We start from the raw sequence: 50,675 nt of genomic DNA, 5'->3' as shown, positions 1-50,675 counted from the left end.
GAATAACGGAATGCTGGGATCAGCTACCTCAGAGACAAATAGCTTCTGCAATTGGGCACTGGCGAAAACGATTACAAATGGTAGCTAATAAGAATAGGGGGCATATTAAACCATAGCTGTAAACTTATAATTAAGATATATTTTTTTAAATAATAAATATTTTCAAAACCAGAAATTTTGCATGCCTTCATGTTATGACGCACAACTTTTGAGTTAGGACTACCTCAGCGGAACAAGAGGCCTTCATCTTTTCTATAAAAATTGGGCTTTTCATTGGTATATTAATCATTTAAAAAACTTAATAACTCAGGAAGATATGAGCGCACAAAATTTGTACCGTTTTTTTAGGCCCACTGTGTATATATTAGCAAATTTTTTATTCAATCAACATTACAGTTCAATTTTATTACCATGAAGAATTTGCCCAATGTTGCTTATGAAAAATTCAAAACCTTATTGTTGATTTGTTTCTAAGCTAAAAATGAATTTCTTTTGACATAATACCTAGTATGTTATGTTATAATAAGGAGCAAAAATGAAGTTTTATGTGCTGAGGCTGGTAGTTTGGCTGCCGAACGAAGTGAGCCAGACACCCCAGCCAAAGCACATAAACTATTTTTGCTCCGAATAACATATACCTACTATTTTTTCTTCAAACGTTCACAACAAATTATTTAAGAAATGTTAAGAAACCAAGAATTATTTTAAGGTAGAAAAAAATGGGTATTTATACTGATAAATTAATGTAGCTCGTTTTGGAAAGCGTTACTATGACTATCGCTATACTAGTACAGGGTCATTATAAATGATTGTCCCATCGTAGGTGGCTGTGCGCTATGCTTTAGGTGCGCCGCTACGCCCACTAGTTGTTACAAACATTTATAATGACCCTGTATAAACAACGCTGTGAACAAAATCCGATTTTTTTTTTAAATAATACGGGGTCAGTATAAATGATTGTTTTATTGCAGTAGGCGTTGGTGACGTAGTTCAATGTGCCGCCAGCTTTATAACATGAGTGAGACTAGCATCGCCGATAGGTAGCGCTGCTGGCGGTAGTGTAAATTTGTCTACTAGTTTATCTAACGTTGCGAAGCTAGCGGCACATCCCAAATTTGTGTGAGTTTTCAACGCCGACTGCGATGGGACAAGCATTTATAATGACCCTGTATAATTCGTCTGTCAACCAGTTTTAATTTGGATAGATTTTGTAAGTATGTACAAGTTTCTTGATTAAATCTTATTTATTCACTTCAGATTTCAATATGTCAGATTCATTTGTTAAATTTGTTAAAATTTGAGTTAGGAATTTCAAATGATTCAGCTAGTTTCCTTTATCTGCCGCTCGTCAGCTCGTTAGATGCCATGGCAATGAAGTGACACTTTAGCATTATCATCAATCCAGCAGTATAATGTCATATTTTACTGATGTTTGAATTAAATATAATTTAAGGTCAGATTTTGAGGTTTTAATTGTTAAAATTCTCATTATCTGACTTCTGCCATTAACATGAAATACAATTATATTTCTCTAATGAGTAATCCGTAATTTTTTAGAATTTCGTTCTCTAACCACTATTTGGATGATGCGGTATTGATAGTTTAGAGTTTCGAAAGTTTGGACAGTTCTAAAACCACATTTGGTTTCGGATTTAAGCTTATTGTTAGAATTTCACGTTCCTTTCTCAGTTTCTTCAATAATGACAAGACTGAATGTCAGATCGCCACTATTTCACTTTGTTAAAAAGACTGCCATAATGAACATTTGTCGTTTGTCTGAAAAATGATACTTTTCTATTTTTACTGTTTAACTAATTACAAAAAAAAAATATGTGGTGACCCTTGAAAGAACGATGTTAAAAAATGCACCAATAAATCAACCCACATATCTGAAACTTGAAATATTGTCCATTAATTGAAGAGTTTAGTTTAAAAAATAGTCGAAACTCCGTGAGTGTATTTACACGTGAAAATCATGTTAAAAAAACTTATATGTTCTCATTCGATTTTCATTTTCAATTTCTTTTTAATGCTAGATTGTTAGACATATGGAGAGCTGATCAAATTTCTGCCGTAAAAAGGAATTTGAAACTTTATTTTTCTACTTTGCGTTCGTACTGATGCTATTGCGATACTGTTTTGCGTATCGTAATAGGAAAAGGCGTGATATAATAATAATACTAAAAATAGTGAAATTTAATTTTTTAATTTTGACGGATACTGTGGTGTCGCGGCAGACCGCAGACGTGACCTTGGGTGGAATCCTTCAACTTTAACGGTTTTAAATTTTAAATTATTTTTTTTCATTGAAAAAGTAGCAAAGTAGAAAAAATACTGTATGACATCTCGTTTATAAGGCATTTTATCGCACTTACTCCTTTAGGGCACTCCTCGCTACGCTCGTCGTGCTCTAAAACCGTGCGTGCCATAAAATGCTTCTTATAAGACTTGTATCATAATATACTATTACGCACTTAATACAAAAATAACTATTTGCTCCACTGTGAGTAATTATCAATTTTCATACTGGAAAATAGAAAAAATTGTTAATTTTACAATTTGGGAAGCTTTAGTTTACGCTGTAGTACATTCGCACTTATCAATACAGAGTGATTCACGAATAGCGTCTGATTTAACGCCTTTATTCCTGCAAGAAAAATTACTCTCTCATAGAATACTTCGCTGTTTTTCAATCTGAATACATAAAATTTTGTGATCATAGTAATCCGATTTCAGAAAAATGAAACTATAGTGTCAATCAAATGTATCAAAATAATTGTATTTGATCTCACTAAATGAGACACTATTCGTGAATCACCTTGTATTTGCTTAATTTACTGTAGATATAAAGAAAACACTAAATAAACCTTTGGTAATTGTTCACTTTAACTACTTCTGGAATTTTCGCGTTTTTTCTGGCTAGACAGCCTCAGACGTCCTTCCTTACCCTTTAGTTATACTAAGACTTGGCGCGACCTTGACGCGACCTTGAAACACAACAAGAGAGAAAAAAAAGGCATTTGCACAAGGTTTGAATGGTGGGACACGATCTAGGAGGACGCGCTGAGGCTGTCTAGCCAGAAAAAACCCGAAAATTCCAGAAGTAGTTAAAGTGAACAATTACCAAACCTTTTTATATTTTAAGATTTTAGAGGAATAATTGTAAAAGAATTTGCACACTTCAAAATATTGATAGTTTTTTTAATTTTTAGTTGGTTCCCGAAGTTATGTAGTTACTAAAAAATAATTGCTAAAATATTTTGAACTTTCATTAATAATTTTACCTTATAAAGAAAATTATGTTGCAACAAATTATGTATGCAAGTCGTGTATAAACGTTTTATGTGTGAGATTACGACACTTACTGCCCTCGTATATATAAATTTCCCACTTGTAAAAAATGTTTTCACTTTATACACACGTTACGTAAATAACTACTAATTATTTGTTGTCGCATTCATTTTATTCTCTCCTGTTAAAAAACATTGTGGAAAGAAATGTTTGTATTTATATATTATTTTGAAGAATCGAAGACAAATCGGAGTTTCGTGGTGGCGTAACAAAGAAAATGTATGGAAAAATAAAAATATTTCTTAAAATTTACTGCTTTCCTATCGCGTTCTGAGAACGTGGGTTGTACGTATAAAAAACGTATATTTTTTATTCCAATGCTGTTTATGATATTTAATTTCACTTCCCGTACTTCAACATAATTAAATCCCATTTACTCATTATTTTGTTATAATTTGTTTTTTGTTGAGACATGATGAGACTTCACTTTGTTCCACGTGCTAATAGTCTTTTTATATTATTACCATTATTATTATTAATAATATAATAAATAAGACAAGCAGCTGTTTCGGGATGTCTATTTTCGAAAATTGTTCGAGCCACCTCTCGTCACAGGCGATCTTTTCTAATGGTCGACTGCATTGCACCATCTGCCAAGCAGGTGAAAAGTGGCTCCGATATCGAGCTCCTGCGGCCACCCTCCGGACTCCACAGGTAGGTAACAAAACTAAAAAAATCCATGTATCAAAAGCATACTTACACTGAAAACGAGCAACAATCGAGTAACACCTGGCGTGTAGAGCGCTTGCGCCCTCCTTCGCCTGCTTGTATAAAACCGTTTTGGCATCCTTCGAGCTTCAGTTCGCATTCTGCCCAGAAGGATACGAAGATGCGGTCGTGGGTGAAAGTAGCGTTTGTGGTGGTCGGCGTGTGCTCGGCGGCATGTGGTGAACCTAGTGCCCTGGAAGAGCAGTTGCGCGTGCTCGGCAAACAAGTGACTACGCTCCTGGACAGACGGAGAGAGGATCTGGCAAGCATCGAGGACAATATGCGGAGGAAGATCCTCTCCGGTCCGGAGCTGGGCGACGTCCGCGAGGAGATGCGAAAGCTCAGGTACGAATCGCAGCTTTCGCCCGGATTGACCCCGGACAAATCGAAATCAAAACTTTGCGAGTTGTCGAAAAATTGTCAGATGGTTGAGCGCCTCCGCCAATTTAGCTGAAGGGGACTTGGGAAATTCAATTTGGAAAAGTTTCGCAGTGTTTTACGGCGCCGTAGAGTTCTTCGGTCCCTAAACAACGCGAGTTTACTGAATTCGTCGGACGTGACAGTAATTTCCACTTTTATCATGCCAGTTGCGTGTTCGATACCTATTACTAGGTTTTAATAAAATAAAATTAATCTCGTAATTTAGATCTAAATGGCGCCGATTGTCGGGATGCGTGTGAAGAATGTTATTTCGGTAAACGCAAATAGATTCCTTAATAGAGTATCTCCATTAGAGACACCCATTATCCTTACCTTTGGAATTTGGTCTTGCGCCCACTCGCTACAAGCCCACAGAGCGTAATTACGAATTAATTACCAGAATTGAAGGATGAAAAGTCTCCACGACTTTATCATTCTAACGAGATGTGTCAAGAAAACAAGCTTTTCTCATATAATGAGAGTCGTAAAAGCTCTTCATTTTAAATGAAACAAGATTTAGCACAAGTGCGAAACAAACTAAAATAACATTATTCTAACATTCAAATAGGTCTCTTCACAATCTTATGAACACATTGTTTCAATTTTAAATTATTCTCAAAGCAGGATCATCCTAAAATTTTTAAGTTTGTGTTTAACATGTAAAAACACGTTATTTGTTAACACACTGAAGTCGAACAATATAGAGCTTGTAAACTCAGTAAATAAGCAAATTTATGCATAGAATTCGGAGTTACCAATATTATGACAAATGTTCCTGGTGTAAACTTCAGATGTTACAACTTTATGGTGGATTTTAGGGATCATGTTTGCTTTCCATCGGATAGGTGAGAAATAAAAAATTTAACCGATATATCGTCAAACCCAATAAAGGCAAGTTCACACCAAGACAGGGAATGGTCTAGTATCGAACGGTTTCAGTTTTGACAGTACGGCATGTTCTACATCATTCGCAAGAGTTATTGCCTCTTTAAGACTGATATAGCACTGTAATACAGGGTGAGCAACAATAACTGTTTCAGTTGGCAATAAAAAATTTTACATGAAATTTTCAAAACTGTGAATTGTACCTATTTCGGTATACTGGTATACATTTCATATTTAAACGTCTTGGTTTTTGTATTCTTTTATTAATAAAATGCTTTTCTCGTTGTAACATGACATAAAAGTCACCAAAAATCACCAGAATTTATTGCCAACTCAATCAGTAATTGTTGTTCACACGGTATATTGCATATTTAATTAATTTAATTTAGAAAATTGGGAAGGTTAATAATAATGCATATGTAATGAAGTATAACAACTAAAAAATACAATTTTTCAAATTTTATTTGTTTCTTTAACGTCATTTTAAAGTTTTAAAAAAATCCAGTATTACTATTTTAATATGTATGTTTTGTTGTTTCATGATTCATCTCAGAGAAATAATCTGAATTTTTAAAATTTGATGAGATGTAAATTTATGCAAAATTATATAAATAGTAATAATAACCAGTTTTATTGAGACCAAGTCTTACTATATAAAACATAAGAGGACTTATAACCACTATTTTACAGCAAAAAAGAAGTGTCAATTGCCAAACAAAAGTAAACATGCGAGGAAAAAAGAAAAAGAACAAAACAAAAACAAAATATATAAAATAAATATACAGGGTGTCTTAAAATTATCGTATTACGAGCTCGGGGCTTAGTAGGGGACATCCTGTTGACCAAGTAAAAATGTTTTTAAAAAAAATTGCTCACTTTGAAAAAAATATCAATTGTTCAAAAGTACCTGATTAATATTCTAGCTATGTTGTACTTCCCTTTTGAACCAAAATTGGAAAAATACAACTTTAATTTTTTCGAGATAAAGCTGTTTTTTCAAGAAATGTCTTTTCATTTATATTTTAATATTTTACATAATCATCCTCACCATATTTCAAAATGAACCATTTGAAGAAAACATGATGAAAAGTTTGAACCTTTAGACCCATATATCTTTTTAAAGACCCCCTTATATTTTTTATTTTATTTTTTCGAGATTGCTGAGATTTTTCCCTACAAGATCCCCGACTTGGAATACGTTAATTTTGCGACGCCCTGTATAAATAATAATATAAAATAATGATTGCGCAAATTCTTATCGTAAATTATTTCAAATTTTTTGTAAACACCGTTCACGTTATTTTGATATAATGGGAGGCCATGATTTATTTTTTTAACGTTGGATGCACTGTTTGATTTCCGTCACTAAAGTGCCTGACATGAGGACCTATCAAAATGAACAAAACATGTTGCTGAATTTCCCGCGATGTCTTGAGGATTCTTCTATTGCAAACTAGTAAAACTGACAACAATGCACCAGACATTGACGCTATTTATAACCTCTAACTTAGAAAAACATAACGTAATTCAACAGGCAGCTTTACTACCAAATTAAATGCAAAATTTCCATGGCCTCCCATTATGCCAAAACAACGTGAATGCAGTTTAGTTATGTTATAACTATTGGGTGATTCAAAATGATTGTGGATAAGTATGGCAACTATGTACGAAAATTAATGTGGCAACTGTGTGGGTAGGAGAGAGTTGACATTTCTTTGACAGTTCATAGTCGCGCAATTTTGAAAATTGTCAAATCAATGTGTAATAGTATCAAAAAAATCAAATGCATGCTTATGAGATGTCATACAAATGTCAACTCTACCCCATCCACACAGTTGCCACATAAATTTTCGTACATAGTTGCCATCCTTATCCACAATCATTTTGAATCAACCAATATTTACAAAAATTAGAATATTTAATTGTTAAAACATTTTTTTCACGTCTACTTAATATATGCTTAATATATTACAGTTGCTTAACTGTAATCTTGGAATGACAAAATTTCGTCATCAAAATCTAAAGTATTAACAAAGATATTTTTTATCTTTAAAAAAGCCTTCTAATATGGATTTATTCTTAATCGATTTATATATTTTTTTAAAGTCAAAGCAACGTCAGATTCCTTTTAAAAAATATATAAATATGTATTAAATTATTTCGAAGCATAGCTATGCAAGAGATTCTTTTTTAACATTTAAAACTCTCGAAAACATTTTCATCGTTCATTTTCTCCATTAAATACTGGTGCACACAAAAATGTTATTCCACAAGGAAATCCTGTAGTATCTGCGCTGGTAATTTTTTGTACAAAAGGTGGGTCAGGTGAAGCTGAATAAAAACTTTCCAGAGTTTTTGCAAAATTACAATTTTTCCCCGAAATAAAACCTCAAACTGATTGATGATGCCATTTTCTCTTTACATCTCCTTTCTTCATTCAGATACTTTGAAACATATCCAAACGTTTTACTCCCCTGTCGCTTCAACCAATACTTTATTTAAATTTTTCTTTTTTCCGCTGTCATTTTTCACCGACCGCATTATCTGACGTTCGATTTGTCTTGCTTTAATGCGTCTTAATAAACCCAGGATGAATTCCATCACCGAATAACAGAGATTTCATTTGTTCGGCATCAGAAACCGACCCTTAAATAAAATCTCATCCCCTTCGGATAGACCTTATCTTATTTCATATTCCGAGAGATCGGGGAAAAACTCGATGGAAATGTTCCACTCGACCTCAAACAGAGCGCACGGATCCGGCGTTGCGACTTAACACAACTTCTGGTACTTGTCGTTGGCGAGGGTAAAAGAAAATTGTGTTTACTTTTCATTAAATGTTTTCGTAGGTCATAAATAAGGCCAGAATCTGGGAAAAATACAAACGCTGCCATGGCGAGATTAGAAGCAGGACCGACACTCGTATTGTCACCTGTTTTTTAATAAAAGGGATTTCTCTTCAAACTCAATTAGGACGGAAAACAGAGGGCCGCCTGTTTATGACGATTAAGTCGTTTCGAGCGTTTTAAGCGGAACGTCACAAAGCTTTATTGTGGCGTGTATCGGAGCGGCTCCAGTTTTCGTTATGAACTGGCAAGATCAATAGGAAGCTCTAAGCTTTATAATATATTTAGTTTATGAAACTGCTGAGGCCGTACAAGCTCCAAAAAACATAACAAGAGACGGGGCATTTCATCCGGAAAATGGTCTTGTAATAACATTTACTCCGTATCGCACCCGGAAAGCTAAAACTCCCGCAACCCGACTGGTACACATTCGCATTCTTCATCACTTCGGTTTCCTCATTCTAATCTTTTAAAGCTTTCAACAATCGGGGCCGACTCGACGTGTTTGCCTACGAAATTATTTCCCGTGTTGTGAGCTTACGAATCAATTATCGCAAGATTAAGCCAATTCTGGCTGAGATTTTAAAGCGGATCAGGCTGTAATAAGGAGCGACCCTAAAACTTTGCCTACATTTGCTCGTTACACAGCGCAAAACTTCCCGTGCTTACCCCTAAATAGTTTAGTGGGGGTGACGCAGCTGATTTAATGTTAATTAGGCTCCGGATTGTGTATTTATTACCACTTGGCCCGTCCATCTTCTTCTTTCTTCGCCCCTAGATCGATAGTAGAACAATGAAATGAAATCTGACCAAGGTGAAAATACCTTTATTGTAAAACAATTTGAGGCAACAACAAAGTGAAGGATCCACTTGGGGTTGCGTTTGGCTTCTCGTTCATCTTTTGCTGCGCCCTTAGTTGTAACTGCTCCTAAGAGCGTGTCAGCCATCGTCGACCTTCTACCATGGCTAAGAATTAAGGCTTAAATTTGGACGACTTCCTGAAGCGATTGATGTAGGGCTTCCAGATGAGATAAATTCCGTTGAAAACCCCCAACAAACTCAACAGTTTAATTGTGGGCCCGCTCAGATTCTTCATAAACAACATTGTCGAAAGTGTTCATCAGTTCAAAACAAACATAAATAATGCGGCGCACAACAGAACTAATTAGAATTTTGTATTCGCGCTTTGTTTAAAATTGCAAACGCTCACAGCTTTGAAGCTAATAATATAATTTATTTTGACATTGATGCGTTTGTAGTCCTGTCATTGGTGCACACTGGATAATATCCTTAATCGGGTTTGGAATTGGGGGCGATTCCAGAACAGAGCGATCCCGGATGAAAAAATGTGGAGGCGTGTCGAGTGGGTTCTGTTTGTATGGTGACCGCTTTCCTTTTTCAGGCTCGAAATGGAGCAAATACAGTCTGGGAGCTTTCACCGTCAAGAGCCGCACACCAGGCAGGAAAAAAACGATCACTTGACAGTGAAATGGCTGTCCAACGCCGTGGCGGAATTAAAAACCGAGCTTTCCGAAGTTCAGAACACGCTCAACTCCACCGTAATCCTGCAGAATCACGAGCAAGTCGACACCGAACTCAGTTTATTAAAAAGCGACGTCTCCAATCTCAACAAGGAACTGGAGCTGGCGCGGAAGAAGAATGCCAAGTATGAGGCGGACCTGCTCTCGATCCGAGAAGAATTGGCGTCGCTGAAGGACCACTCGAGGGCTGCGGCCGTCATGTGCGGGAAAACCAAAAATCAGGTGAGTTCTAGTTTGGATTAGTAGGAATGGCGCTTGTGTTGGGGTGGCGACCACCGGCGAGGGTCACACGCTGCAAGTTTATTAATTAGTCAGTGAAGACGTATGACGGTCGAGTATCCTGCAGCGACCCCTCTTCAACTTTAATAATCGATAAATTAATTATAATAACAGACGACGATTAATTAGGAATTTATTATTTAACGTCGCTGCACGTCGACTGTAACTTCGTCCGAGGGATTCAGGCTGCAGCTTGTCCTGGAATTTATGTTATAATACTAAACCGCTTAGTCCTTCGAGTTAGTGCTTCTAATTAAATGGAGTTAAGGTGATATTTTTAATTGCGGCAATAATGATTATTTTTATGAAGCCGTTAAGAAAGCAGCTTTTCATTAAATTAAGGAAAGAAGAAACTAGGCGATTTTTTCTGTTTTACGTTATAAATTAAATTATATAATAACATATTATATACAGGGTATTTCACGAATGATAATGAGCCCCTTGGAATTGAAAATGCAACCCACAATACATTTCCAAAGTTAATTTTGCTATTTTAAGTATCGTTTTTTTTTTAATCAGATAATTATGAATCCATAATGGGTTTGCTTCTAATAATTTTATTTGTGACATTTACGAAGAAGTTAAAATACTATAATTAAAATGTACTATTCCGGACACGGAATCTTGGCCAACATTTTTTTGACATTTCTAAAAAAAAATGATGTAAACCAATCATTAGTGTCATTAATAAGCAGTCTTAGGACAGAATGGTCCCGGACAAGTCGACCAGTACAACTCTACGTAATACCCCGCTCACATATAAACACAAGGGATTATGCAAAGTTGTACTGGTCGACTGACCGGTACTATTCTGTTCTAACACTATTAATAACTGACAATTATTAAAAATCACTTAGAAGTTTTTATTGTGACATCAAAAAAGCAGGGAAATAGCATTATCGAGTCAAAAGTTGGGTTATATTCAATAAAGGCCAGTTCACACATATTTGTCAGTTAAATGTCAGTTGTGACCAAGATTCCGTGTCCTATTGCGAATGACGTTTATGTCAAAATTTACGAAACTGCACAGCTAACTATGTTTTATGTTTTTTAAATAGAAAAACAAATATCCACGTTTGCAAATGTATTGTGGGTTGCATTTTCAATTCCGTCGGTCTCATTATCACTTGTGAAATACCCTGTATGGGTTGTAATTGCTGAAAAGATTTTTGAAACAATGTTTGTTCACATTTTAAGTGGCATAGCTCCAGGGTAGAAAAGTCCAAAAAAAAAATTAATTTAGCAGTGCCGCTACAGCAGCAAAACAAAATAAAATTAGGCTTATTGTTTTCATTTTTAACTATCCACTGGGTGCGAATTTGAATGAAAACAGTAAAGGTGAGGCATATTTCATAATGTCCAGATTCTTCTCATTCTATTCTTTTGTTTGTTTTACCTTAATAAAAAGTTCTATTCTTAGTTAAAATAACTTTCGAGTCGAGAACGTTTCCCCTCAAGTTTGTCGCGGAGTTCTCCGACTTCCTTTTAGGAAATTAATCAGTGTGTATAAACCAAAGCAAAAGTTTCATTTGAATAACTTATCTAGTTCGAATGGTGTTTATTCAATCCCAATTTTTCAAAAAGTGTTGACCTAACGAAACGAGTTTAATTTCAGCGCAATTTTTTTCTTTTTTTGCTTCTAAATTTCGTATTGCTGTTAATGCAAATTTTCCGTTCCTCGTGCTTTTTACATTCACAGTTGAATTTGTCCGTTTGAAACTTCACGCATAAAAATTAAAGGCGCAGTGAATGATGCACAAATCAGTGTATGTTTCAGTGCACCTGTAAAAAATATTTTTAACAATGACACGAATGATCCGGGTGATAAAATAAAATGTAACAATAGCATGGCGATGCAATTGAAAGATTATAAAAATTATTTTTGCGTGGAAATGTGGCACAAAAAGGGCACAGCCATTCGTTGACAAAACAAAACAAATTTATTCAACGGATCACATTCGTGATCAGAGATTTATTTTTGTACTGTTTGATTTCGCTTCGGCATTCAAACAACAACAAATGCTCCGGGATAATTGTTTTTTAATGGTTAAAAAATTTAGAGGGGACAAGAGAAAAATGTTTGTGTGCGTTGTGAAAAATCTTGATGAATTGGGTCGTAAATTTAAAGATTGCCATTAAAAGCGGGACTATAATAATAATTAAAACACATTTCAGTACAAAAAGGATAGCTTCGTTTATTTAATCCAGAATTATAAGTTTGAGGATTAAAAGTTGGAAACGTCTGTAGCGGCGTCCGCTTAATAATCTTGATCAGAAATTTCGTGATAGATCGCAAACTTGTGATTCTTATTAGGTCAATTCGGGAGAATGGCGTCGTTAAATCGTGGAATGGGGCGTAAGATGATAACGAGGATTTAATAAAGGTGGTTTATTGAAAAGTGTAGCTCTTAAAAAATTTAAACCGATATTAGGGCATAGTTGTTTGTGTGCGGAATGAAAATTGCGTGCCGAAGGGGCGTTCGCTCAAATTGAACCCGGTAAATTATAGGGCCGGAAGGAGGAAGGAAAAAATTTGTTCCGCAAATTGAATTGGAAAATAATAATAAAACGGATACTTGTTGGATTGTGCAATGGACGAAAAACGGCAAAAGGCGACTGCGAAATGTATGCGTTATGTATGTACGAGTATGTACAAGTACAAAAGAATAATTGTTGTCGGATGTTTGAGCCATGTTATTATCCCAATTAACCGACTGCATAAAAAACTCCAATTAATTTTTTAATGAAATCTGATATGGACAAAGGAATGGGGTGTGCTTCGGAGGCCTATAATAACGGCCGCATTAATAAGCAGAGTTTCCTTTGTTGACTTAAAATTATGTCGAACAATTTCGGAATTGAAGCAATTAAGTGGACGGTTTCGGGATCGGGCGACAAGAAAACCGATTCCGGTTTTTGTTTGAATGGGGTTGGATTTTTGCAATAACTCCGGTTAATGGAATTCTTATGTTCGAGATTTACTGCGATTTCATAACGCCCAGAAGTAACGCCGTAAAAGAACATTGTGCTAAAATGGCCATCCTTCTGATCATAACAGTAAAAGCTCCCAATATGTTTTCAAAGCTTCTTCGCATATCGGATCCTATTTTAAATACGCACTAACAAAAGGAATGAGACATTTATATATCCTATACATTTGTATATCATAAATAACACAAAGTTCATAAAAAAGATTAAAAACTATTATCAAAATTAATCGCTTTTAAAGTGATTTTTGAACAATTGTAACACCTCTTTTACAAAGTGGGCGTTGAAGACAACACCACTCGCCAGTCTTCAGAGTAAAAATACAAACAACAAACAACGCAAAAAGTGAGGTTAGATCCCTAATCCGCGGTGCCCGGTGCGTTATAGAAACAAGCGATTTCCTCAAAAGGGAAACTCCACTCCAGCTTTTCCCTATGGATCTAGGGTTAACGATTGTAATTTTAGTTTCATTATATGTATTTAGCTGTATTATGCAAATTATAAAATATGTACATACGAGTATATTGGAAAATGTATCCAGTTTCTCTTATTAGTGCATTTTATCGACGCAGCAACATTATTATTCTATCATAATTATTATTATTTTAATACGATATTTTAGAAAACGAGGGTGCCTACAGCTGGTGGTGTTTTGTGCTATTAAAAGTTTAATGGTATAAATCAATAATAATTAATTAGTCAAATATCTGTAGTATTTTACTTTTTGCTCTAAATTCTGTATTTGTTCGATTTTCGTCGTTTTCTACATGGCCGTGAATCTGTTTACTTTTTGCAAATAATCTGCTACGTGGCAACGCGCAATAAAAGTCGATCGTTATTTACACGAAACGTCAAAAATGCTCGAGAAGCCCAAAATCCAAAATGGCGGCAAGCCCCGCGTTAGGGTCTGGTGCGACGGCTGCTACGACCTGGTGCACTTCGGCCACGCCAACTCCTTGCGCCAAGCCAAAGCCCTGGGAGATCACCTCGTAGTGGGCGTCCACACCGACGAGGAAATCTCGCGACACAAGGGTCCCCCCGTCTTCACCTTCGAGGAGCGCTGCAAGATGATAGCCGCCATCAAGTGGGTCGACGAGGTGGTGGAGGGCTCCCCGTACGTCACCACTTTAGACACTTTGGATCGATATGGGTGCGATTTTTGCTGTCACGGCGATGACATCACCTTGACAGACGGAGGCGCCGACACTTACCACGAAATTAAAGCCGCCGGGAGATACAAGGAGGTGCAGAGGACTGCGGGAATATCGACCACGGGCCTAGTCGACAGGATCTTGACGATGGCGCAAAAAAGGAATCGAGAGGTGAGGTCCCCCTGGACCGGCTCCGACAAGTTCCTCCTCACCGCCGGAAAAATCGCGCAATTCTCGAAGGGAAACCCTCCGAAAGACGGGGATGTGGTGGTGTACGCGGTCGGGGCGTTCGACCTCTTCCACGTGGGCCACCTCCAGTTCCTGGAGAAGGCGCGCGAGCTGGGGGATTACCTGATCGTGGGGCTGTACTCCGATCACGTAATCAATCGATACAAGGGGAGCAATTACCCCATCATGACGCTCCACGAGCGGTTGTTGAGCTTATTGGGGTGTAAATACGTCTCGGAGGTGGTGATCGACGCACCCTTCGCCGTAACCAAAGACCTGATGGATAGTTTTAAAATAGAAATCGTCGTGGGGGGATACTGTCAAGTGGAAGACGAGAATGTTCTGGGTGACCCGCATAAATATCCCAAAGAAATAAATAAATTCGTCACGGTCAATTCTGAAAGTGACGTAACGACAGAAAAAATTATCGACCGAATCATTAAAAACAAATTAGAATACATGGAAAGAAACGAAAAGAAGGAAAAGAAAGAAGTCGACTTGATTAACGAGATGGAGAAGAAACAGGACGAGGAGCAGACAAGCTGAGCAATTTTATTATACAAATCATATTCTAGTTTACAGAATTTAAAAGGAATTTATTTTAAGAGGGTGCGACACCCTTTTTATTTATATCACATCGCTTCTTTTTTAGCGACGGCTATACCGATTTAAGACATTTTTTAACTCGTGCTGTTGAACTTTATATGAAATAAAATGATTTTTTAAATATTTTGAATGAGTGCTGCGGTCCAATCGATTTCACAAAATGTGAAAGTTGGTTGGTATAAATAGATTTTATTTTTTGGTGAAATATCTAAATAGGCATGAAATGCCTTTAATTAGTTTTGACGTCCATTCATTTAATTTTTTGCCAGCGTGGAAAAAGTCAGTCTACTATGAACGACGCGAGGGTTTCGCCAATGGCGAGCTCGTAAGCTGTTACGATCGGTTAAGATCAAAGAAATGGTTCGGAAGCTTTGATAAACCCTGTCCACAGCGGATTCACAAACAGGTCGTGAGATAGACGGTTTACAAAAAATGGCAGACGGTCTTGTCTACACAACACGAATCTTGGGAACACAATTAAATATAAAAGAAACAACCCGCACCATTTACAAACGGTTGCTCTCTGTGTGATTCACCAAGCGACATTTTCCACAAAATCCGGAACTTTTGACATTGCAGATTGACCCAAATTACATTTATTTAAATTTATCCCGTCAGATATATACGAACTTTCATAATATATTTGTCCGACCGTAGAATATTTTTGTTATGTGTGCGCCAGTTTATTCCTGAGCTTTAGACACGTCATGTGCACCTAAGTACTGCACTTTGCTTTCACGAGCCAGACCATTAGGGCTCATTGAAACACATTTTCCGATATCCAAACCAAGTAAAAGATGTTTATTAAAATTGATACGGAACTTTGTCCCGACCTCTGAACTTTTCACTTAAGTAGACGCCTCTAAGCTCAAGTTATCTACCTACCTATAGGGCTATACCAGACACTTATCGGAAAATCTAGCCTACCTTTGGGAGCTCTTAGTTTCAGACTTCCTCCACCAATTATTATCATTATGAACCTTCATTAACCTTAATTTTTCTTACATTAGCTTCCACAATAGATTTATATTCGGGGAGGTTAATAATAAAATGTCGACCCAATGTTTAATAAATCAATGGAACGTATAATTTGTTTAAAAAAATAACAACATGGATAAATTGAATTATGAGGCAACTCATAAATAACAAAAAATTGCTGTGAATATATTAAATTGACTGAAAAATAATGTAAATATTACATTTTTTTTTAATTTTTGAGCAGGCATAAACCCCGTTCACGTTGTTTTGGCATAATAGGAGGCTATGATTTATTTTTTAACGTTGGCTACACTGCTTGATTTCCGTCACTAAAGTGCCTACAGAACCTGTCAAAATGAACATAACATGTTGCTGAAGTTCCCGCGATGTCTGAGTATTCTTCTATTTCAAACTAGTAAAACTGACAACAATGCACTAGACATTGACGCTATTTATAACCTCAAACTTAGAAAAACATAACCTAATTTAACAGACGGCTTTACTACCAAATTAAATGCAAAAATTCCATAGCCTCCCATATTTGATTCGGTGTTTCGAGGACTCGAGTCGTATCAGTGTTGCCAATTTGCATTCGAAATTCTTGTAAATTGGTCGCTACAGAAACCTAAACGTGGCACCCCAATGAATCTTTTGTCAGTAATTCCAGCGCCGATGAATCGCCCTTACTGATTGTAAAAAGTTTCAGTATTCATAAGATTTCCACAAGGCAATGTCGCAGTACAACGTATAAATATTTGATCGCGTTTAAAACGTTCGCGTGGATGTTCGTGGCGCCCTAAAGTTGGGCATTTCTGGTTAGATGCGAGTCCACGAAACAGAAATAAAGGAAGCTGACGCGCCCCATATTTGTACATGAACGATGTTTCGAATAAATTTTAATGTTTCCGCGTCCGCTGCAAAGCGCCGAACTCGTCGGCAAATAACTTTACATACAAAGACACTGCGTATCACATTTTTACGAAGTGTTCACATGAAAGACTTCACTCGAAAAATCCACAGAACACAAACTATTAGGTCGTGCATAAACACATCCGCTTGATGCCGAGCAGAGATTTCCATACGTGAGATCCGTCAAGAAACGTGACGTTTTTCGTTGGAAAACTCAATTATAACCCGGAATTTGCATGGAATTTTTATGTTAATGCCCCCGTGACGATTCGACCCGGATTCGATAATATCTCCCATGCTTACACAGTCCGCCCGGTGCAGACACGAAAAGGACTTACGGATTAATTACCAGAACGATCATATTTTGCATACGACCACGTTTAATAAAAAAGGTGTGTGAAAAGTGCTCGTAATTCTGTTTTACCCGAACGGCCTGAAAAAACACGCGCGCATGTTGCATCACATTTTTTAATTAGTCGTACGACGAACTTGTCCTGCAGATTTAATCAAAGAAATAAATGTGTGAAAAATGCATACTCATAATTTTGTTATGAACCCTAAGTATCGAGTGTTCATTTCAGTTTCTCCTCAAAGTTGACGTTGAAGAGTCGATTGTGAACGTACCACTCGTCAGTCGCAGAGTAAAAACACAAACAACGCAAAAAGTGAGGTTAGATTTAAACAGGTGATTCGTGATCTGTAATCCGTGGTGTGTTCACAATCGACTCTTCAACGCCTACTTAACACCCGATCTTGAGTAATCATAAGCAAAGACTCCTTGTAAGATAACGGTGAAATTTTCTTTCTTTACAGAAAATCTCAAATACTCCTACTTATTATCATAATAAAATAGTTATTAGAGATGTAATTTTAAGTGAACTTAACTACAGTGTACACTAATACTAGAGTAGCAATAAATTACTTTTCTGAAGCCGCGAATGAACAGGAACGAGCCAATTAAATGGACAACAAGATTGCTTGATCTGACAGTTCTCGGCTAATTTTTACGCACGCATGATTAGATGAGATCTTCACAGTACAATCTGGATATCACTGCAGAAGATCAAATGGAAACAGTGCGTAAACTGCTGGAACTTTTATTCAAAAGTGTTGCGCCCAAATAAATTAAAACACTTTAAAAGTATTAAAATTATGCAGGACCTATATAGTAAATTTTTAACAGACTTTAATTGCATTTTAAACTCAACCAACTGATTAATAAATGAACGATCACATTTTTTTTTTCATTACAATTACATATTAAACAAAAATTTCAATAACTGATAGAAGACGGAAAGAACCAATAGAATTAGAGTCCATAATTAAAGTCTATTTGATTTTTATTTGAATTGTCAATGTCAAAATTGTGGGAAAAATTCACCATGTATACTAGAGACATTTTTCTGAATCACTCTAATAAGTTACTAGATTCTGAAAAATTAAAGTGAGGTTAAAGTTCTTCAAACTGTCATTTAGAAAAAGCTCGTAGGTAAAAGTGCGTGAATTATTTTGTTATTTGACTACTCATTTACTTAATATCAATGCTCTTCTTTCATTTCGACGCCAGACGCGTCAATTTCAAATTTAAAATGACAGCATCACAATCACAATTAGGCCTACCAAGGTCCACGAAAATTCCTATTCCGAAATTTTATTTGTTGCCAATTTGAGAAAGTTTTGACAATTTGTATAAAAATCAAATAGACTTTAGTTATAATAATTTCAGAATTCTTGTAAAGAAAAGTTTAAAAGCAAACCTGCGATGAGAGCATTATTACAGTAGTTTGAATAAATTGGGATTCAAAGTTAAGTAGGTAGTTAAAAGCACAGATAATCGTGTTTTAATTTTCTTGCAGTTGGCACGCTGGCAAAAAACATCCATCTCTTGATAGATTAATTTAATTTTTGATGTTACAAAGTAACGTCAAATAATTTACTTGCATTTTTTGCGTTGGTGAGGTATAAACAAGATGCTATTAAAATCTTCTCAGTCGTAAATCTAACAGGTATTATAAGCTTCTTTAGAAAATGTCGTTTTTTGATGTTTACATTGCTGCAAGATCTTAGAGCTGAACGAAAAGATAGGAATTTCTCACACATTCATTTGCTTGATTAAATCCGACGCGTACCAAGAAAAATCCTCCGGATAAGTACCACTTTGTACTAACTAGACTAGAGGGAAATAAGTAAATTGGTTCTGCAACGTTGACGAATTAAACCGCGCCTCATTCAGCAGGTGCAAAGGCGACTACCCGCACTTGCTAATTAAGAACGTGAAAAATGCTAGAAATATTACCCGCATGGACCATTTGGCTCGGCACATCTGAAAAAAGTGGTCTCGAGACGTTCAACATCTGCCGGTTCGAGCCCAGAATGAGGAACAGTTCGGCATCCCGGGGGCAGAGCGACACCTCGGCTCAAGATAATTAACGGTAACTGGAGCGACAACGCATCGAACGTAATGAACGCGGGATCGACGGGGGTGGGATTTGGTCGGCTTATTGTTCAATTTTGTACAGAGTGTCTGGTTGCAATATCCATCTCATCGCCCTAATCGCGGAAATTGTGCAGACAGAACGGAGAGAGAAAGGAGGTGCTCGCTAAAGCCGATCAAAATTTATTTATGACGACGAATAAATATTTAGCAGGGTTGAGGGCGAAGTAAACGGTTGATTTATAAAAGATGCGTGAAAGCTGCACGTGAGAGATTGTTTGTAATCGACAATATTAAATAACAGGGCCGTACTTGAATAACAGGGACTCGCGTCAGGCTCCGAGTTAACACTTTTTGATGCGTTCAATTATTGAATGTTTGCGCTTTGTAATTATTCAGTGAATTCTTGACTGTCTGCGGCCGAAGCTGGTCTGAAGAGGACCGATATAAATGGAATCAAGTGTTGTTGTCGATTTAGGCAAACCTGTGAAAATTTTAATGAGTGTCCGAAAGCCAGACGATTCCGATTTGGGTAACTCATGAATGTTTCATCTTTTGTCCAAAAATTATTGAACTAGCCACTTACGCAAAATATCCAAAAATAATCCGAATTTGTAAGATTTTTTTAAAATATTAATGTAGTTATGTGAAGAAACTATTTTCTACTAACAGGTTCAAACAAATGTTAAAGCATTTATTTATCTTTTCAACTGGTAATAAATTATAGTAATTAGTAGAATATTCTGAAGGAGTGAGACATTTGCATCAGTAGAACCGTATGAAAAAAATACTAATTCGAAGAAAAGCAAAATGTTTATTCATGTCGAATCTTTGATGTTTTTTCATGTAATCCAATTTACATTCAGTAACAAGAAAACCCATTAATAATGAAAAAATACAAAGACTGAAAGCAACTCAAAAAACCGTACAATTCGTAATAATTGTTTCTCTTACAGTTTAACAACTCTAGAATACATTTTTCCTCAAAGTTGGCGTTGAAGAGGTGATTGTGAACGCGCCACGGATTACGGATCCGCTTTCTAAATCTAACCTCACTTTTTGCGTCGTTTGTGTTTTTAATCTCTAGACTGACGAACAACGCCAAATTCTCAAAATGAGCTCCCCCGACTTCTTCCCGACAAAACGTATTCAAATTCGTCGGGAACATTACGAACTTGTGGCTAAATTTACCGAATTTCTTGTCTAATTTTAGCCCTGAACTGGTCGATGCCATCGAAATTTACTGATATCTTTTGTTGTTTTAATCGACCTATTTAAAATCTACTTTCACTACTGGATATAGGATGACGAAGCCTTTCAAAACGAAAAGCTTGCATCATTATTAAACGACGAAAAAGAAACTAGGCACACTACCAATTACTCGTGTGTCCCACCGCAGAGATAGGGAAAGGAAAATGTTTTTCCTTTTATACAGAATTGATTAAAGTTTTTTGCTGTAGATAGATAAATTTTTCTAAAATTGAAAATGTAGAACAACCAATATTTGTTTTGCAGCGTAGCAGTGCAGCGGAAACTCATTTGGATATACGTTTTCCTATTGGCTGTGAAAATAGCCAATAAAGGGCCGTTTGTAATGTGCGTCGTTTCATCTTGCAATTCTTTTTTTTAATAAAGACTCGTACATTCCCGAAATTTAATTTACATGTTGACGTGGGTGGGTAAACACTTCTTCGAAAGCGCGTTCCATGTTTTAGTTATTTATTGTCATAATCGAAGGCTAATTAGAAGGATTATTATCGATAGCAAAGGCAGGAGTTTGCTTCCTGTGTTTAAACTGGCGTTTTGTGGAAAACACGACAATCACAACATGTTTTCATTCCTTCGCCAACCCTCCCCCAAAAAATCAACATTTATTGCGTTATTCGGAGTGTTGGCCGGCCATGACAATCAGATAAGCCGCAAAGTGACAGGTCAGTTTATTGAATTCCTGTTTCATTTAGACCAAACTGCATAATTGCATGACAATGTAAAAGTTGAATTTAAATAACCGAAAAGATCGTATCGTCGAGCGTGACCTCCTTTCCAGTTTAAATAAAACCCATGAGGGAGTTATTAAAAAAGCAAAGGGCCACCCCCATTGTGTCGAACTGCCGTCCGCCGGGTTCTTTCATGACCTACCACGCAACGAGCGATGAATACGATATCGTTTTGAATTAATTTGGCAAGTTGAAAAACAGGCCGCATTCCTGTTTACAATTTTGAATAGCGGTTCATGAAAGTTGCATTCAATGACAAAATATCACATTCATCGGCTTCACTCTTTGCGCCGCGCGATGAAAGGGACTTGACGATGGAACCTGATGCATCCTTTCATGTCTTCGGCCGAGGGCTTCCCACCTCAACGGGCAAAGGCCGCGCAATCAAGCGTTCAGATAATTGGGGCAGATATGGATAGGGTCGCATTCACACTTTCGCCACTAAAGAACCGGAACTTCCAAGCAACTCGTCAACGCATTCACTTGCAAAAAGTAAAAAAAATCATCCAAATCAAAAAATACCTCCGCTAATCTAACAAAACAAATCAGAAATTTAAACATACTGTGCCATATCACGACACCCTTGTTAAATTTAATCATGACTCTAATTACCTTGGTGACGAATTCATCTCTTTCTGGCAGGTTACAATTGCATAAATCTATATCGTTTTATGTTTACTTTAATTACGACTTTAGTTAACGGCAACTTTAATAACGGTGTCATGATACGGCTCAATATGAAACACTTTTTTGAATAATTTCCGAAACAACAGTTTTTCAAACTTTCAACAGCATCATCGAAGGTGTTGGTCAGGATTGCAAGCGGGATGTTCTAAAAATTTTACTCTAGAATTTCCCAAAATTGCTTTCCACTCTTCATTAACAGTCCACAGATTCTTCAACGCATCTCTTGCAAAACCCTTCCAAACGTTGAGAAGAAAGAAATAACATTCTTAGATTGCTTAACTTCAACAGGATTGGGATCTCTTAGAAGCACCCAGTGTGCTAATTGCCTTCTAGATTCAGGTTCAAAAGCCCACATCCATGCTTCGTCACCAGTTAATAAATTATCTACTGCTTTGGAGCTACCTTTTCAAGTTTCTTTGTACCATTCCACACGGTGCAATTTTGGAGAATCTGTTCAATGGTGAAGGAACCCAACTACAACAAATTTTCACCTTGTGATGGTGATTGTCAATGTCGGTCAACGCAATGTCCAAAATGCTTCTAATAACTTTCCAATTCGACTGTCATTTTCAATCATGCTTCGAATTGAAACTATATTTTCTTCAGTCGCTGCGGAAAGTGTTCTTCCCTCGCGCTAAGTGAAACTTTCTCAAATTTAAATTCATTTCACCTGCTCTAAGTAGTCTTCTGAGACCTTCTCAGAAGCACCTGCTTCTTCACCAAAATCAGAACAAAGTCTTTCGACGTACAGCTGAGCAGTTGGAGAACTTTTAAAGTCATAAATCATACTTGTAGCATTAACATTTTCTCTCGTAAAAATGTTTCGTTGTACGCTTTCGATTTTAAAAATTAATAGAAAATTATTGAAAGCACTTATCAAAACAAAATTGCAGCTGTCAAATAAAGCATTTATGTAATAATGGCCCGTTTGACTGTACGAATAGAACTGATGTATTAAATTGCAGAAATTATAAAATATTATAAATTACAAAATATCTGATTGCAAATGGAAGACAAAAAAGCAATCAAAAAAATACTTGCTTTTTAATTTCAACTAGAACAAATTGAAAATATTCTGCTTTGACGAGAGGAGAAACATCGGGCAAAACGGTGGGGTTTAAAGAGCCGGGCCAATAAAACCTGTGAATGGAATTAAATCGGCGAAAAACCAGTACCCATAATTTTTCGCCCATCAACCTGATTTAGCGGCCATCCTGGTCCTGGTTTTATATCACTGCAGTAATCCAAACGTCGTGGGAACGAAACAAAGAATACGGGGGGCGCAAATTAAAACGCATCCTTTTCGGCTGAGCCGGAAGGGTGAGGAAGCAGCGAGCCTTAATTTATCGGAGCATATATTTTGATCGCTCTGTATTAGATCAAGAAACGTGCAGAAAATACCTGATCGGCGTTCCCTTTATCGCATCCACGTCCAACCGCGGAGCTTTTCGAGTTCTCGAGCGCAAATTTAAAGTCATCAGATTTTCCCATGAGTTTGGGACGGGAGAATGGTTCCTGTGAGAAAACGAAACAAATTACCCCCCGGTCTGATTGGTTCTTTGAACCGCGGATTTGTCGGAATGCGGGGTTATTATCTGTAATAAGAGGGGTAGAGGTGGAGAAGGTCAGAAGACCCCGCCAAGACCGAATAAACTGCCTTAACAGTACAAGCAAATTTATGTCGGGTTATTGAATAAAACCGCGGCTTCAGGTTCGTAAATATTTTATGGTAATTGCGAGCGAATGCAGGGTACGTAAAAAAGTTGTTAAATTTAAATTACGATATTCGCCACGGACCGTTTTGCTCTCTTTATACCATTTTTCATCACTGTCGCAATAAACAAACCCCGTTTGATTTGATTTTATGGGATCGACTGAAAGGAACCGAAAAATCTCCACGATTTTTACCTGGGCTTTTTGTACGATCCCTCGATCTCGGAGTGCGTTTTCAACCTCTGCAAAGAGGGGGTAGCGCAGATCCGACATAAAAGGCATCAAATATGTATGGTAGGACAAAAGCCTACGACGTGTTGTCTGCGTTTTCAATGGAGAATAAAATTCTTGTAAGATGAGATGTAATGAGACTTCCCCAGGCCCCAGCCCTCAATGCAACCCGGCAAAATGTCCGACTGTCTCATCTGATGAACTTCAAAAATAGATTTGTCGGTTCCGATAGACGAGCGCGCATTCCGGGCTCCGGTGCTTAACACCGGAAAAATCGCCCGTTTTCACGTCAAAATTACCCTCATCGGGGCCTGCCATGCCGGTTTGTATTAGGATTTATGGAGTTTCGCCAAGTAATTCGTATCATACGTTTTAAAAATTTACACCGCTCCTCCTCTCTCCCATTTTATCCCAGTTTTGAATCTGATCCCACCCACCGACCTGGCTGACGTTAATTTAGAAATTTATTATTCCCCGCCAGATGGAAGAGAACCAATTTGTTTGTAGTGGATGGCGTCGCACCCGAGAAGCTCTATTGTGTTCTAGTTTTGATTAATATCCCGGTTTTATTTGCTCACAAATAGAAACTCAATACGGACCGTAATTGCAGTAATTGGTCTCCAATCCGGGAGCCGCAAGTCCGCATATCCCTCGCACAGATCGAAGAAGAACTCGAACAATTAATTTCGCACTTTTGTCCAAATGGCACAAGAGTCGTTAACACTCCGAATTTTTCTTGCCCCACGCCCTAAAATCGACTTCATCTGGCGAATGATAATCGTCCCCGCAACTCGGCTATCTCTTAGTAATTAGCTTAAACGAGCGAGTCCGGCCCTGCACCCCAGGGCCGCGTGATATAATCAGAACAGATGGGCCCGCAGTGAAAGTGTAGCACATAAAAGCGGCGTTGAGAAATTATACTTTTAAATCCGACCCGGACTTATTAAAATTTCGCTATTTAACCCTTGTCCGGACACGCTCATGAAAGCGCCCAACGACTCGCGTAATCGCAATCTCCGCAAACGCCCTCCGAAAAGAAGTAACGACCCCGCAATAAAAAACTTCTCGCGCGATTCGTTTTATCGGTGGAGAGGACCGACGTTGCCGACACCTGGAAATGATTAAGCGGAAAGCCGTGTCAATTCGGCGGTTATGCGACGATTACGGGGATGTCGTCGTAAAAACGTATGTATCGGCAAGAGACTGCGGTAACCATCTGGATCGTAATTTCTGGTTAACTCCGTACGACCGAAATTCCAACAGGTGCCGCGAATGCGCCGCCGGAACCAGAAGAACGGCTGCTGCAGGTGCTGCGGAGCGAAGTGAAAATCTGATTGTGGAGAGAATTGCACTTAACTATAAATAATCGTGTCCTTTGGGTTTTTGCTAGCTTCAAACCCGTCCCAGAAAAAATACAAAAACTGAAAATCAGGTATTTCAACCCAAACGGATTTTTGCGAGAAGACGCTCGAGTAAATTGCAAAATTGTTGCGTTCATTTTTACGTATTCATTATTCGATGAAATTCAATTAGACACGAAATTAATTTCGGCCTTGATGAAGAATGGAAATTTAATGTAATTCTACCATTATTAATTTCATTGTTTCCGTATTTGTCGTTTTTCGTGTTTAAACGACCGCGTTTCACAAATGAATTTATGTATTACAAATGGGTGAAGTACTTTGACGAATCTTTAAAGAATTACGTTTTTTGTGCGACTAACTTCTAACAATTATCGTAAGTATACAAAAAACTGGATAATTTTATGTTACATTTTTCATTATACAATTTGTTCAGTTGTCACCCCTTTCTTTCCTTATTCCGGAACTTTATAAACTCGTTAAAATTTAAACCGTTCTTGATAAACTTCGAAACATTTTTCTCGTACGATATTTAATAATTCAACGTCGGATCACATTCGTGTCTTGCAGAACGTCTACAAGATTAGTGTCGCGTAATTATTTATAAAGAAAACAAAAACATCCGGCACCGTCTAATATTTAACTTTTAGCAGTAAAAACGAGGAAAAGCGTATTCGTCAGCGTTCATTTTCATTTCCTAACGAGATATTTAAAATTCATTTCAATAATGTGAGTTCGTTGTTTTCACGTGCGCCCTTTATAAACGTAGATTTTTCTTTATGTTGTTTTAATTTGGAAGCCGTAAAACCCGGCAGAATTGGGAAACAAAAAGCAAATGTCTGTTATTAACTGCTCACTCATATAGTGTAATATAAATCATAACAAGACGGTCATAATTTTAACGCAGGCTCGCACTTCGCAGTTGTAAATCACCTCCTTTACAGTGCTATCGGACCCTTGGTAAACGAATAATAAGTCTCGTCGTTGCCAAATCCTGTTACACTTTGTGAACTTAATACGCCAAAAGATGAATGCATAAAATATTCACAAAACTAGAAACAGAAGACTTTCTCGTCCGCATTACACTTCTGAACCAGGGAAACACAATTTTATCTCAATAAAAATTGTCCAAAGAATGAAGCTTTGTTTTCCATAAAGTCCGTGTTCTGGCTCCCCTTCATACTGCAATAATTAAATGTCTCGTTTATTTGCTAAATCCGACTTTAAAAGAATCGTCGCGAAATTAAAATCGTTTTAATGATCGCTGGAGAATTAGGACACGGATTTAGCTCGTAAAGGATAATTTCCTGACAAGTGCAGTTGCGAGAATTAATGAAAATATTTCATCCTAGCATGGGATGCATTTTGTTTACTTTATAAAGCGCTAAGTGATTAAAATTTCAACTAGTAGGTCATTGCCCAAATTGAAAAACAATAATCAGTTACTCTTTTTATACATCATCATAATTGGAATGGTGTATACTGATTATGTATTATTAATTATTAATTCGTAAAATATGTGTGTAAGACACTTCACTGGTGAAGCTTTTTTACAGAGGAGTGGCAGATGAAGAATTTTTAAAAGATTTTGGACTGCGCACGACAATAAATTTAATTGGCATTCTTCAGATTCTGTAATATATTCTGTTTTCTGTAGTAAGCTATCAGAAAGGTGCAAACATATGACACAACAACATCTCTGAAGTAGTGTCAAATCTACCTAAATAGCTTCCTAAAAAGAAAATATGTATTAGGGATTGCTCTCTTTTTATTTCTATTAAAGGAACTCTACCCACAAAGTGTATTTACTGCTGTATGTGAGTTTTGATTTTCCATCTCTTCCCCAAAGCTAAAAGTCAATGACAAGTTTTTTCTCATTTTCAGACATTCTTTTACTTACCTATTGTTCTTTTCAAAAATCAGTCGGGACTCTTCAAATGATACTAATTAATACTCTGTAGGTAGTGCTGCTAATACTAATTACATACTATTTATTGCTCATCGATTAAGATTATATATCCCATTAACTCTTTGACTCTGCAACAGGAAAAGTTGGATTTATAGGCGCTATACATAACTCTATTCGACGAGGAATAGTATAGCGATCTTGCTTAAAGAGTTGCACCAATCTTCAATATTTTGTTGAAAAATAAAGTCGACCTTTTCTTACGAAAATTGAACTCTCTTAATTGAATTTATTTACGTATTTGTAAAACATTTAGAATGTTTTTCCTTTAAGAGTAATAAATAACTGAATGCGTGTATGTAAACTCCTTTTTTAAACAATTGTCAATGTCAAAATTCCTTCAAAGACAAGACTGTACCTCCCTAAAAGTTCTAAAACCTTTCGTTTCGGAACATCTGTAAGTTTGAGGTTATGTCAGTAATTTTAAAATACATATCAGAAAAGTTTGAGGTGTAAGCAAATTTTATACCAAAAGACAAGAAATAAAGACGACGATGACACTGAAAAATGCAACTGAAACAGATCAGTTTTGTTTATTTTTTTTGAAGAAACATTTTCCGATAATATTTGATTTTTTCCACGCAATGTCATCGGCATTTTTTTAAAACGGCAACCCATATTTTAAAATATGAAAACAAGGTCGCCTTGAAATTTCAATTTTACACCAAAATTTCTACAAAAAATAAGTTCTTTAATAAGCCTTACTTTAATCATGTTTCGGACTAGATTGTCCTTTTTCTCCCGGATTTTTTCTTTCAGTTGTTCAATTGTAGCTGACTGATATGACCTCAGAAAAAATTTGATGAGGTGAGATTGGGAGACCGCACAGGCTACTTAATAAATATCAAAATCACTTTACTGATATTGAAATGTCGAAATTCAGTCATGTGGGTGTCATATACTCGCAAGTATAAAAGAATTTATTTTTTGTACATGGGCATAAATAACAATTTAGTAGTCTAAATAAATCTGCAAAAAATAGTGGGTTCCTAAAGATGGCGATGCCGCCATTGCGCGAAAACGAAAATGGGTTGGAAAAATGGATATTATCAAAGAATATTTCTTTAAAAAATAACACATTTTTCCAAACCGTTTACGCTCTGTAGCATTAAAGATTTTATTACAATGAAATATCGTTCATCGATGGGAAGCGCGTCAATGTGTCAGAGCCAGCACCGCCTTTGTACCCTGGGCCGGTCATTTTCATCACTTTTCGGTAGTTATGTTAATGTTAAACTTTCATAAGCGGTGAACGAACAGCCGAGAATGTGCCTAAATCACATAATTTATTAACACCGAACCGAGTACACTTTGCAATTCAAATTCAACATTTCTCTCAGTCAAAGAATTTTTTGAGCGGCGCAGTCCCTTTTGTGTTGGCCGTCGATTGGATTGCGAGAGCAACACACCGATGTAGAATTAAGTGCACGTGCAAAAACGAAAACGACGACGCCAGTTTCCGGGTTCCGGGCCCGGAGCCGGTCGAGCAGGATGTTGTCGGTGGTTATCGCGTCCAGATGCCGAAACATCTCTCCCGAAAAGGAACCGTTCACCTTACGTAACGTTCCGGCGAAAATTTGCATTTTCTTTGACCGCACAAATCATTTATGCATAACTGCGTTAAGCCGGCCCCGCACCTTAATAGCCCACAACAGGTGACGGCCGAAAAGCACGCAAGTCCGCTCGAGGTCTAGCCATCGATTTCGAACTAGACCGAAATGGGCGATTTGTTATTCGTTATTTACTCGGCGAAAGACAGCGCGACAGCCCCACTCGATCGGTTATAAATTGCGTCACCTCCAGACTCGTTCTTTGGAAAAAATCGAAGCAATTTCGTCGGCGGAATGTAAAGTTCATTTGATATAAGATATAATAACAATAAAATGACCCGGTTGGTAGGTCGGCATTTTAGGCGGCCGGTCCTCATTGGCCAGAAATGGCAGGTGAAGCACGTTGAATATCGGACACACGCTGGAGCGCCTCCGAAGAACACCTGCCACTAGCCACGGGATAATCCGTTGAAAACGACTACCGTCTCCTTTCTCCACCATGAAATATTTATTTATTCCTACGCCCGAATTAACATAACCGTCTCAAACATCCATTTACATAAACAAATACACTCTTTATCGATCTCCTCACGAATTTTCCTTGTTAGTCTCCGGAAAATTCTACGTACACGTGAGCCAATTAGCGACGGACCCGCCTAAAAGGCCGCGATCCCTATTTAGGTCAAATTCAAAGCTAAGATGTGCTTTAATTAATTATAACGAAACTCGTCGCACACTCCGGCTCGCGCTGCCCCATCACGAACGAGCTTTTTGCCGGCCAAGAACTGCGACGGCTTCACGTTTATGTCTTCCACCACGAAACGACCCGAAAATAAATGTACTTTTATGAACAGCTTACCTGTCAAAGGTGGCAAGAAAAATGACGCCCAGCTTTCGAATGAAACCGCACAGGAAATGATACATCACCTCGCCAATCACACCGCCGTCGTACTTCTCTTTTTCTCTTTATTTGATGGCCATTGTATGCAGACACCGGGAATTAACCAAAGGCCACTAATCTGGAACTGTTTGCGTAATACACCCCGCTGCAACGAAGAAAAACTGTAAATTCTGACGGCAATCCGAGACCAAACGAATATCTCCTGGTCTCGTAATTAGAGCGATACCTGCGAAAGTGTCGTAAATTTGTTTTTTGTTCGACACTGTCAGAATTTGAGAATTTTCGCCTGTGTGAACGGATTTTGATAAATTTGACAACTTGTCAAAACGAAACGTCAAGCTAATTTTAAAGATTTTTAGCGATTTGGAGCCTTTAAGGGGCTCGTCGAACAAAAAAACGTTGTATTCAACTCGTTCTTGTGTAATTTGGGCTTTTTTGGCACTCGTGGACCTTTAAAACTCTCGTTTCACTCGAGTTTTAAACTGGTCCACTCATGCCAAAAAAAGCCAAAATTACACACGAACTCGTTAAATAAATAACTATTTTATAGCAGGGTTGAGCACGAAAACCCACCCTCCAAATTAAGATAATTGGCACCAAAAATACTCCAGATTTCTGCTCACATCGCTCCAATTTTTCATTAAATAAAACTAATCCCCAAGGGGTAGTGATGTGTGTAGAGTTGTCATAAATGTTTCTTGCATGGTAGTTAGGTGTGAATTGCATACATCTACGATGCATACATAACTGTACCATTCTGCATAAATTGTGTGAATACTTGGTTGCCTAACAACAAGGGGCCAAGGCAACGTTATTTAAAAATAAAAGAATTGTCATAAACATTTAAAATAAAATCACCACACAATAATTTGATTTGTTAAATTGATTACAATTTTACTGAAAATGATAAAAATAACAACACAGCACAAAAACAAATATATTGTTTTCAAAGAAAAGATCTTCACTGCTATTTCAAAAATATTTTGCTACCTTGCCCGAATAAGATTGAGACAGTAAGGTGTAATAATTATGTTTTATTTAAACATTTTTTCCTTTAAATATCCAAATATTGCAAAATGCTTCCTCAAATTGTGGAAGCCTTTCAGTCGATTTTCCTTTATTTAGACTTCCATCTTTAATATGCGCCACCTAAGATGTTTCCTAGTTTAGAAAATTTACAAAATTCTTGTTAGTCAACATTGAATAAATAAGTCCACTCATGATTGTTGAAATGCAATAATAAGACATTACAATAAATGGATCGTCAGGGAATAAACCATCTTCATTGTTGCAAAAGTAAGAAAGTGTTTGTTTAGGTGATGTTAACAAAATATTTAATACTTACTGCAGTAACTAATGTCCTGCATAACATTGTTTTGAAAAAAACCTCTTTTGCTGTCCTCCAGCTAACTCAGAAAACCTTAATTAACACTTTGAAAAATTATGAACAATGACAACTTCAAAGTGACAACCGTGAGCTGTCAAATGTCAATTTTACAAATCCAGAAGAGGCAGCCAATCCATACTACGAGGGAAGAAATGATTCTTAATTAAAATTTGTTGTGTCTTTTATCTTAACGCGAAAGGGTTTAATTTTTAGAATAAAACGTTAAGAATTTTTCCCGTGATTCTTTTATTTAAAACTCTACCTGAAAATGACATCTTCTGTCATTTTCGGGTGGTCTAAATACTACCCTTCGGAGGTTTCAATAATGGATAATTTGTCATTACGGCCGTCACTATTTAGGGGTCACGTTTCTGGAATGCGCCTGTATAATGTGTCTCTATTGTTGCAGCTGAAAGCCGCCCAGCTGGAGTGGAATCACAATTGGCAAATTTTGAACGAAAAGAAGATGACAATGGAGCCGTCGTCCGAACAACCGGTGGCCCACCCCTCACGCCACCAGCGCCTCCTGAAGAAGCACGTTGTCGATTTGGAAAAAGCGTCGAAATCTCTGCACCGCGACAACGAGCGGCTCAAGACGCGTTTCCTCAAGGTGGAAGAAGAGCTGGAACTGCTGCAGAAGTATGTGCAGAACAAAGAAGCGGGCGACCAAGAGTACGACCGTATCAACGGCAACGACATCCAGGACTACATCCGCATGGAGAAAGTTAAGGAGGTGGGAAGGAGCGACTTCGCCCGGCAGCAACAATCCAACACCGAATCCATCGCAAATCTGACCAAACAAATGTCCAATTTCGACAAGTTGCACATGTCGATGCTGGAGCTGCTCGAGAATGTGGAGAGTATCGAGAACAAGGTGGATGTGAGTTTTCCGGAGTTCCGCAAGGAGATCTCGAAATTGGAAATTCAGATTGCGGACGCCGTCTCGCAAATATCTTTGTTAAGGGAAGATCAAACAAATACCAGGAAATCGGTGAAAGCCATCGGGGTTAGTGTGTCCAATTTGCAAGATAAAACCGACACGGATAGGGGACGGTTGAAGAAAACGGAGGAGCAAGTAGACAGCTTGACGAAATCGGCCAGCATGCAGACATCCAAGTTGCATGACCATATTCTTAAGGTTGGTATTGAATTCTTCTAGTTGCGAAGTTCTGAGTGCCTCCCCGAAAATCCAGAGAAGCTTCCACGTCTTAATAAAACTTTTTAAATTCGTAATTGTGTCACGTGCTGAAAAATACACGCGCTGTACTTTCGTCGGCATGAATAAAGGGATTAGTCATAACTTTCGGGACAAATATAACTCCTTAAATTTTTAATCGACGTTTGCTTTTTTGTCAGTCCCGTTCTCAAATGCGCCACACACTTTTGTTGTGTGGAGGGAACAACAAGCGAAAAAACTAATGACGTGTCGTTAATATCGAGTGCCGCGTCTCCTAAATCCTAAATGGAGATGTCGATACGGGTTACGGAAGCTTAAATTCTTCCGAATGAAGGCCATCGACTTTTCAATTTGCAGCCAAGTCTACAAATAAAGATTTTCAATTCTTGGAGTCGTTTTAGGAAGTGATTTGTATAAAAATTAATCTACTGCAGTCCGTTGTGCTGCACTCGGTTGCGACAGAACGACAGGGTCGGCCTAGGGATATGTGCCCGAAGAATCAAAAAGTTTTTTGAACATACAGACCCATTAAAATGTTTTAACAATCTTCGAAAGGCAAAAATAAATGAGTAGAATTATTCACAATTTCATGTTGAAACAAATTAAGATTTCTTTTGTTTTTCTTTTAATCTCACAACCTTTAAAATAATTATTTTCTCCAGTAGATTATGTTTTTTTTATCTCCAACATTATGATACAACGAAAAAATCGAAGTGAATTTTTTTCCGTACAAAGATTTTCCTGCTCTTTTTTTATCATTCTCCTAATCATTGATTAACAAAAATATAAACTATTGCAGTGATTTATTTTTAATTTAATAAATCCAAATTCAGAATTAAAGTAGCTATAAAATAGTTATGAAATTTTAATAGTTCAAATATTTCAGGCAATAAATATTTTATCTTTTCAATAATATTCCAAACTGACTGAATTTAACTGATTTCGTTTGGTGACTCCAAACTGAAGAAAAAAACAGTAGTTTCGAGAGGCAGTTTGAAATAAAGTTGCGTGGTTGATTTTTTAATTACGAATTTACTTCTTTGATTGTGGCCATTTCTGAGCTAGAGCCGGCCCTGACCGTGGGGAAATCGAGTCACGAACAACATGTACTGCCTCCCATTCACACAGCGAAGTAACGCCTGAAAAGACCATTAAAAGTCCTTCCGATTGATATTGCTTTCAGTTTTACTCAACTTTTATTAACCAAAGATTTGCTTTTGAATGTTTTACCATTCCATTTAGTTGACATTTCATTAAATTTTCAATTAAACTCCCTCCTTTGTGTATTGTTATACATATAGCACTTCCCATGTGAATATGAGAGGAGTTATTGTGAACAGTCAATGAAAGCTCGCGACTACGAGCCGAGCCACAGAGAAAACGCTTTATATAAACCTGAAATTGTCAGCCGACAACTTTGCAAATATTTAATTATACCAATCTCTACTGATACGAGCAAGAATTCATTTTGCTTGGCATTTTACTCGGCTATTAGAAATGATATTCCATTGTGTTTCTAAACCGACTAGCTACAATGTTTACATTTGTTCCAGACTGAGTCATCCACTATGGATATGAATGCGACGAAATCGACCATTCATCTGGTCCAGGAACTGAAATCATTCGAAAAGGAGTACAAGAGCATCGTGAACAAGTTGCCCCACGATTGTGGCGCAGTCTCGGGGCCCAGCGGCATCTACTTGATATCTCCAGGAGACGGTGAACCCATCCTAGCGTACTGCAAGGAGGGCTGGACCACCATCCAGAAGAGATACGACGGTTCGGTCAATTTCAACAGAAATTGGAACGAGTACTCGAACGGGTTCGGATCTGCGACCGGGGAACACTGGCTGGGGAACAGAAATCTTCACTATCTGACCAAGAAGAATTGTACCAAGTTGCAAATCAACATGAAGGATATTTACGGGAAATATTGGCAAGCGACGTACGACGAGTTCAGCGTTGCCGACTACAGCATGGGCTTCAAGCTGGTGGTTAACAACTACAGCGGAAACGCGAGCGACGCTTTGGACTACCAGAATCACATGGAATTTTCTACGGTGGATAATGACAGGGATATTTCCAATACTCATTGCGCCAGCAATTATGAAGGCGGTTGGTGGTTCTCGCACTGTCAGCATGCAAATTTGAACGGCAGATATAATTTGGGTCTGACCTGGTTTGACAGTTCGAGGAACGAGTGGATCGCTGTTTCCCAAAGTGAAATGAAAGTGAAACAAAGGGAGAACTGTTGAATTTTCATGTTGTAATATTTATGAGAATTTATCCTTCTATCGTGAATCACCATGTTAACCAGTATATTGCCATGCTATTCGATATCTGTATTTAGTTTCACGTTGGAAGTTGTTTCGATTGGAAGACTGAAATTTTCAAATTTCAACAAGTAAGAAACGGTTTTCTTTACTTTATTCAAATTTGCCAGTATGAACCAAAGAAAAGACTAGTTCATTTAAATTGTTAGATTAGTTGAGTGTTAGGAAAACTCGATTTGTAAATTTTTAAACGCACACTTTCATAATGTCGTGTAAATATTATTTATTATCTCTGCTTTTTACTGCCATATAGTGTGTACTTCAACTTGGTTTTTAAAACTTGTATATAGTAGCTATATTTATTGTATTTATAATGTTTGACAAAGATAATTATAATTTTCCACATGGATGTTTTATGTAAATAGGTCATACCTTTGTACCAATGATTAGTTTTTTAATAAAAAAAATAAAAATTTGAACCCTCTTTTAATCACCTCTCCTCTGACTATCCGACCACCTGTCATAATGCATATGTCATGTTCAACTATCTACGTACAGGGTGTAACAGAAAAAAGTGCATTTATTTTAACTGGTAATACTTAGTACTCATCAATTACAATGTTTCTACATAAAATTTCTTGGAATTTGCAAAATTGAATTTCCATTTCTCCCCCCTTTATTTTGACGTACCGTTCACGTTGAATGCAATTTTATAAATCTGAAAACCTTTTAAACGGGAATCGTAAAAACTTAATGTTTGTATTCCCTTCGTATTGCACTTTTCATTCTTTGTTTTTTACCAATCAGTATGACAGTATGTTTTGCAGTACCTAATGTTTTTTCCCGAAATTGGGCTTCATTAATAAAAAAGTTTCACTTTCGTTTGTTTTTTGTTACCTCCTTGTTTTGTTTCTTTATTAAATGTAGTTATACAGGGTGTCGCAAAATTAACGTATTCCAAGTCGGGGGTCTTGTAGGGAAAAATCTTAAGAATCTTGAAAAAATAAAATAAAAAATATAGGGGGGGGGGGCTTTACAAAGATACATGGGTCTGAAGGTTCAAACTTTTCATCATGTTTTCTTCAAATAAAAAATATAAACGGTTGACATTCATTTTGAAATATGGTGAGGATGATTATGTAAAATATTAAAATATAAATGAAAAGATATTTCTTGAAAAAACACCTTTATCTGGAAAAAATAAGTTTTATTTTTCCAATTTTTGTTCAGAAGGGAAGTACAGTGGCGAGCACGGAATTTCGCACACATTGGACATTTCACTGGCATAATTTTATTAAAATGAGATACTGGCGGCAGTTTCGTGACAGTTTAGGTGAAACATCAGTCATGATCACATATATCATGATTGATTATAATGACAATAAAGCTTAGACTAGATAGTTTTTTTTAATGACATACAAATTGGTGTGCAAAATTCCGTGCTCCCCACTGTACTATTGCGGGCAAAAAAAGTGGGACATCAAATTTCTGTCAGTTTTGAAAAATTCGATGTAGTTCAAGCTTTATTGTCATTTTTTTTGACACTATTCCAGCTGACAGTTTAAAAAATTATTTTATACTTCTATTTTCCTTTTCCAAATGCTCTCTTCTTTTGATAAAGGTAGATTTTGATTGGAACTTTGCATTAAATAAATATTCACTACCTGTGCTTACTTACAATCATTCCCTACAACCTACAATACTTAATGACAACGTCAATCAATTCAAAGTAGGGTTAGAATCAGGTAAGGATTATTTCACATTAAAAGTCAAGACAATGACATTGATGTCCCACTTTTTTTGCCCGCAATAGTACAACATACAGCTGGTTGCAAAAAAATCGGGAAATGTCAAATCAAAATGACAACGTTTTTTCCAGCTTTTTGATAGTGTGAAAATGGTTTCTTAAAAATAGGTTAGGATCATTTGAAGTTACGTCAGTTTATAAATAAATAGGTTAGATTTCATTTTGGTAACAGATTCAGAAGAAAACTTTAAAGAACTTAAATTCACCAAGCAAACCTTGTAGGAATAAAGCAGAATAACAACAATAGAAATAACGAAGAACAGTACCTAGTACCAACGAAGGTACTATAAATACAATTATTTTTATTCATTTAAAGAACACAACAACTTAATACTTAATTGCAGCCCCGTTCTTCTCTATCACGGAATTTAATCGTCTAGGCATGGACGAAATTAAGTACTGACAAAATTCTGGCGTCAAATTGTGCCATTCTACATTTATGGCATTTATAAGGTCCTGCCTGTTTTGGGGACGAATATTTCTTCGCCGCATACTATTCATCATTATGCCCCATATATTTTCTATTGGGTTGATATCTGGGCTTCTAGAAGGCCACGGCAAGACATTACTATCGTTATCTCTGAACCAGTTTTGTGCTATTGCTGACGTATGTATTGGACAATTGTCCTGTTGAAATGTAAAATTGTCCAGAAAGGCTTGGGCAACAAATGGTAGCATAATTTGTTCAAGAATGTTGATATAAACGTTTGCATTCAGTCTTTGCTCCACAACACACAACACTCCTGGACCTCGGACACTGATACAACCCCAAACATTAACAGAAAAACGGTTAGGATTGACCTGCTGCGTATAGCTTTCTTCGAAACGTCTATTTCTTGGTATATATACTTGTACTCTGCCGTCTTTATGTGATTTAAACGTTTTTTCATCAGAGAATACTACTGCATCACCAGAAATTTTCTTCTTGTAGGAACTCAAGAGCAAATCCTACTCTTTGCTCTTTATGAAGATTCGTCAGAAATGGTTTCTTAACTGCCCAATAGTTGCCCAATTCAGATGAACGAATTCGACGACATGCAGTGCTTCGAGAAGCTGGAAAATTAGTTTGATGGATTGCTTCTACAGTATTTGACCTAGGCCTTTCTCTTAAAAAGTTTAATAATTCCTCATCTTGCTGTTCATTTGAGGCTTTAGGGCGACCTGAACCTGCTTTTCGTCTTACACTTCTCTCAATTTTCCATTTATTTTTAATTCTATAAATACTGCTTTTTCCCACACCAAATTCTGCCGCTAAATTGGTATACCGTTTTCTAGGTGAGAAACTACCCTAGCTTTATCTATGTCGCTTAAGTGAGGCATTTCAAAAGTCGATCTGAATTTTATGGCAATGATGTAAAAATAATTTTATGACATTTTTGATAGGTGTTGTCAACTCAATTAATTGTCAAGTTGTCAAATTTACTATGGCGGCCAAAAAATTTTGGCCGTCACTTTCTTGACATTCAAGTAAAGTGTAAATAAACCTTTAGGAATCGTAACCCCACTTTCGATTCTTGTCATTTTGACAATCAATTTAAACTGTTTGAAGCTCAGATATTCCAAAAATCCGACATGAATAAACAAAATTAGAGCAATCGTACATAGATAACCTGAGGTAAACGTTCTGTGTAGTAGAAATGACAAAATAATTTTGAGTTTTGAAATTTACCACCCAAAAAATAACGTTAATAATCAAGACGGTAATCATGATGACAATAAAGTACGGATTACAAATTTTTTTTTTGAATTGACAGACAATGACGGCCAAAATTTTTTGGCCGCCATAGTACATTTGGAAAATTTTCATTTCCCGATTTTTTTGAAACCAGCTGTAGCTAAAATATTAATCAGGTACTTTTGAACAAATAGTGGCAACTTTAATATTTTTTTCAAAGTGACGGCAATTTTTTTTTTAACATTTTTACTTGGTCAACAGAATGTCCCCTACTAAAATTAGTATCGTGTGTTCCAATAAAAACTCACTCGCAGTAAGCCATGACTATAGAGATAGATAGACTGGTCATGTCGATTTTAGGATCACTGGAAGTAGTTCATTTGTTACTTACAAATTTTCATCATATTGTGAGCGACAGGTAACCTATAAATTTACTTTAGTAGTTCATTTCACATCTGGTACTAAGACATACTTCACTTTTGTCATGGCTTGCTGCGAGTGAGTTTTTTGTGGAACACACGATATACCGAGTGACTATAAATGATTGAAAATTATTTTGTTATGTTGGTAACACATTTGAAATCTTTAGTTGGCAACATCATTGGCATGACACACGTAATTTTTAAAATTCAAACAAACGTCAAAAAAGTCTAAATCGACAATGTACTTCGTGACTTAACCTAACCTAAATAGAAATGACTGACAGATGATGCACGAGAAGACTTGCACTACCAACTGCATCAGTGTTGCCAATCCACTATTTTCTTTCAATCATTTATAGTCACTCGGTATTAAAGAGAGTAGACTCTATCCTGGTTCCTAGGGGCGTTTGTCGATTGTTGATTGGCTGCACTGTTATTGTCAAAATTGTTAGATATGACTATGATATGATCATATGACTGTTCTGTGGATATGACAGGTGACATTTCAAGAGTAGGTGCAAAATAAACACAATTATGGAAGAAAATAAGTTCAATTACAGTGTTCAACTACAAACTTACAACTTGTGGAAAAACTTTGCCATTTGTGCTGTAAATTTTCCGTAATGTGATTTGCTAGTGATGTTGAGCGAATGATTAGAAATTTTTTTATAATGAGGTGTGCAAGTTTACAGCAAGCTGGAATTATGATGTGGGAAGACATAGACAATACTATAGAAGTGTATGTTGTCTCTGTAAGCTGATTGGAAAGGAAAACTTTTGTATGGCGATTAGGTAAATGTTTCTTCACATATTCGAATAAGTGTAAAAAAGCAGCTACTTGGAAAATGTAAACCTCCAAAATTTCGCTTTGAACTATATATCTGAACATTGTCGTCACAGTAATTGTTGCCCTCAGAATTAAGCTAATTAGCACATTTAGTACATATGCTCTTTTTAGGTAGGGAGTTGACTATTGAGTCTGCAATGTAGTGAAGAATATTTTCATTTGCTAGAGAAGAATTATGTTCAGTGTAGGTGGAGGAACAAGTAGGGAGTGTAAGTGATGATGTTGAAGGTGCATTCAAATTTGGAGGTTGTTTTATTTATTTTTTATTTCTTAAAACTTTGTCATTATTTGCATTTAAATTAAATTGCTCATTGTTAAAATATTTCAAGAGTGAAAATAAAATGTAAATTTTATGTTAACTATTTAGATTTGCTTGCATTTACTTCACAAAGTCTGTGGCAACTAGGCTGCCAATTCAATGGTTTCCCAATATTTTGGATCCACAATTGTCTGCGTGACGCATCGTTTGGGAACCGAAACATTTTAATACCTCTTTCTGATCTGGCAGAACAATAAGGTGCCGTGCAACCAACCATTTTAAGAAAATTTTCTGTTTTGAATTTGGCGCTTGACCGAACTGACAGATATTTGAAGCTTGATAGTAAACAGTAGATGCTGCCAACAGAAAATGTAACTCTCAAAAACTCCCCTAGGAACCAGGATCGAGCCTACTTTCCCTTATATACCACTCTATCCCCTACTAAGCCCCGAACTCGAAATACGATAATTTTAAGACACCCTGTATAGATTAAAATCGTTCCATCGGCGGGTAAGCAAATCTTTAGTAGAAGCGAAGAAGAAAAACAAAGCAAGGAAATGGATAAGGAAATGAAAACCATGATTAGAGAGATAAGAGAGGAGATCAAAGTACTAAGAAAAGTATTAGCGGCAGTGAGAGAGAAGAATGGGGAGCTAAGGAAAGAATTAGCGGCAGTGAGATAGGAGATGAGAGGAAGAGAAAAAAAAGGGTAGGCGGAGAAGGCAGATTGGATGACACGGATGAAAATGATAGAGGAAAAGATGGAACAAAGAGAAAAGAAGGAGAGGAAGAATAATATTGTAATAACTGGAATAGGGGGAAATATAGAGGGGGGTGGAAGAATGGTTAGAAAGGGAGATAGGGATGAAAGCGAATGTAAAGGAAGCATTTAAAATAAATAAAGATAAGATGGTGCTGGAAAAAATAGAAAACTGGAAGCAGAAGAAGAACATTATGATAAATAAGAGTAGGTAAGTTAAAAGAAAAAAAAAAGATGAGAGGATGTATACAGGTTATTCACGAGAGACTTCCGATGAAAATTTCGTTATATGCAACCCAAAATACACTTTCTCTTTTCCAAAAGCCCGGATGGCAAATAAAGCATTTATATGGAAGAATAAACATCTTAGTACGAGTATAGACTGTAAGATGATAATTTATAAAACATGCATTAGACAGGCAATGAATGCGAGGCCGAAACAAGTGCAGAAACATCAGTATCCAAGAGATGATTACGAACTAACAATAGTATATTACACTATAAGTGATGAAAGTGCCTGATTTTTCAATGGGCAATACATGATATACTCTCGAGCGCCAGCGAGTTGAAAAATCGCACTTTGATCACGAATTGTGTATACTATTTTTTCCAACATCGCTTATGAAAATGAGTTTCAATTTTAAAATGTCTTTATAATTATTTTACTCCCCTATTTTTTGAATCTTCCGGATCTGGAGTTTCAATTAATGCAAATATGTAACAGTGTTTTAAATTTTTGATATTAATAAGTAGGTAGTAGATTGTTAATGTAGTAGATTGTTAAATAAATTTTCCTCACTAGTGAGTTTACTTTCTCCATTTCCCTCACTAGTGATGCAAACGCCTATTTTCCTCACTAAATTGAGTGATGAAAGTACCTATCATTTTCATAATCGATGTTGGAAAAAATAAATACTCCGGACAATAACAGGACGCAGACTACAAGACAGGAAAAGAAGCACAGAAATTAGAGAAGGATGTAAAGTCAACGACACAGTGCTTTGGATAAGAAGTCGCAGAAGAGAGTGGAACCAGCATGTAACGAGAATGATAGAAGATTGACTACCCAAGATAGCCAGAAACACAGAAACTACAAACCACATGGCAGAATAGGTAGCTACTGGAAGACCACCGAAAAGATAAAAGGACAGGTGGCAATCACAGGAACAATAATTCGAATATTGAACAGACAATTTGTCTACGGAAAAGAGGAAGAAGAAAATATCACGAAGGTAATTACAAGAATATAAACGCCAGTAAATCTTTTATATCAGATTCAACACTTTCTTAAAAGATTGGAGTCGAGATTGCGTAGCAATCATAGCTACCTCCTAATACATTATTCAGAATGTTACAAATTAATGTGTAAGGTGTTTTTATAGAAACAGTGATTTATTAGTTAATCCTTCATTCAGTTCGGGTAAAAATTTGATTGAAATCTGTTTGCTCCTTATCGAGATATTATGTATTCCAATTACACCCATAGTTGGAGTTATAAGCGAAAAGTATACCGGGGATGAAAAGTGTCGAGATCTAAATAGGTACTGTTTATGACGATTTTTCACTTTCCTATTTCATCAAGGAAAAATAGGAAAAACGATTGTTTAAGAAGAAAAACAAATTACGCAATGAAAATTTTGTGAAAACTTTACCGAAGTAAAAGTAAAAAAGAATTCATTTTCGAATGAATAAGATTATTAAAATATTGACGGGAGGATATTATTAAATCAATAGTCACCGTGAATGAAACTATGATTTTTAAAGCGAGCCATCCATTAAAAAGAAAATCATCTACGTTCAAGAACGCAAAGGTGGCGATTCCAGACAAATTATGATTATGTACTTATAATGTTTTAGAATTCTGAAATGTAAAATCGGTGGCATGTTGGGTTTGAAAAAGTTAATGAACTAGAAGAAAAATGTTTACTTACATAAAAAGAATTAGGTATGTTGAAAAAGAAAAAAGGTTTTTATTATGTGGGTTTTCCTTTCTATCTTAACACTGGCTAGGCTAGAAATGTTGTTACTACTGTTGTAACTTAAAAAGACAGTTACAGATAAATCTGATAAATACAGGGTTATTCACGAGAGGGGCATTTCTGAATTTCTTTTTGCCGCAACCCATTATACACATTGCAACAATATCTTGATTTCAAATTTTGAAAATAATTATAACTGAATCCACGATTGCTCTTAGTCCTGTCTCTTTGACGTTAAAGCAAAAAATCTTGGTCAATTCGAAAAAATTGTTTTTACAATAACGACGAAAAGACTGATATGATCCTCATTTTGGAGAGCGTGGAAGGAATTCTGTAGCCGCTGCGGATGTTTCCAAGCCGATGGTAGACACTTCGAACTTCGAACACCTTTTACATTAACTTAATTTGTTAATTTATTTATGTCCGATCGGGCGAATTTTGCCTACTTATGGAGTAGTTTTTAGGGCGTAATTCAGTATATTATAGCCCCGGGCTGTAAACGTTTTTATGGCCCTTGTTTATGCCGTTACTACAGTAATAACAATAACTGGCTTATTCCACCTTCCTGATTTTTGTGTCGTTATTTTAAAATTGAATCTACCTAAATTATTATAAAATTCAAAACTTCGACCGGACATAAAATTTTGTATGTACCACGGGCATAATTGGCGTTTGTGGTCCTTACCGTGTTATGGCCCTCGACTGACGTCTCGGGCCCCAATGTCACGCCGCGGGCCACAAACGCCTTCATTACGCCCTTAATACATAAATAACTATTGTTGAATTTTGATTAAATACAGGTTATCTGCCAATCTGACATTTCTGACAAACCTATTCAACTTACTTTGATTTCTAATTTAAAAGAAATAACACATTTGATTTAGTAGTCGCTGCCATTGTATTGTTGGTTGCGGCAAAATAAAAATTCAGAAGTACCCTTCTCGTGAATAACCCTGTACTGTGTTTTCAATTTGGTTGTAGGTCGTAAAATTTTATGGTACTTTTAAGTTAAAGATCTTGCGGGACTTATAAATCCTAGTTTACCACTAGCAGGTAATATTTTAAGCAGGGTTGTATTGTACATTTTGTATATTTGCATTGTACGGCAAACGGCACGCGCCGCTTCCCAACCTTTTCAAACCCAACCATTGTGCCCGTTAATCGCTCATAATATGCAATAAAATTTTACGACCTACAACCAAATTGAGAATACAATATGTATGTAGTGAATAGCGGTACGCTGTAGTTCTTTACTTGAAAGAAATAAAAATGGAGTAGCAGGGGAGCTATTCATCATGTATCAACAAGGGAGGTTAAAAAACTTCATGATCTGACTTGATCGAAGCAAAAGATAATTGAAAAATTGTTTATATTTTTTTACATACCTACCTAATTTTTATCGGTAACATCGATAAAGATTTTTCCAAAAACATTTCTCGGTAACTGTAGTAACTTCCCATTTGTTGAAATATTTTTTCAGCTAAGAAGTTTTTCAATTGAAGGAAGAGGAGAAAGTTTGAAGAAGCCATCTCTGGAAAGTGTGGTGATAACGTGTTGTAGCGGAATTGGTAAAAGTTTGCAACAGCAACTGCTGATAAATGGTCAGGTGTTTGGTGAAACAAGTCTTTCTTCAGTTTCTTCTTTATTATTGCTGGCTCCTTTTTGCGAATTCTTCCGCAAAGTTGATCTTTAAGAGCACTTTCTGACGATGTTTTTATCTGTGAGTAATCATTCTCATCCATCTTGAACCTTGAACCTCCCTTGCGAATAGAATTGTTTTCGCCTTTTTCGGGTAATGGAATTAGGTTTCATCAGTGATGATAAATTTTCTCACTCTCGTTACAGAAAAGTATTACTGCACTAACTACTGAATTAACGGTGATTTAGTAATTGTCATGAAAGGCAAAACATTATCAGTGATATTTTTCTAGGTTGTCTTCTGGATTTGCCGTGAATCGCTCAAAATTGTTCTTTGTGACTTGCCATTGTTGATATAACATGTGATGTAACGCACCCTCTCTTCGTTGAGATGGCCACGACTCCTGCTATTTCACGTACGTCGACAGTCCTTCAGTCCCACTTTGTGGATTTTGCTACTTATTGCATCATTATTACAGTTGTTGACTCGGCACTGCACGGATCATGTTGAATACTCTCACGACCATGTTTGAAAAGAACTTCCAACTTTTTGATGATTGCGTGTGAAGAAAAGTACGCATCGCTATCGGCTTTTTAATTCCTCTTAGGGATACATTCTTGTACCTATTATTATTTATACAGGGTGAGTCAGGAGGAGCAGTCAAAACTCCGTGAGTGTATTTACACGTGAAAATCATGTTAAAAAAACTTATATGTTCTCATTCGATTTTCATTTTCAATTTCTTTTTAATGCTAGATTGTTAGACATATGGAGAGCTGATCAAATTTCTGTCGTAAAAAGGAATTTGAAACTTTATTTTTTCTACTTTGCGTTCGTACTGATGCTATTACGATACTGTTTTGCGTATCGTAATAGGAAAAGGCGTGATATAATAATATGTACCTACTAAAAATAGTGAAATTTAATTTTTTAATTTTGACGGATACTGTGGTGTCGCAGCAGACCGCAGCCGTGACCTTGGGTGGAATCCTTCAGACTTTCAAAATTTTTTTTTTCATTGAAAAAGTGGCAAAGTAGAAAAAATACTGTATGACATCTCGTTTATAAGGCATTTTATCGCACTTACTCCTTTAGGGCACTCCTCGCTACGTTCGTCGTGCTCTAAAACCGTGCGTGCGATAAAATGCTTCTTATAAGACTCGTATCATAATATCCTATTTCGGTACAGCTGAATATACTTTAATTTACATAATTTTTAATTAGTAATTACCAATAACAGATTTGGCAATAGAAGAGATATTTTAAATCATGTACATATTACTATATGAAAGATTGGAAAAAATATATAAGGAACATAAATAAGTTAAATAACTCATTTGTATCGTAGTATTTAATACGCTCGTAAATAATAAAAAATGTTTTTTGAAATTATGTTGAAGCTGGAAAATCACGATTTCGAAAAGTTGAATTTTTGTGAAATCAATATCAACATTTTAATTACATTATACAGTTTGTTTATTTAAAAAAGCTGTTCATAATACATTAATAAAAAATACTATCTTCAAAGAAATTATGGTAAAATTGTTAAAACACAAATTGCACTTAATATTTGGCGTTATGTTAGTTTTTCACTTCATTCTGTTCAATCACAATATCTTCTTGTTTGATGTGATTTTCTGGAGAAATAAGCTGCAGTTTGTTCAGTAATTCATTTAGTTTTTCAGCCTTCCTCTCTTCATTCTTCTCAATAATGGTGCACAAATGCTCTGTCAACATTTCTTTCTTCTCTTCCTTCTGATGTAAAAGTACTTTAGCATCTAGAAATTCTTTTTCTATTTTACGATACCTTTTCCTAGCAATAAAAATGTATTACTTCAGATAAAACCTATGAGGTATCAAACACACTTACTGACATTCCATGTAGTCAATACTGGCAAGTTCAATTTGCTTACGTAATATTTTCACATCACTGGATAGCATAGCATCTAGTTTCCTAAATTCTTCCTGTATTTCACCAAGCTTCTGAGCCTCTTCTTGTGTCCTTTTAGTCCTGTCAGCTAAAGCTTTTGCTAAAAGCTCTTTCCGTTTTCTATTTTGTTCCTCAATAAACTTTTGTCTAGCCTCAAACTCATCCAAATCCTTAAACTTTCTGTCACTCTTTTCAGATTCAGGTTTTTCTGATTGTTCTTCCTTAATTTTTTCAACTTTATGTTCCTGGCCCAAGTGACTATTTTCCGCATTCTTTTCTACGTTGACTGAATTATCAGACTTGTTTGGAACAATTACACTGATACTCTCTTCAGCCTTTTCTGCTTTAGCTGGATTATCAGTCTTGCTTGGAGCACTTAATCTGGCATTTTCAGGCAACTCTTGAACACGAACATTATTAGTTGTGTTATTGTTTAGGACTGTTTTAGATCGTGAAGCATTTGTTACAGCATTAGGCTTGAAGGTTACTTTCTTCAAATTTTTATTGGGGCCTAGACCTTAGCAATATAACAACTATAAAAATTTAATTGTTCAATAGAAGCGTGAACATTACCTTTTTGAGATTTGTTAACATTTTGTGCTTTAGTCAATTTACGAATATCATCTTCACTGAATCCAGAAAAGGACATTATTGTTTATACGTTTACAACTCGTAGAATTATTGCTCATAATGAGGTTAATAACATTGACAACAGGGCAAACTGTCAAAATTAAATATTAAGTGGGAGGAACTTAAGTAATTTGCGCATGGCCCTTTCGTATGGCGCTTAAGATATAAATTTAATCTTAATTAAAATCTTGTGTTACACGAATGTTTTGCAGATAAAAAATAATCCGTAAGTGTTCGACTTGGATTGAATAATACCAAGGCGATAATACGGAAGGTAAATTCATAACCTCACAAAGTTTTTATAATTTGGGGGCATAATTTAAACAAAAAAATATACTATAGTAACAGATGGCAATGTATTAACTTATTGTAGATGTGTAAAAGTTTTATTTACAATAACAGAATCTAATAAGGTACAACAAATAATACCTAAAATAAATACAACATGTATATTTGTGTTTGCCTACTTACATTTTTATTTCGTTGGCAAAACCAACGGCTTTATGTTAAGTTCTTTGTGCAGTTCAGAAAGGGGTTGTTCCCAACGTCTCTCAAAAAATGTATTCAACAGAAACTTACTATTTTGTGCGGTTTCAATGGCCCACGGTAAACAGTATTTTATATAAAAGGCTCGATTCCTGAAAATTTCATTTAATATCCCGAATAACATCTCACATTCGTTTATTACTTGGGTTTTAATCTTACAGGACCAAAAATTGCTGCCCCAATACACATCGGTAATTTCGTTTGGATAGCTTCAAACCATTTGACAGTTACTTCACCTGTACAAAAAATATAACACTTAAAATACTACAGTAACAATTTCTCACATGAGATGGCAAAAATGAATCTTTAAAGAGCCAACATATTTGCGATTTCTGTTTTTGATAGATCTGGTCCATTTTTCTCATTGAAGTTATGAAAACCTTTAAATACAGTTTTGTCATTTTTTGGCACTTTTCACAATATGTAAGTGCCGTCAAATTGACTGATATGGACTGACATTTTCAAAATTTGATTTTATCACCAACATAAAAAAGGTACCAAAAACAAAAGAATTTGAATTTTGCAGTAATTCAGTAGGTACAATAAAAATAAAATCCCTTCTAGTTACTTATGACAAAAAAGGACAAATCGCATACGAAAATTTAATTTTTTCACGATCGGGAGTAGAAATCAACTTTTCGGGTGTCAACATCGTGACAGAAGTAGAGCATTTTCTCCCTAGGGAGTTTTTATTTTTTTGACAGTTGTGACAAAAATTTAATGGGAGTTTTCATTTTTTTTGACTGTTGTGACAAAAATCTAATTGTGTTGTCAAGGCAACTACTAATTCCATTAAATTCATCGAAAGATGACAACTCATTTGTCATCATTTTTTTATTCTTAAAATTTGAGATTTTTGTGCTGTTTCTACTCCCTACCGTGAAAAAAATAGTATATATACTTCTGGAGAGAATGCTCATTTTTCCCTCGGTGCTTTGTAGCCCTCGGGCTTCGCCCTCTGGCTACAAACTGCACCTTAGGAAAAATCATGCATTTCTCTCCCTCAATATATAATATACTATTAGTCAAAAATAAATTTAACTACGTCGCATCCCAAGAAAACATTGAAATTAAATTAATTTAACATCTGGTAAACAGAGCGTAGGCTATAATTCCCCTAGAATTATTTTTAAACAAATTGAAATCATTTTTAGAAACGTTCTTGAAGAAATTCGGTTTATGTATTGCTGACTATATGCAGCGTCATTTCGATTAGTAGAAAGTGTTCATAAAAAATGTTAATACCGCAATTAAACTAACCACAAAGAAAAAAACATGGAGTGACGCAACAATGTGCTTATCACTATCAAGAAACATACATAAGTAATGAAACAACAAAATGAAAACGCGTGGAACTCACACATGTAAAATTCTCATAAACCACTGACGAAACACATTTGCTTTTCCTTCTTTGTTAATTTCGTTTTCCAAATAAACGGCCTTCATTAATTGCTTTGATGTACAAATACCGCTAACGAATAAATTAATGAAGACCTTGATCGATCGATGATGACCTAAGCACATAATAAATTGCGAATTAGTAATTTTCCTCACCCAACATATTTGTCGGCATTCCCAAAACTGCGTGAATCAAATCGTGAGCTTCTCTGTACCTTTGTAATACATAGGCGGCGTTCACGTCATCGATAAATTGCACATCCATTCTTGAATCCGGGGTGACATTCTAAAACACAACACCATGACTAACAAACAGAGCAGAATCGCCCAACAATTTACTGACATTCTTTTCCAAAAACTTCACATAAGTCCCTCCCAAAGTATCTTCTGGTAATGTTTTCAACTTATCTAAGTCGACAGTTTTCGTATTAATCCTAGGCCTCAGTCTTAATATTTCCGACCCTTCGTCAGAGCTCTCCATTCTCTTCATCATGTACGCGATGGCAGACGACCCTTCAAGTGTTTATGTGTAATAAAAGAATCGAAAAAAAGCAAACTTACCTGTCGTCTCTCCTAAACAGGCGATCATGTCGGCCCTGTAGGGGTCAACTAATGAAATAAACGCTGACCCAACACTGAGAAGGCCTCTTTGAAAATTGTTAATCGGGACACGGTTCTTTTGGAAGTCGGCTTCAAACCCTTCGTAATTGTTTGAACTGATCTGGGCAACGCTTCGTGAGAGGAGACTCCGAAGTTTGCTATTAAGACGCGAATTTAACATCTAAAAATTAGAATAATTCGTTAATTAAATAGAAAAAAAAAACTAATTATGTTCTCGTTGAAAGGTGCTCAATGTGACTGGCAATGAAACAGTGAAATAAAATAAAATGGTTCTATTTATTATCAACATTAAAATCACAGGATTATTGATATTGCAACGGAATTAATTACAATTTGGTATATACAATTTTGGTACATAGATGGTGATAAAACACTTTGGTAATATGCATAAATTAATCAAGCCTCGGAATATATCAGTGTCCGCTACGTAAGTAATTTTCATTTTTTCAATTGTCAGTTTCAACAATATCGAAATAAAAATTATAAAACTGCAATTAAATTGAGCAGATGAAGGACGAAAAGCTAGTGGCAATACATTACTGCTTTCACTTCGTACTAAAAGTATCTAAGTCAAAAGTTTTACAGTCATATGGTAAGCATTTTCTAACTATGTTAACTTAATGAATAGTGTTTACTTCTAAAATTCAGTACAAAATAAGTAGATGGCACTACATAAAATCTGAATGCATAGATATTCTGAATGTGGTTAAATATTGATAATATACAAGTCTGTAACAAAAACAATTTCAATTCAATTGTAATTTTCGTGATGCACAATTTGCAGTAAACAGTCTGATAATACTGTCAACAAGATAAAATTACAAGAAATCAAAATTTTTGTTATAAAATTTACTCACTTTATAGCGACTACTTTGGACCGCTGGTCACTTTCAAACCACTAATTTTGACTTTTTTATTTGTGGAATTTATTGCCTATTTATAAAATAATTATGTACAAAAACATCAGTTTAGATCGAAAGTAAGTAATAAAAATAGACTATAAAGGCATAAAATTGCAACAAATTGATACATCCTAAAGACTTACTACGAAAATACTTGTATACAAACAGTTTGGAAGTTTATTTGTTTAATTCGTGATAAATCTATTTGTGCGTTTCAAGTAACATGTTGAGATACCTGTATATTATCAATGATCCCCAGTTTGATATTACAAGTATTTGCGGCTTAAAATATGTAAACAAATGTGATTGAGTAAATATTTGTAATTTCTATTATTAGTTGGCTACTAATAGTGACATAATTATGAAACACACATAGAGAAATCTAATCATAACTAATTATTAATAATTTCTGCGGTTTTTCTTTTACTGGCAAGATTCTAACGTTGGGGAACGTTCAAAACAACGATTTTACAAAAAAGTCTGACATCTATTTCAATAAACAATAATTATCAATTTAGTTTTAAATATGGAAAACTGTGTTTTCACCCTGTGATAAAAAAAGAACTAACAAATCTTGTACTATACAACGTTCTCAAGTTTGGACGACTTCTCATTTGCTAGTGGCACATACGCTGGTGAACTGTCTTTCTTCTTAAATGTAACGTACGTATAGATTAAGCTTCCGAAAACACT

At 36.1% G+C, this 50,675-nt stretch overlaps 3 protein-coding genes, 3 long non-coding RNA genes and 1 pseudogene across 10 annotated transcripts in view; 4 read left to right on the top strand and 3 right to left on the bottom strand.

The window, feature by feature from the left end:
- The first annotated feature begins 4,141 nt into the window (after window positions 1–4,141).
- On the top strand, window positions 4,142–35,046 carry sca (scabrous). The gene is made up of 4 exons (XM_069047506.1): window positions 4,142–4,404; window positions 9,613–9,973; window positions 31,527–32,255; window positions 33,848–35,046. The coding sequence occupies exons 1-4, from the start codon at window positions 4,181–4,183 to the stop codon at window positions 34,547–34,549; spliced, it is 2,016 nt and encodes a 671-aa protein (XP_068903607.1). The 5' UTR covers window positions 4,142–4,180; the 3' UTR covers window positions 34,550–35,046.
- On the top strand, window positions 13,823–15,124 carry LOC138130835 (ethanolamine-phosphate cytidylyltransferase pseudogene; annotated as a pseudogene).
- On the bottom strand, window positions 27,115–31,258 carry LOC138130842 (uncharacterized). Its single transcript, XR_011159656.1, has 4 exons — window positions 31,076–31,258; window positions 29,689–29,875; window positions 27,214–27,350; window positions 27,115–27,162 (listed from the first exon to the last, which is right to left on the bottom strand). It is a non-coding gene; the product is annotated as an uncharacterized lncRNA (long non-coding RNA).
- A 3,898-nt stretch (window positions 35,047–38,944) lies between the features above and the next one.
- On the top strand, window positions 38,945–39,677 carry LOC138141396 (uncharacterized). Of its 2 annotated transcripts, none has more exons than XR_011163135.1 (2): window positions 38,945–39,210; window positions 39,430–39,677. It is a non-coding gene; the product is annotated as an uncharacterized lncRNA (long non-coding RNA). The 2 variants fall into 2 exon arrangements; XR_011163136.1 differs by having other exon boundaries at window positions 38,945–39,223.
- Window positions 39,678–44,076: 4,399 nt separating this feature from the next.
- Window positions 44,077–45,359, top strand: LOC138125801 (uncharacterized). Its single transcript, XR_011157526.1, has 3 exons — window positions 44,077–44,194; window positions 44,248–44,370; window positions 44,434–45,359. It is a non-coding gene; the product is annotated as an uncharacterized lncRNA (long non-coding RNA).
- Window positions 45,360–45,383: 24 nt separating this feature from the next.
- Window positions 45,384–50,675, bottom strand: part of Coq4 (Coenzyme Q4) — a 6,646-nt gene continuing 1,354 nt past the window's right edge. Inside the window, exons 2-7 of one of the 4 annotated variants that reach the window (XM_069041302.1) lie at window positions 49,021–49,240; window positions 48,803–48,972; window positions 48,616–48,745; window positions 47,204–47,297; window positions 46,987–47,153; window positions 46,151–46,285 (exon numbers count right to left, since the gene is read on the bottom strand). In XM_069041302.1, coding sequence (XP_068897403.1) covers window positions 46,991–47,153; window positions 47,204–47,297; window positions 48,616–48,745; window positions 48,803–48,972; window positions 49,021–49,240 — 777 coding nt within the window. In that variant the 3' untranslated portion in view covers window positions 46,151–46,285; window positions 46,987–46,990. Of the gene's footprint in view, window positions 45,769–45,821; window positions 46,403–46,458; window positions 46,942–46,986; window positions 47,154–47,203; window positions 47,298–48,615; window positions 48,746–48,802; window positions 48,973–49,020; window positions 49,241–50,675 lie in introns of those variants that run through there. The other 3 variants (XM_069041312.1, XM_069041293.1, XM_069041321.1) reach the window with 3 other exon arrangements.
- The window catches only part of frc (fringe connection), a 2,493-nt gene continuing 1,155 nt past the window's right edge, over window positions 49,338–50,675 (bottom strand). Inside the window, exon 1 of the mRNA XM_069041280.1 lies at window positions 49,338–50,675. This exon is cut by the window's right edge and continues 1,155 nt beyond it. Coding sequence (XP_068897381.1) covers window positions 50,562–50,675 — 114 coding nt within the window. The 3' untranslated portion in view covers window positions 49,338–50,561.

Source organism: Tenebrio molitor, chromosome 1, assembly GCF_963966145.1.
Source record: "Tenebrio molitor chromosome 1, icTenMoli1.1, whole genome shotgun sequence".
NCBI classification, from domain to species: Eukaryota; Metazoa; Arthropoda; class Insecta; order Coleoptera; family Tenebrionidae; genus Tenebrio; species Tenebrio molitor.
Note: the sequence above shows the minus strand (reverse complement) of the source record. Positions and strands in the feature narration are given on the sequence as shown.

Excerpts from the sequence above, each read along its gene's own strand:
- sca (XM_069047506.1), top strand. The coding sequence starts at position 4,181 with ATGCGGTCGTGGGTGAAAGTAGCGTTTGTGGTGGTCGGCGTGTGCTCG. Across the intron at positions 4,405-9,612 it reads GAGGAGATGCGAAAGCTCAG|GCTCGAAATGGAGCAAATAC; the intron begins GTACGAATCGCA and ends TTCCTTTTTCAG. Across the intron at positions 32,256-33,847 it reads TGCATGACCATATTCTTAAG|ACTGAGTCATCCACTATGGA; the intron begins GTTGGTATTGAA and ends CATTTGTTCCAG.